The sequence below is a fragment of the Quercus lobata genome, chromosome 1, assembly GCF_001633185.2.
Source record: "Quercus lobata isolate SW786 chromosome 1, ValleyOak3.0 Primary Assembly, whole genome shotgun sequence".
Classification (NCBI taxonomy): domain Eukaryota; kingdom Viridiplantae; phylum Streptophyta; class Magnoliopsida; order Fagales; family Fagaceae; genus Quercus; species Quercus lobata.
This window is the reverse complement of record NC_044904.1, coordinates 17093765-17147831: the sequence shown is the minus strand read 5'-3', so window position 1 is coordinate 17147831 and position 54067 is coordinate 17093765. Positions and strand designations below refer to the sequence as shown.

At 33.8% G+C, this 54067-nt stretch overlaps 4 protein-coding genes across 5 annotated transcripts; 1 reads left to right on the top strand and 3 right to left on the bottom strand.

Annotated features, from left to right (window-relative positions):
- Window positions 1-7402: 7402 nt before the first annotated feature.
- Window positions 7403-12526, bottom strand: LOC115981469 (non-specific phospholipase C2). The gene is made up of 4 exons (XM_031103637.1): window positions 11907-12526; window positions 10206-10813; window positions 8510-8689; window positions 7403-7896 (listed from the first exon to the last, which is right to left on the bottom strand). Exons 1-4 carry the CDS (start codon window positions 12383-12385, stop codon window positions 7586-7588), a joined length of 1578 nt encoding a protein of 525 aa, XP_030959497.1. The 5' UTR covers window positions 12386-12526; the 3' UTR covers window positions 7403-7585.
- An 11380-nt stretch (window positions 12527-23906) lies between these two features.
- LOC115981465 (protein SMG7) lies at window positions 23907-32260 on the bottom strand. Of its 2 annotated transcripts, XM_031103616.1 has the most exons (8): window positions 32047-32260; window positions 30658-30767; window positions 29892-30497; window positions 29641-29763; window positions 28150-28382; window positions 26055-28030; window positions 25808-25948; window positions 23907-24512 (listed from the first exon to the last, which is right to left on the bottom strand). In XM_031103616.1, the coding sequence occupies exons 2-6, from the start codon at window positions 30727-30729 to the stop codon at window positions 26077-26079; spliced, it is 2988 nt and encodes a 995-aa protein (XP_030959476.1). In that variant the 5' UTR covers window positions 30730-30767; window positions 32047-32260; the 3' UTR covers window positions 23907-24512; window positions 25808-25948; window positions 26055-26076. The 2 variants fall into 2 exon arrangements, with proteins under 2 accessions (XP_030959476.1, XP_030959484.1); XM_031103624.1 differs by lacking the exon at window positions 32047-32260 and having other exon boundaries at window positions 29892-30558; window positions 30658-30750.
- A 4633-nt stretch (window positions 32261-36893) lies between these two features.
- LOC115949921 (zinc finger MYM-type protein 1-like) lies at window positions 36894-43675 on the top strand. The gene is made up of 4 exons (XM_031067185.1): window positions 36894-36928; window positions 41626-42265; window positions 42383-43276; window positions 43520-43675. The coding sequence occupies exons 1-4, from the start codon at window positions 36894-36896 to the stop codon at window positions 43673-43675; spliced, it is 1725 nt and encodes a 574-aa protein (XP_030923045.1).
- Window positions 43676-50704: 7029 nt separating this feature from the next.
- Window positions 50705-52679, bottom strand: LOC115981455. The gene is made up of 3 exons (XM_031103606.1): window positions 52594-52679; window positions 51398-52063; window positions 50705-51209 (listed from the first exon to the last, which is right to left on the bottom strand). Exons 2-3 carry the CDS (start codon window positions 51987-51989, stop codon window positions 51082-51084), a joined length of 720 nt encoding a protein of 239 aa, XP_030959466.1. The 5' UTR covers window positions 51990-52063; window positions 52594-52679; the 3' UTR covers window positions 50705-51081.
- Window positions 52680-54067: the final 1388 nt, after the last annotated feature.

Genomic DNA, 54067 nt, shown 5'->3' with positions numbered 1-54067 from the left:
AAAACTTGTTTTTGAAAATATAAAGAAAAAACAATTTTTTTTTGTATTTTTGAAACTAAAAACATGTTTGATTAATTGAAATTATAAATAAATAAATAAAAGTTTTTTGAAGAAAAAAATAGAAAATATTAAAATATGTTGTTTTTAGGATTTGAATTCTAATGCTAGTTCATTAAATAAGACAGATTCATTAAATCAAATGTGTATTTTCTTTTACTTTTGAAAACTAGAAACTAAAAATAGCATTTTGCATATTTTTAGTTTCCTTCACAAATTGAGTTTTGAGAATAGTTTTTATTTTCTGTCCATTTTGAGTTGCCAAACAAGTTTTTTAGTTTCAAAAATAGAAAATTGTTTTTGAAAACAAAAAATAAGAGGAAAAAATAATTACCAAACATATTCTTATATTTCTTTGATGTAGCACAGAGCAATTTTGGGGACGCCGAACTTGTAGGAAACTGATAAAAAAACCAAAAAAAGAAGGGGATTAAAAATTTAAAAAGAAAAGAACAAAAAAAAATGATAAACCTAGTAGTAAACAACAATTGGTGAGAAAATAAATTAGTAAAAAAATGGATAAAAACCTAGAAGTTAGCAATTAGAATTGATTGAAATAAGTCTCCCACCCATTGGAAAAAAATTCCAATGAAAAATTATTAATCAAATCAAACAAACTAGTGCTGAATCTTGGGATATATATATATATATTTATATATATCTTATAATATGTACACCAAGTCAGCTATGTAACAATTTAATAAGTGAATGTTTTGTAATTCAATTTTATACTCTTTTGTCAGAATTAGTTTATCGATTTTTCATATGATATTCACTCATTGGATTCTTGATAGCTCACTAGCCCTAAATAGTTTCTAGTAGGTCTTGGTTAAGTGTTCCTCAAAAAAAAAAAAAAAAGGGTCTTGGTTAAGTTGTTACAACTTATCTCAGTGAATCACGTGCATTTTAACACTATGTTTGGACAGTGAATATTTCAGCCACCTCTCCTCTCCCTTTATCTCCCTCCATCCAAACATACCCTAACTTTGGTTGTTTGCTAACGTACTCTGAAAATGACTAACCTAGGCAGTCAGTTCTGGGTTCTTTTTTTGTTTGGACAAGTCCTTCAAAGGAGCTAGCCCATTCAACCCTCTTGGTTAGAAAGGGTGAGGACAAGTTGAAAAGCTTCTTCACTGTTGCTGGGATGGATGAGTGTACATATTCTAATGTTGGCAATGGTGAACCATTAGGCCCATGGACAACTGTATCATTACCACAATCTCAAGTTATAAATCATACACCAAAAATATCAGTATAATAATAAGTAGGGTTTTTTTTTTTGGTTAAAAGATGATTCATTAAAACAAACTAAACACACACAGCTCCCTCAGGACAGAGCCTATTACAATACCTGCCATCCAAGTCTTTCCTAAAGATTTCTAACACGTCCACAGGCGGACTACTAAAAGCACAATAATCTAATTGCTGATCAACTCCCTTCCTTGCCATCATGTCTGCGCAACAATTAGCTTGCCGAAAGCAATGACAAATCTGAACTTGTTGGAACTGAGTCAACATCTACTTACAGTCATCAAGGATAGGGGAAATTATATTGTTTGCATAATCTGGTTTTGTCAAGACCTCCACAATCATACTAGCATCCAACTCAACTACCAAGCATTGAATATTCAGATTTTTACATAAGACTAGCCCATCCCTCAGCCCCCACATTTCTGCTACAATGCTACTTGAAGTCCCAATATACCTGGAGAAACCAGCAATCCATTCTCCATGTTCATCCCTCACAGCTCCTCCACATCCGAATCTCCTCGAGTTGCCAATACAAGAACCATCAGTTTTCAATTTTTTCCAACCACTTGGAGGTCTCTCTCAACGAACCCTCCTTATTACGCTTTGAGTGGGCTGCCTAGGCGACGGCACACAATGCATGAATTCCACAACTTGACTGTTAATGACTGATGGCAGATTCGGATTTGGGTTTATCCCATTAAAAACCAATTGGTTCCTGCTCTTACATATTAACCATATGGCAATGGGGAAAAGTAACCTCCAATGAGGCTTGCCCCGAATAGAATTGTTGTTTGCTTTCCCATTTGTGCTCAGCCAGTCTTGGAGATTGGAATTCCAAAATCCCTGGTTCCGAGCCTCTACCCCTAGCTAAATCCACACAGCTATGACCCTTGGACAATCCTTAAGAGCATGAAGAACTGATTCAGATTCTAAGTGGTAAACAGGACATTTATCATCTTCCCCTACTCCTCTTCTCACCAAACAGCCTTTGACACCTATACTATCATGGGCACATTGCCATAGGAAAGTTTTGATTCTAGGAAGCGAATCAATTTTCCATATCCAACCACATTTAACTGGGGAAGTAGATTCAACATCTAATGTGATGGAATAAGCACTCTTAAAGTCAAATGACCCTCTAGGATTGCCACTCCCAAACTAGCTTATCACCTCCCAGGTTTGTGATTGAAACTGGAGTTGCTTGAATCATGGCCTTTATCTCTGTAGGAACATCAAATTGAAATAGATAAACCACTTGTGTGATTCGGGTAGACACTCATACGGCCTTTGAAGCTAAAGGTAAGTTCACTAGGATGTGTGTTCAAGTTGATGTAACTAAACCACTTGTGACAGCCATTTTAATTGGTAAGGTTGAGCAGCCGGTCTATTATGAGGGGATTCAACATCTTTGTTTCAACTGTGGAAGGTTGGGACACCATAAAGAAAATTTTCCTTTTACCATCCGGCAAGACCCACACCTAAAGACGACGAGGGCAGAGATTCACGATGAGGGAGCATCGAGGTCATGCAGCATGCATGCTACTGACATGGCTAGGAATATGTAGGGGCCCGTAGGGAGTGCGCTTGATCTTGTGCGTGAGGAGGAAGTAGAGGGGGCATACAGACCATGGGTCGTGGTTGCGCGCAGGAAGAACGGGACAAGAAGCCACAAAAGTGGTGGGACCTATACCAAGCAAGGTAATGCCACTCAACGACAAAAGCAGGATGGCCAGCATGATACAAATGTGGGGGCAAGTTTGGGTGATTCTAATATTGGGTCACCTAGGGAGGCAAAAAGGAAACATTCTCCTGCTAGGATCATTAATGGAGCCCAGTCAGGTGTTTTAAATGTGGGTTCAAGTGAAGAAGCCAACCCACAGGCCCACAACATGCATAATGAGAGGCCAAGGCCAGGCGGGTTGGAGGCTCATGTGTTTCGGCCTGGGCAAGATGTGATTAGCCAAAAACCCAACAACAAAGCCTCTATAAGGGGCAAGAAAGACCTTGCACGTAATAGGGTTTCAACCTTTAGTGCCTCTGACGCCGTTGAAGGAGACAATAAAGTGCAACACACTCAGCTAAAAGTTAGAACACACGAGAAGCTTCCCTTTGGATCAAAATCCTTCTTAAGCGTTAATGGAGACCGTAAGCCACGAGCTACTACGGAGTTTTAGTTCACAGGCAAGCCAAGGGCAAAGGTGGGCGATCTTTATGGCCGGAGTGGCAGTGGTGATCCTAGAAGTGCAAGCAACAGTGTTCATGGGTTGGGTCAACGAAAAATGGAGGAAGGCGTGGAAGTGCATCCTCCTGTTGACGTGGATGGAGGCGAGGAACCCATGGTGGGTGTTCTTGGCAAACACGCCGACGGCAAGGGAGAAGAGACAAATGGTGTGGGGAGCAATTCTTCAAATTTCTCCAAGGCCTGTGATAGGATGGAACTTGAAGGTAGAGGCGAAGCTGCTGCCGCCTTTTGATGAGTGCCCCACCCCAAGCTATTTTTTTTATCATGAATATCATTGTGTGGAATTGTAAGGGTGCGCAGAAGCCATCCTTTCAAAGTCATTTCAGAGAGCTGGTGCGCAGCCATAACATCATGCTTTTGGACAAAAGAGATAAAAACGAAAAAGTAATGAGTGAGGTTCCCATTATTCCAATGTCTGTCATTTATACTATTCTTAAAAAGTAGTGTGAAAATGGAAGCTTCTATATATGACTTGGGCCTAGCTAAAAGCAAGACATAATGGTAACCAGAAGATCTTAAAGATAGTGTCAAGAAAATGAGTTCATCATGAAATTGATTAATCTAATGCTGCAAACTATAGTACAAATATGTGATTATATAATATGTTGAAGTAATACAAATTGGAAATGATATATGATTGTTGTCGGAGGACTATGACTAATATATAGTATGTGAATTAAAAATTTTATTTCACAAAAACTCTTAAAAACAAGAATAAAATATACATAGTACAAGACAAATAGTATATAACAACTCAAAATACCAACACAATTACACCCAAAATATTCAGATTAAAACCCCAAAAGTGATTCTTAAAACTTGTTGCAATCAGCAATTATTACTTGGACAGGGGCAATAGGAATTTTTGTTTGGGGCAAAGTTGTGGCGCTAATATATTTATTAAAACAAACCCTTACACATGTCTATATATGCACACAAACGTTTTTTTTATTATACACACTTTTTTATTTCATAAGTTTTTTATATACACACACCTAGCAATTAGAGTTGATTGAAATAAGTATACCCATCCAAAAAAAATCCAATGATAATTTATTAATCAAATCAAATAGGAATGTTGAATCTTGGGATATATATATATATATATACATATATATCTTATAATATGTATACCAAGTCAACCATATAACAATCTATTGAGTGAATGTTTTATGATTTAATTTTAGTTGAAACTATAATGTTAGTCCCTCAAATTTACCATGTGAGCAGAATTGGTCCCTCAAGTTTTAACTAAGCACAATTAGTCTCTCAAGTTTTCAAATTGACCAATATAAGTCATTTTGTTAACTCATTTGAAAACATGAGGGACCAATTGCGCTCACTTGAAACTTGAGGGACCATTTGCACTTGCAAAGTATCGGGGACATTTTTGCGACAAGGGCCGAAAATGCGAAAACGGCCCAAATCTCCCCTTGGGTTCTTTAGAAATGTTTATTTAGGGAGAATCAAGCCTAAAATTCACAATGTATATAAAACAAAGGCTAATGGTGCTTTGACAAGAGAGAATCAAAATGCTAATAACAAAAGTGCAGAAAATTCATAAAAACATAATAGATCTGAAACTTTGACCCACAGTCATTGAGAAGAGTAAATTGAGAGAGGTTGTGAGAAAGAAAGGGAAGGTTCCCCTGTACCCATATTTCCACCCTTAAGGTTTAGAATTGTAAGAATGTTTCCTGGCTCAATGGGTTTTAACTTTCAAGTTTCAATTCTATGGGAAAAACGTGGTTCAACAGGTCTGAAACTTTGACCCACAGTCACCGAGAAGAGAAAATTGAGAGAGGTTGTAAGGAAGAGAGGGAAGGTTCCCCTGTAACCATATTTCCACCCCTAAGGCTCAAAATTGTGAGAATGTTGACTGGCTAAATGGGTTTTTGCTCTAAAGTTTCTGGTATGTGAGTAGAACGTGGTTCAACAAGTCTGAAACTTCGACCCACAATCACCGAGAAAAGAAAATTGAGAGAGGTTGTGAGGAAGAGAAGGAAGGTTCCCATGTACCCATATTTCCACCCCTAAGGTTCAAAATTGTGAGAATGTTGATTGGTTGAATGGGCTTTTACTTTGAACTTTCTAGTATGTGGGTAGAATGTGGTTAGTCCCTTTTTTGAGCTGAAGAGAGAGTTTTATATAGAATTTGGGGTGTTGCTAATGACTGGTTTTTGAGTAGTGGAAGAGGCTTTTATCCCTCATGATACTAATTTGGTGTTTTAGCTTGGATTGCTTTTGTTTAGGGAAGAGTTTAGCATACTTTTAGCATGATTTTGGAAATAAAATGGCTTACTTCATTAGCTATTGTTTCCTTGTCATTGTAGGCTTTTGATAACTGCATTTGGTGGCTACAATAGACTAGCTAATTAGTTTAGAGTCAGTTGTGTATTGGTGTGGAAAATGGAGCTGGGTTGAAAATTAGGGGCACAGTCACCCAAAGCATAAAAGCTCTTTTGAGGTGGAAATTTTGAGTACAAGACCTCCTCCATGAGCCTAAGGTACTACCAGTGTCCCTTGCCCACTTGGTAGCACGCATGGGTTAGGTTCATGCAAAAAGTCCGAAAGGAACCAACTCATACCCTCCAAACCACACTTCCTCAATTTTCCCCATATATTGCATGGCCTTGAGCTATGCTTAAAAGAATAAAAAATAATATAATACATGAATTGGGCCCATAATGAGGTTGGGCTCGATTGAGTTGGGCTTATAAAGAATGTGTCACGAAAATGGGTATCAACACAAAGTAAACTTGAGGGATCAACACTGTAATTTAGCCTTAATTTTATATTCTTTTGCCAGAATTGGTTTATAAATTCCCATATGATATTCACTCATTGGATTCTTGATAGCTCACTTAGCTCTAAATAGTTTATAGTAGGTCTTGGTCAAGCCATTACAGCTCATCTTGAGTGATTCACGTGTGGTTTGGATGGTGAATATTCCAACCACCCTACCTCTCCCTTCTTCTCTTTTTTCATCTCCCCCATCCAAACATACCCTAACTATGGTCATCACCTCCAACCAACTAAAAAGCATTGAACTTCTCTATCTCTAGCGGAACAATCTATTCATCTAAAATAGCACCAATATATTCTTTACGTGCTGGCTAAAGGATTGGTAGTGCTGGATCAAATACTTGGCTGGCAATAGTCATGTGAAGATCCATCAAAAGTGGACCTTTATGAGATGCAAGATCCTCTATGTTAAAAGTAGAGATGATTTCATAGTTAGATGAAATTGTCAAAATGACATACACATTCCATAATTTCGATTTGACTAGTTTCAAGTTTCAACACTTTGTTCCTCAAAAAATATTTCAACACTATGAATGGTTTCACACACACATACAGTACTATATAGGCTGGTATTTTCCTACAAGCTCAAAAAGGAAACCAAAGGGTCTATTTTGAACCATGACATTTCAATTTTTTAAATTCTTTATGTGACTACTTTTATTGATTGTAACTTGCTGGAACTTTGTTTGCTTTGGTCAAGAATATGACGTTTAAATCGTTCTGCTCACTGACATTTGGAGACTAATGACAATAGATTTATTGGTCAAATTATTGGATGCACATTGAGCTATAAAAAGACTGGATGCCCTTTCAAACTCTTCTGGGCTTGTGTTCTCTAACATGTAAGTAATAGGATCTAGATAAAAATGCAAATTGGGCTTAAGGACCAGTACCTATAGCTATAACTCATTATTGCCCCTTGCCCAAATGTGTTGGCTCAAGTAGACAATTACTAATTCACCTCATAAAAAAATTAGAAGTGCTAATCTTTGTAAGGTCTATGCACACAATCAATCGTTTAACAACTTAGCACCACTGAACCATGCCTTGTAAAGAATAAATAGTTTTATTCAGTAATCTATCTTTTACCTTATCATTTTTTTCACCTTTCTTTCAATTTGAATAGATACAAAGAACTAGTAGTAGTTTTGTACATATGTACCTAGTGATACACTACCAGTTTTCTCAACAAATATTTCTATCACTTTTTTTCATTTAGCATCATCCTCTTTATGGATTTTTGCTTGGAGATTTTGATGGCCTTGTAGTGAGAGACGGCCTCATTTGGACAATTTGTTCTCCATCAACTCCCATTTTCTTGGCGTAAAGCCCAGCCTCAAAGAAGCGTTTTACAGCATCATCTACATACTCCTTCCCTTGCCTAACATTCATTCCCTTCCCTATTTTGTCTGGGAAACTTGTGAAGACATTTTCTCCTTTTAGGACAGCCGCTAGCTGCAATAGCTCTTGCTGGAATTCAGTCACCTTGGCCTCTTCATTAGCCTCAGTACTCCTAATCTTCACTGGAGTAGGAAGTTTAACTATTGAAATAGCAGGAGAAAATATTGTGATTAATTCAAAGAGACCACGATAGGTCAAGAAATTTACAACAATAAGTCTAAGGAAACAATAATTTTCACGACTATCGACATGACCTATCGTAATTGGTACATAATAAAAGTACTAACAGCGCTAGATTGTCAGGTAAATGTGATGTTACTCTAATTAAAATTTTACAATATGTTATGTCAGCAATTTTTAAAAAACAAAATGTGAAAAATATCGCGTCACTACTCACTAGCATTTACAATTGTGGGTTTTTTTCACTATGCAGCACAATGTTTCTCTAATTGGTTTATTTAGCATTCACATTAGCTCATACAAAAATTCATGTCTATTTTAACATAAGAACTTGATTTTTTTATATATAATTGCTTTTCAAAAATATTTACTTTATATTATCTATTTTACACTAAATTTCACTAAAATTTTTTTTATCAATTTTTTATTTTTGCCTCAAATCATTTTTATCTATATATAAGTAAAAAAGTATTAAAAATAGATTTATATGTATAATAGTAATTATATATACTATAGCAACCATTTAAATTTACAAAAGTTTACATGTGCTGAGGTGCTCTTAGAATGACTAACCTGGGCAGTCAGTTCTGGGTTCTTTTCTTGTTTGGACAAGTCCTTCAAAGGAGCCAGCCCATTCAACCCTCTTGGTTAGAAAGGGTGAGGACAAGTTGAAAAGCTTCTTCACTGTTGCTGGAATGGATGAGTGTTCATATTCTGATGTTGGAAATGGTGAACCATTGGGCCCATGGACAACTGTATCATTACCACCATCACAAGTTATAAACTATAAACCAAAAATATCAGTATTATAATAATGACTAGGGTTTCCCACCATGCTTTTGGACAAAACAGATAAGAACGAAAAAGTAATGGGTGAGGTTCCCATTATTCCAATGTCTGCCATTTATACTATTCTTAAAAAGCAGTGTGAAAATGGAAGCTTCAATATATGACTTGGGGCCTAGCTGAAAGCAAGACATAATGGTAACCAGAAGATCTTAAAGATAGTGCCAAGAAAGTGAGGTTCATCATGAAATTGATCAATCTAATGCTTCAAACTATAGTACAAATATATAATTATATAATATGTTGAAGTAATACAAATTGGAAAAGATACATGATTTTTGTCAGAGGACCATGGATTATATATATAGTATGTGAATTAAAAATTGTGTTTCACATAAACTATTACAAACAAGAATAAAAAACAAATAATACAAGACAAATAGTATATAACAACTCAAAGTATCAACTTAATTACACCCAAAATATTCAGATTGAAACCCCAAAAGTGATTCTTAAAACCTGTTGCAATCAGAAATTATTACTTGGAGATGCGTAATTAAAAGGGTTGTAAAGTAAAGGACGATATATTGTTAGAGAATTGCATACATTCTTTATTTCATATTGGTGATTGGTGAGAGTTGCATGCGTTCTTTATTTCATATTGGTGATTGGTGAGTGGTCCAATATTTCACTTACCTTAGATAAGACTTATGCTTTGGTATAGATATGATTGTGGATGGTGATGTTGACAACCATTATATATAACAACAAAATAAAGAGACTTTTATCCATGGGGGAAAAGACATTTTATGCCTAAAAATATCTTACTATATTATTTTTTTTATATATATAAATATTACTATTTTTTTTTTGATAAGATAAATATTACTATATTATTTGTTCGTGTACAATTATTAAAGCCTCAAATTTTTTTAAGTATATTCGTACTTTATTAACTCTTAACAAGTACGTAAATAAACTTCTAAAACAAAGAGTGCCAAATCATATACACAAAGAACATTAAGATATTTTTCATCTAGAAGAGGCATGACTTTCCTCCCATTTCCTAGTAAAACACAAAAACCAAATGTGTCTTTTTTTTATTAAAAAAAGAGTGTCAAGTTAATTATTTCTACTAAAATGACTTTTGCACAAAACATGGATGTGATTGTAAAGTTCATAATAGATTAGTCTTATCTTGATTAAGGTACATTTGGATTAACTGTCATTTTATTAATAAAAAGGGTGCATTTAGATTAGTTTTTATTGAAATTTTTAAAGTATAATTATATTTTTTAAAATTAAAAATTGGGTAATGATTATCACACAATGAGTGTGCCACACAAGCTAAAATTGTATTTTGAAAATTCAAGAAAACATGTAACTTAGTGTATGTACGTGTGATAAGTCGTGTGCAACAAGATTTGCCGTTAAAGATTTAGGCATAAACAAAGCAAAAATGGGTAAGACTTTAATTACTTACCAGTGCCCTTTTTAATCCAAGGAGAGATGACAATGGTAGGGACCCTAACCCCCAATCGATCAAACTTGAAATGAAAAGGTTCAGGTCCCACAATCCCATCAGGGTTTGGGACCCCACTCACTGGCGTAGGCACATGATCATAGAACCCACCATGCTCATCATACGTGATCACCAAAAGGGTTTCATTCCACTGTGGGCTAGCCCTCAGTGTCTCATACACCTCCTTCACAAACATTTGACCATTGTACACATCATGTGATGGATGATCATCATTGGCTGGGGACAATTTATTGTCAAAGTAACGCTGTTCCACCACAACATAACCTGGCAGCTTGCCTTTTTTTGCATCATTCTTAAACGACAAGTCGTATTCATGGAAGTTGCCCACGTACTTGAGCTTCCTTAGGTTTTTGTAGAAAAGGGTTGTGGGTAGAGACTGGTAGTATATGCCGAAGGATATTCCGGCATCGGCAAGGTCTTCAAAGGTTGTTCTTTGCGGGAGTCCCTTTGATAGTTCTGCGGCGATGTTGGTTGTTAATCCAGCTGAAGTTCCTGAATGCACGTAAAGCCTGTTCGGTTGCGTCGAGGTGGGTATTGAAGCAAACCACCTAAGATGCATACAAATTGATGTAATAATGAATATAATTGATATCTATGTGGATAATAATAAACAAATGTTTCATGTACTTTGCTGTGATTGGTTTATTAAGGTTACATGGTCAAATTTGTAATATTTCTATTATATTACTTTATACAATAATTAAGGAATAATTTATGAATAAATTAATAGGGCAAGACTTAGGCATAGTATTTAAGTATTGTTCCTTAAATTCTCCTATTAAGATTTTGTCATGTGGTTTTTTTCTCATGGAATAGAAGTATATTTTTTTAGTTAAATAGTCACATGGCAGAATCTTTAGAGAATAACCTAAAAAACAAGAATTTTTAGAGAATAACCTAAAAAACAACCCCTAAGATATTGTATATAAGTTTTGTCCAAATTAATATGTGAGTGTGACCGGTGAAAAGAGATTAGGTTATAATTGAACTTAAGAAGTTATCATATATGTCACATTGACAAAAAAATAAGGAATTATTCTTTTCTCTCTTTTTTTTTAACCAGAATTTTTTTGGATGGAAAGGGACATGGAAGAAATTTTTTTTTTTTTTTTTTCATAAAAATCAATAAATAAATTTCTCTCAAAAGGTTTTTTTTCTTTGGCATATGTCAAAATTAAATTAGTTTCTTGTTGTGAATAAATGCTAAATTCTAGATAAAAGTCCTAAGCAGAAACTTGAAATTTCCTCAAATAGTTATCCAAATCTAGGACTTGTTAAATGACATCTTTAAATTCTAGTTCCTCCCTAAATTCCGCTCCAAATCCTCTATCCAAAGTCCAAACACGAGGTCAGTTAATAAGGTTGAGTGGACTTGTTCCGCTAATTTGAAAGAATTCATTTCACTAGAATTCAATTAATTCAGAAAATTAAATGGATCTAGAAGTCCAAAAGTTCGAAAAATAAAATTGAGGAAGCTAAATGGTTATGCATATATGTGATTAATTATGTGGAGGTGATCATGATCAATAATGAATAAAAAAGTAAGAAGCTTAATTTGAAAATTGAAAGCAAACCATGCATGTGAACATTTAGAATTTCTTTTAATTTTGTCCCATTAAAAAAAAAAAAAAAATCAATTACCTGTCAAACACTGCAAATTCAGAGACGAGAGCTTTGTAGACAGGAACGGTGTCGGGGTCAAAGCCATTCATGACATCTTGAGACATGGTGGTAGTGTTATCCATAGAGAAAGCTTGTTGAACAAAGCCATTCATGGGAGGTGGGTTAGCTGAGGTGTCATTAGACCCAAACACTTGTTCACGTATGGCTTGGAAAGAGTGGCCTGGGTCAGGGTCCACGTATCGGGACTGGTTGTTGAAGTAGAATCGCTTGGAGTTTGGGTCAGTGACAGATAGTGCATTCCATTCGGAGCCAGTGACACCATTGATTTCTGGGTTCAGTTTCTTCATCCAACCCAGCATGTGATCAAAGGACCTGTTCTCCATCACAAGGACAACAATGGTTTTGATGGGTCTTGCATGAATTGGGCTGTGGAGGAGCATGAGTGAGAAAATGCAAAACATTTTGGTAGCCATTGGAGTAGTTCTTTTGGTACCCATTTTTTTTTAGAGAGAGAACAGTACTGTGTGTGTATGTTTGTGTGGAACTTGGCTAAATCCAAGAAAGAGAGATAGAGCCCGTGAGCTTGTCTTGCGGCACTTGTGAGCTCCTTTTAAGGACAACTAGTGGTGACTGGTGACCATCGAAATTCTTTGAAAAATGATAGAATCGTATCAAAGTTCACGACTTCTACCACAAATTGCCACGTACGAGTTATAAGTGATTGGAAAAAAATAATAGGTCCATAGATTTATTATTCATAATTTATCATTAGACAAGTTGTAGCAAATTGTCCTAGTATTATTCGATTCCTTTTAAATAAAAAAAATCATGTGTCTTATTGTTTTACAAAAATTTTATAAACAAGTCTAATTCTAATTTGACAAAGTGTTGAAATTGTGGATTGTAAATGGTGCGAAAAAAGCAAAGGATTCATATAAAATTGGGTTTATCTATAGATTCATTTAGGGATGGCAACGGGTCGGGTTCGGGCCGGGTTTTTGCATACCCGGGCCCGACCCGCGGGCCAAGACCCTAAACCCGGACCCTACCCGAATAATAATCGGGTTTTTTTTTCGGGGCCCAGACCCGCCCCGCCGGGCCCCGCGGGCCCCGTTTAACCTGCTGGGCCCAAATCTGACCCAACTAATTTTTTTTTTTAAGCCCATTTAGTTGTTTTTTGCCAGATTGAAGCCCATTCATTGGGCAGCCAATTTAAGCCCATTCAAGGCATTATTAGGCATCCAATTCAAGCCCATTCAAGGCATTATTAGGCAGCCCATTCAAGCCCATTCATTGGGCAGCCAATAAATCATAACTATAAATCAATAAATCACCAAACATCAATACATCTATAAATCAATAAATCATAACTAAAATCACCACCTAAACATAACAATAAAATAAATCCAATAAGTCCAAGAACTAAGTATCAAAAGTCCAACAAGTTCAAGAAATTCAAAAATAAAAAGTTACAAAACAAATCCTACAAGTGTAAGAAATTACAAAATGTCTTATCCTCCACAAACCAACAAATTAAAAAGGCTAAAAAATTACAAAATGCTAAAAAGGCTTAAAATAATTGCAAAGCAACAAATTAATCCAACAAGTTTAGGAAATTAAAAAGGCCACTAAATTAATACAAAATGTCTAATCATCCATAATTGTGACACAACTTCCATCCTCTTCATTAGGCTCCCCATCATCAAGAATTGTTTGAAGGGTACAATCTCCGGACATAATTGAAGAACCTACAATAACAATGAATTAAAGAATGAAATATCAAATTGTAACTAGCAGATGGAAAAAATTTGAGAAGGGAACCTAAGGCAGTATTTTGCCCTAATACTTTACCAACGTTCACCAAAAAATATTAATCCAAACCCACACAAGTGGGGATGCATATTCAGAGCATTGACATTTCTATGTTAATAACAATATTAATCAAAACAGAAAGAACAAAATAGAACAAAAATTTGATTCGGCTTCCTTACCTTATGCGAAGAAAGAATGGATTTAATTGGAATCCCAAAACCACAAGCAGCCTCAGTCCACACTAACCAACACAAATCTGTACAGAGAAAACAACGGAGACAAGAACCGGTTAGACAACATGTCTACAATTTCAAATCATCAAAACCCCATTTTTAAAAAATCCAAACCCTATTGAACTCCAAGCTGATTAATAAATTAAAAAAAAAAAAACCCAGTTCATATTATTATTTATTTTGAACTCCCATAAACCTAAAATTAAAAATACGAAAACAATGAAGCTGAACTAGATATAAATGTTAGGATAATAACAATATTAATCAAAACAGAAAGAACAAAATAAAACAAAATTTTGATTCAGCTTCCTTACCTTATGTTCAGAAAGAATGGATTTAATTGGAATCCCAAAACCACAAGTAGCCTCAGTCCACACTAACCAACACAAATCTGTACAGAGAAAACAACAGAGACAAGAAACGGTTAGCCAACATAAAACCCATTTTTAAAAAATCCAAACCCTATTCAACTCCAAGCTGATTAAAAAAAATAATAATAAAACCCAGTTCATATTATTATTTATTTTGAACTCCCATAAACTTAAAAGTAAAAATACAAAAACAACGAAGCTCAACAACATTACAACAACAAAAAAAAAAAAAAAAAAGAACCGGTGACACAAACCTGGAGATGAGCTGCGGATGAGGGAGAGCCGGTGACTGGAGATGAGCTGCCGAGTGAAGGAGAGCCGGACCTGTGGGTCGACGGTCAGCCACATTACAACAACCAAAAAAAAAAAAAAAGAACCGGTGACACAAACCTGGAGATGAGCTGCGGAGTGAGGGAGACTGGGAGAGCCGGTGACTGGAGATGGGCGACGGAGTAAAAGAGAGCTGCGTGAGGGAGTGAGGGAGAGCTGCGTGCTGCGTGCTGCGTGAGGGAGAGCTGCGTGCTGCGTGAGGGAGTGAGGGAGAGCTGCGTGAGGGAGGCTGAGTGATTTCAGATTTGGGGATTTCAGATTTAGGTTAGAATTATAGGTATATATATATATATATATATAAAGGGCATTTTAGTAATTTAGGATACCGGGTTTTAAACGGGGCGGGTTTCGGGCCGGGTTTCGGGTCGGGTTTCTGGTTTTTTCAATAAAACCCGGACCCGCTTCGGGTTTTTTTTTTAAAAATCCATACCCGACCCTATCCTTAATCGGACCGGGTAAAACCCAGCCCATTAGGGTCGGGCCGGACCGGGTACCCGCGGGTCGGGCCGAAATTGCCATCCCTAGATTCATTGCATGTTTTATTTTAAGAAAAAATTAATAAATGCCCTAAGAGCATTAGCTTATAAATATTTTTAAAAACTTTTTGCAGGGACTAGGGCCCAAAATAATGTATTAGGCATTGGGCCTTGTCCGAGGATACTAACAAGTCCGAGAAGGAGGAGATAACTATTAAATGACTTCTAACAAAAGTCTCATCAATGGGAGATGAAGAGAAGGAGGTCCGATAAGGAATTCCTCCTCGGACACGACAAATGCAGTCCAAGTACGTACTCTAGCAATTGAAATGCGCCCCATGAATATGTGAGAGGAAAGGAAACTTGAAATATCTAAGGAAAAACTGCTATCACTGGATTAAGTGCATTGCAGCTACTTTTCTAGCCGCATTAATGTGGAGAAGACTTCTGAACAGTGTTGCCTTGGCTACCACAACTAACAAAAGGTTGAAAGGAGTGTCTGATGGGATGGGTACTCAAGTGGAGATCTAGATGATCAACAAGTATAGGGTCTAGATGATCAGAATGAGCTATATAATGTGGAAGAACCCCCATGAGAGGGGGCAGTGAAAAATAGAGAGAGAACACTGTAGCATACTGAACTATCTTAATATCCAACTGTGATCAGTATACATGAACTTTGGCCTCCTCGGACCAAAAATCCATTAACACCAATGTTTCTTATTTGTGTTTTGTCTTTTAATTCAACATTAGCCGTTGCCCAACTCATTAAGACCTAGCTCTTTGACGCATACTCTACAAATTCATTGTATTGAGCTCATTAGACCAAGATTCCATACATTTAGGCTTGGGCTCCAAATCGTGCCCCTACACTTTTTATGAAAAAATTTTTAAAAAAAGTAATAACCGATTTTTTTTTTTTTTTTTACAGCTTATATATTTCTCATAAAAGTGGTATCAAAACTTTAATAAAATAATTCATTAAAAAATGCCTTAAAGACACTCGTTAACCAGACCTTTTATTTTATGGTTCACCAAATGTAATATAGCATGTATTAATTACTTTCCATTTTAAACTTACTTTAATTATAAGTGTATAAAAAAAATTAAAAAAATAAACTTACTTTACAAGGAAAGTTAAAAAAAATAAAAATAAAAATAAGAAAACATGTAAGAAACCTTACATAAATAGAAACCTCATCTATGAGAACATGAAGTGTTGTCATATGGCACATTTTTAGAGAATTTTTTTCATTTAGCCTTCAACTTTATCATCTTCTAATTACCACCATGTGTCACTCTTTAACCTTTCACCTAAGTAAAGTTTTTACTCAATGTATATCCATTTAAACTTCTATCTAAGCAAGGATTTAAATGATCTATGTAATTTTACAATAAATATTTTTATTTTCTTACCATTTAAATTTAATAAAACTTATAATAAAATATTTTTTATATATATGGGGAAGAAAGAGAAAAGACTCAAAATAATGTGTAAATGCCAAGAAAGTACTAATAGCCAATATATAAAAGCCAAGAGAGTAAAAGGTGTCGGCATATATTATTTGTCTAGTAGAGCATAAGAGTTAAAATATTAACATTTTTCTGAAAAATGAATCACTTTTCAAAATGAAATTTTTTAAAAATTATCTCGTTTTTCTATATTTAGTAGCAACCTTAAAATGAATTGAAATATTATTTTATGAATTTCTTATTTATCTTGGTGTAAGATAAAGTTGTTCTATAGAAAATTTTAATAAAAAATAACTTTATCCCACGCTAAGTTAAATAATAAAAGTCAAGAAATAGTTTTCCTTTCTCCCAATTGTTTTTTTATATTCAAAAACAGAAAAACACAAATAAACTACCTTTACTAGATTTTCCGAAATAAAAGAAGTATAAATATTTTATTGCATTACTTGCTTAAAAAATTGTTATACGAAACGTGGCATGGTACATGCGACAAGGAAGATACACAGTACTCTTGTATTTTTGTTTGTCCTGATTGTATGGGCAGTGTTGATAATGAAACGTTCATGAACTTGAAAGGGAATTATATATGAGGCCACGAACAAGTAAAAATTCCATTATAGATTTAATATAATTTTACCCTTTTTTGTGTGGACAAAGAAAGCTTGATGATTTGCTTAAAAAAAAAAAGAAGCATAATGAGTACATGACTACATTGTTTTTGTAAGTTGCCAAAATCTAGTTCCAAAATTTTATGGATATTTTTCCTTCTTTTTTTGTTTTGTTGCTAAAGGGGTATTTTTCCTTTTGATAAGGACAAGATAAGGAAGTTTCATTAGGAATTGGGATAATTATCCGATTGAGAGTGTTGATTAAATCTAGCTTCTTCTTCTTCTTCTTTTTCAAGAATTTGAGACAGAAAGATTATCAAGGCCATTTATCAATCTAATTTGAAATGGAGTAATCGTATGTATTTGTATAGACGTTCATTTCTTTTTTCTTTTTTTTCTTTTCTTTTGAGAACCAAATGTATCATTTCATTAATGTGTATGTAGAATAGATTACAAAGCTTCCTTAGTAATAATAGCAACAATACAAATTGATGAGTCCTTTATTAGTCTATCTACATGATCAACTATTTTTTATCATCATAGAACGGATATCATAAGTTTAAAATATCTTCTTTATCTTTAAAATGAATAAATAAAAAGGAGGACAAAGCATTACGACTTAAGCCACCGTGTGAGCTGCATTATTTGCTTGCCTCTTCACATGTTCAAAAGCCCATGCACTCACCCAAGGGCATAACAAAATGTTTTGGATCTTCAACAATAGGGCCGATTGATGACAGATTTTTCTGTTTCACTATCTGTGCTGTTACAATTGATAGTGAATCACTCTCTCCATATATGATGACAATTGACATTCCTTGAATCTTGTCTCAAATTCTCAATTGCTAAATTGATAGCTCACCTCACAGCCATAACTTCAATGGTATCCAAATCCTGGACATGGCCCACAATTGAAAATTTTAAATTCAAATAAGAAATTATTTTTATATTATTTAAACAATTATATTTTAAAATATTTTCATTGTACTAAATACTAGTAATAAGTCCTTTTCAGATATGCTCTCTTTTCTTTTCTTTTTCGAGAAATCAAATATATTTTCTTTTAACCTTTTAAGTTTCATACTTTGGTTACTATCTAGCAAAATCCATTCTTGACGTTTTTGTTTTTACCACAAAATTACTTATTATAAATGAAACATTTTTTGTTAATTAACAAATTATTTTAGAGCACTGTTTTAGGAGTAATAGACTCTCTTTTTTTGGTAAGGAAACAAATTCTAGGCGAAAACACTATTTTAGTCCTTACATTTTGGGGTTATAGTCAATTTAATCCCTACATTTTGATAGTAGTCAATTTGGTCCCTATTATTTTCTACTTGCAATCATTTTGGTCCCTACCGTTAAGTCACTGATGGAAAATGCTTACGTGGCAAACGATTTGTATTGTTGGCATGCTTAATATTAAAAAAATTATATAAGATGCTAACCTATTTAAATTTCATGGCCACATTAGCACTGAGATGGTAAAAAAGCCACGTCATCTTTTAAAAATAATTTTCTCTTATTTACCAATTTTTTCTTTGCATTAGTGATGATAGGATTCACAGGGTGGACTTATTAGATCAGCATAAAATTGTGACCCACTTAGGTTTTGTGCTTTGAGAGGAGTGGGATAGGATCTACCATGCACTAGGGTATTAGAACCCAAATCTATAAATTTTTTGGGCAAGTGGGGGATGTGACAATGGCAGGAGCAGAGTAACCAACAAAAGAGTGAAGTGGGGGTTGAGCAATTTATGGTAATGGGGTTGGCCTTGTTGGCAAAGGAGCTACAAAGCTTGGACTCCATGAAAGATAGCTTCTTGTGCTCATGGGTTTTTTCTCTTCTGGACTATTGGCTAACGCATTGAAATTTTTTAGCTCAAAAAGTCCAAGCTTTCTCATGGACTCTAAAGTGATAAGACACCAAACTCACATTTTATAAGATAAAGAAGAGAAATTTGGAGTTGGGTTCACTGAGTAATTTGACTTGGTATGCTGGAGAAACTTTTGTAGAGGTTTGATTGCTTTCTCAACCAAATCATCTCTATACGAAGAAGAGTACAAGTGCAAGCAATTAATGAGAGAGACGGTAGCCTTATCTGAGTTCGGAGAAGAACAGTGAAGAATGTGAGAAAATAAAATAAAATTTTAAAAAAATTGTGAGAAAAATAAAAGAAAAAAAATAAAGAAAAGAAAAAAATTGGTAAAAAAAATTATTTTTAAAAAATGATGTGGCTTTTTTTGCCATCTAAATGCTAATATGGCCATAAAATTTAAACAAGTCAGCATCTTATTTAATTTTTTAATATTATGCATGCTAACAATGTAAACTGTTTGCCATGTAGACATTTTTCGTTAGTGACTTAACGGTAGGGACTAATTGATTGCAAGTTGAAAATAACAGGGACCAAATTGACTGCTATCAAAACGTGGGGACCAAATTAACTATGACTCCAGAATGTAAAGACCAAAATTTTATTTTTGCCTAAATTCTAAATTGTGGCAGCACAACAAATGCAGAGATGTCATGTTAGAAGATAATCCCACCTAACATAATTTATCATTGTTGCATTGAACCGGAAAATGGTCTCTACTCACTAGTTGTCTAGGTTTTTTTTTTTTTTTTTTTTTAAGGAGAGTTTCAATCTGTAATGTCCGCTAGCTCCTGATGATAGCTAGGGATTGAACCTCAAATCTATTATTCAATCATCAGAGATTTTACCAGTTGAGCTAACTGGAACCCATAACTAGTTGTCTAGTTAGAACTTAGAAGCCGAGCTCCTTCCTTCCATGATTATTTCTCTTTTTATTTATTAATAATAATAATAATAAAGTATTTCTTTATGATTAATATTATGAAAAATGATATGTTTACAATATTTTCATAACAAATTTTAAATAGTAACTTGATACTAGATTTAATACGAACCATAATTCAATTTTCAGCTGTATTAATAACAAGTACCAGCATATAATAACTTCTTTTTTTCTTTTCTTCTTTTGAGAAAACCAACACATACTAACTTAGTGACAAGTTATATTTTTTATTTGACAACCTATATTGATTTAAGAGATAAATACCTAGTATAGCCTGTATAGGTGAATAAATATTAAATACAACTTAATCCAATTTCGGGTACTTGAAATTAATCTCCATTTAGGCTCTATCTATGAACATTTTGTGTACCATTTCATTTATTTGTCAACAATAGCAAAGCATATTCCACCATTTATTTTTTCAAACAACAGAATATGCAGCCACTTAAATTTAATTTATCACTTTCCATTTTTTTAACAAGATAAATTATATAAACTCTATTAATTTTGTCAAGAGCCTTACAGCCCAACTGACACCTATTTTTAATCTAAATAGAAGCATATTTGAGGTTCAAATCCCTCTCACTTCCAAGCATTAAATTATCAAAAATAAAACTCTATTAATTCTAAAGACTAAACTCTATTAAATATTAGCATTGGGGGTTGTAAACCCCCCCCCCCCCCCTCTCCCGTCACCCCAATGGTTATTTTACCAACCAAAACACTAGAAGAGGGCTTTACTCGGGTATGGATACCTAAAATATTTTGCCAACTGTGAAAAATAAGGTTGTATATATACAACCCTACTATTTATGGGTTGTAAAAATAAAAACACATGTTTTAATGGAGTGAGAGAGGAAGAGCAGAAAAGGGGGAAGAGAGAGAATTGATTTGTTTATATTATTTGTTAGTATAGTTTTTTTTTTTTTTAAGAGTAAATTACAAATTACACCCCTAAATTTTGGGAGTGTTTGGATTTTATACCTTGAAATTTCAGAATTTGGATTTTACCCCCTGAAATTTTGGTGATATTTGGATTTTACACCCTAATGTTTTAGAATTTAGATTTTACCCTCTTAATTTTGGGAGTTTTTGGATTTTACTCCTTAAAGTTTGAGGGTGTTTAGATTTTACACCCTAAAGTTTCAAAATTTGAGGATATAAAATCCAAACACTTCCAAACTTTACGGGGTTAAATCCAAATTCTAAAACGACAAAGTGTAAAATTCAAAAACCCCTAAACTTCAAAAGCTAAATTCTATATTCTGAAATTCTAGAATGTAAAATCTAAAAACTACTAAACTTTAGGAGTATAATTTATAATTTACTTTTATTTTAATGAATTGTATGTAAAAATAGAAACTAAGATATTAGATGAGTTGTAAAATAAAATGATAAAATAATTTGCATTGCGGATGTTAATCCTTAGGCTCTCTATCCCGTTTCTTTTCTTCTTCTCTTTTAACGGACAGAAGTTGACAAATTTAAAGTTCAAAGACAAGGTAGAAGATGTTGAAATAAAGGTAGATTATGTCCTTTGCTGCCACGCACTTGCTTGAAGATTAGCTGGAAACAACTAACAACTAACAACGACATAAGCAAATTGTTAAAAAGATATTACTACATCAATGTCAATGAAAATTAAAGGCACATGCTCCCCATAAGGCATGCTGATTGCTGAGTGCGACAATTTATAAATGCAGCCAATCTGATTGCGACCCAGCTTTCATCTTCCACGTTACTCTAAACTTATGTTTTCTTCATGTTCATACGAGTTGGAGTCCGAACTCAAACAAGGATTTTGATCAATTAAATTAACTTGATACTTTGGTTTGCTGGGTGTTATATCATACTACTAATTTGGAGTGGCATGTTCTATCCTCTATGCTTTATTCCTCCCTTTTTATATCTGTTTTTGTTATTATTGGCAATAACTCTTTTTATGTCGGATGAGATGATTAAAAATCCACACGTTTTGACTTGATGGTAAAATACAACTAAGTGGCCAATGACCAGTTTTGACTTGATGGTAAAATATAACCAAGTGGTCTAAGTGGTGGCGGTATTTGGTGTAACAGGAATATATGACATCTTTTCTTATACGGGAATAGGTTCCACAATTGTGATATTCACACCACGAAAGACAGATGCTATATATATCGACTACACAAAATAAAAATTCAAGTGGAGATATATTAGTGTCGGTAGATATATCTCTTCTACAAGATTAACATTGAGATTTGAGCCATGTAAATGTAATTATATTTCTTTCTTGTATATTAGTCCTATGTGCCAACTTCAAATGTGTAATATTTAACTACTTATATATTTCTTTCCTCGTATAATAGTCAACTATCTGCTCTTATAGTTTAGGGGGGAAAAAAAACTATTTGCTCTTGTATTATGTAAAAAATAATTAGAGATGGAAGTTTGCAACAATGTGAAAGACTTTGGCATTTGCAAGCGATTACTATCGTTAAACAAACGCCGCCTTCTTTGTTTTTAAGGCTTCAAATATTTGGGACAAATTATCTTTATATTAAAAAAAGATTTTACGTTCAAATCTCACGCACCTCTCTTAAATCTCACGAGTTAGGTATATATATTGATGATAGAATTAATGAGAGAGATTATTGAAATAGAATAATTCACCCTCATAAGCAATGTCCGATCCCTTACCAAGCCCATCAAAGTATATGCTCCTTGTAATTTTTTTTGCTTATTAGTAAGTCTTTGCTAATTATCAACATGCATGTTTAGAAAAAAAAAAATTTAACCAAATTACACTTGTAAACCTTAAAGTTCATGATTATTTTCATTTAATTCCTTAAGTTTTGGACTCTTCATTTTTTCCCATAAGTTTAATAATATTTTCAAAATGGTCATTCCATTTATCCCCATCGCTGATTTGGCTATTAAATGCCATCAAAACGATTCTCTCTCTCTCTCTATCTCTCTCTCTCTCTCTCTCTCTCTCTCTCAAACTAAAAAAAAAAAAAAACCATTTTGAAAATAGAAACCAAAAGGTTCAACTATAAAAATATAGGCGAAATGGACAACATTGAGAAGCAAGCTCAAAACTATGGAAAACAATTTACCTCATCATTTTTGTGTAAAGGCAAATTATTTAATACTTTGAAGCAATACTTCCTCTCACATAAATAGTGAATCTCGCCATAAATTTAATTAGTCAAAATAACTATTTTGTAAAATGAAACAACACTTGCTCTTACTACTAGAATATTGTATAATTAGACCCAAAATAAAAATATATTGAATAATTACTCTTATTTAGAAGCAAGTACATCTAAATAAGAAGCAAGTACATCTGTGTGTCACCAAAGGTGCAAAATCATTTGTGTAAAGGAAAAATCACTCAGACTCTGAAGCAATACCCCCTCTCCCTCCTCTTACATAAACAGTAGGTCTTACTATTGATTTAATTAGTTAAATTCATAATTAAGCAACGTTTGCACCCAAAATGTTGCATAATTACTCTTGTTTAAGGACTTACTCCCAAAATGTTGCATAATTACTCTTGTTTAAGGACCGCATACGTTTGTGTGTGGCACCACTGCACCAGGCCCAAGAAGTTTTAGCGTCCGTTTGACGACTTGTCTTTTTTGCTCGCTTTCAGTACTTTTTGTCTCACTTCCTTTTCCCCCCCAAACAAACAAATAAACTATTTTTTTAATTAAAAAAATAAATTATGTACCAACTTACTTCTTTTTGTCTCATTTTTTAGCAAATAAGCTACCAAAAATTGAGAATGCTGAACTCACGCTTAGAATAAAAGCCACAAGGCCAACTCCCCATCAAAAATGGCTGGGGGAAAAAGGAAAGTAAAAGTAAAACGAACACCAAACTTGCCAAACAATTAGTAAGAAATCAAAGCAACGAAAAGCCAATATACCATGAGATATAATCACTTTAACATGGGAGGTATATTCCACAGATTATTTTCATAATAAAAAAAAGTTCGAGACAATCCCGACTTCAACACCAAAGTGTTATTGAATTATGACCCTATCATATACTCAAACCCAGTAGATGATAAATATAACATAAAAGATCTTTAAACAACGACCATAGACATCACACCGGCACTCACCCAAATAACTCTTCTTGTCGTCATTACCAGATTGCACTATCCAACTTGCTGATACCAAAACAAAGATCATAACCAGCAACCACTGGAGCTCTCCAAAGCTTCACAAGTGAAGAGATCGGAGTAGCATTATTTATTATCAGCAGCTAGCTGAAAGACCGTTACAGTGATTTTTGACAGCTAGACTGTCATAATAGTTAAGTATAATGAGGAGCACATCTTTATTCCACCAGTTAGATGACTGAGACATAAGTCCCAACGCCAACAGAAGATCTTATTAACACTTTCTATCCATCCCAAGTAACCAGACAAGGCATTTACTTCATATGAACTTCGCATCATATTAGATGTTTCCATATTTCTCTTCCTCCGGGCTGGAGAGCTTGACGAAATCTGTTAAAAATTAAGGCAATCAATATACAATTAATACCACACTTCACTCCCAAACAAAGAAAATTAGAAAAAGAAAGCCACGAATTCTGATTCTGGCCCCAAACAAACAATAAACTATGCATGTACATTGCATGGAACCGTTTATCAGTCTGTTTGTGTGCATGATGTATATGGATAAGATGGAAGTGGTCAAGCTCCACATCCTCATAAATAAATTCAATTGACACTACTCAAAAATTTTCCTTACTGTTGACTTTGATTGTGGGGTAGAAACACATCACAGGTTACTGCAATATACAGTCACAGATGTGGCTGACAAGCAGAGAGAGAGCGAGAGAGCCATCCATGAAAGTTATCAGATGGATATGGTTCTAAACCAAAGAGAGAGAGAGAGACCAAAACAATCTTTCATTCTATCCCTAGCCAGTTTCTTTGCAAATTAATACATCTTTTATACATTTAGCAAGTCAATTGGAAAGAGCTAAAAGATAGCCTATGTAACTATGCCTTACAAGTCCACCAATACATCAAAATGTAACACACTGATCTCAACAAAACTGCTCGCTCATGGGCAAGCAAATTTTGACCCACCCAGTAGTACCACCTAAGAAAAGAAAGCATTCAAGTTGGGGTGAAACATTACACAACCAATTTGTGGAAACCCAAATCCAACCCAACAAGGAAGTTTTGGTTCAATTTAGGCTCGGATATACTACTGAACAAAATAAAATTTATTAGTTCAGACTTTTTTTAAGTATTCTAAATCAGTTACATATTTCCACAACCACTAGACTCAGAACAGATAATTTAGAATCAGACAAAATGACCCAACTCTAACCAAAACCATTGCAATGTCTAATTTCCAAGTAAGAAAATATAATAAAGCATTTGTTCAAATAATATGTGTGAGCGTACGTATTGGATGCAGTTTTCCTCCAAAAAGTTCCTCCAACCCACTACATGGCAACTCAAAAGATTATCTCTGTACTAATGTCATGTGACTTTGTTTAAGTGAATCAATACACATTAAAGGTCTTATAAACTGCAATGATATGGGTTGGAGGATATTCCCCAAAGTTGGAGGAAACCTTTGTCCTTATATATATATATATATATATATATTCTGAACCAGAAAGGGGTTCGTACTCATTGATATTGGGGATTCAATCCAAATAATGGAAAACCACAACTAGTAGGAAACATGCACCACAAATACCCAGACATATTGAAGGAAGGAATGAGAAAACCAAACACAATGGCATATGTGAAAAATACTTAAATATATAAATACTCACTTGTGTAATAGCAAGTGCCTGCAACAAAGCCAATGCCACCCAAGCTCCAACAAAAATTCATCATTGACAAGGCTGCAAAGTTGGAGTTCAAATTTGGTAGCAAAAGGATGCAGTACATTCACCAGAATCATTCTTGAGGACCTGAGGAATGTCAGAATGTCAGATCAGAACCAGTTTCTCCTAATAATAATAAGAATAACAAATATTTACCAACCATGACTTAAAAGAATAAATAAATTGATCTTACCACCTATACTCTCGTACCGACATCACACGAAGTAACGACCTGTCCAAACGGACTGTCCTTTATATTGTTCAGGCAGTGGAGTAAAGTGCTGATTTCCATTAACAAGTTGATGCTGCTGCTGCTGCTGCTGCTGCAACTGCAACTGCTGTTCATGGTGTAGATTTAGCTGCTCAAGCATCTGGTATTCTTGCCAGCCTTTTTGATTTTCTACTGAGAATGGCATGGCTGGAACTTGTTTTCCAGGAAATGGAAAACTGACAGTCCCATTCATGCCATTGCTGATACTGATGGGCTGGGGGTTTGAATAAGATGGGTAATTGACCGAACTATTTGACATAGAGCCTTTAGCTGATGCTGGCAACTGATATCCATCCAACCAGCTATAATCATCCATCAATGGACTCTCATTCACCAAATCTGAACCAGAAATGGGTTCATTCACGTGTTTAGAAGGAACAGGGCTGAAACCAGGTGGAGGCCCAATGTGTCTAACAGGCCGACTAACTGGACTTTTTCTCAAACCTACTGGCAATGCTGATGATGTCTTTACAGCCAAATTGTCAGACATGGCTCCAGAAGATGCAAAAGCATCAATCTTAGATGGTATCACAGCTTCTGGGACTTTTGCAAGACTGTAAGACATACCAGAAGTATTAGGACCGATAGCTTGCTGGATGGAAGCTGAAAACGCAGGAGTGGACATGCCAAAATCTTGTTGCTCGGATTTCATTATATGGCCATTCTCCACAAAGCTTAGACCTTTGAAACCATTAGCAAGAAGAGCTTCGCCTTCCAGTGGCCACTTCAAAGCATGAGACTGAGCTGATTGAAAATGCTGGGGGACCATATTACCAAAGGATGTAGGCACTTGTGAACCCACATCAAGAGCAATCTGCTGCTGAAGATTACCTAGAGGAGCTGAAACAGAATTACCAAGAAAATTCAGATCACCCACAGAAGCATTTTGACCAGGCTCCAGGCCCCCATACTGATCCCATTTTAAACCAACCACATCAGTCCGCCTCTCAGCCACTGTTGGTTTAAAAACAATAACTTCATCCTCCTCTTCCTCTTCCATAAGTAGCTCAGGATTTGGCTGCAGGACACCCAAATTCTTTGATGTCTCCATTTGTTTTTCAATCATGATACTGTTTGTATTAGGGATGCCTGAATAAGTGGTTGGAAGCATAAAATCATCCGAGACTTGAGGCACAACACCAATAACAAATTTCTTCACTTTCGAATCAAAATGTATTGTTTCTTGATCAACCTTAACCACATTTGCTAGAGCCTTCCCTGCAGCTAGAATCCTTTTAATACGAGCCATTTTTTCCTTGTTACCATCTCCTCCAAAGGAATGCTTCCTTGAAAAATCCAAAATGGTTTGAGCTGGAATTAGTGGCAAGAAACCTCTTAACTCAAGGTCCTCCCACAAAGCAAGCCTATTTTCTGTTTCATCTTCTTCATACCTGCTCATGTTATTAAAGCAACTCTCATCTTCATCATCATCTATGGACATTGGCCCATTGGACAAGAGCTTGTTTAAGAAAGAAATGCAATGGTTCCAAAATTTTGATCTAATCGTTGCCTGTTTTTCATCTGCATCACTGCCTGCTGCAATATCCGGGCAACATGCCAACCATTCTACAAACACCAGAATGCCAGGTAAGAGGCAACTTGAAGAAGGTTCACGTAGCTGCACACATCTCTCCAATATGCGTCCCATCAACTCAAAAACTGCAGTAAATGCATTTTGGAGTAGAACAGCACGCTGTACAATTTCCGCGTAAGTCTGACCTTCAGCCTCTTTTCTTACATTGTAAACTGTAAATACAAGGATGGCAATAAGTCTAACAATGAGAAGTCCATTCTCACGAGCATCCGCACCAAAATTCAGATCTTCTTCGGGCCCAGAAGACAGAAGCTCACATAAACCACTGCTAACCAAAGAAAGAACTTCCGCAAATGTCTCCAGGCTAAAAATAGGAAATTACAAAGTCAGAATTAATGTCATTATCCATAGAAGATGAGAAACAGTCAGTCCAAAAAGCGTGGTAAATTATAAAATCCAATTAGTAAAGATTCCACTTGATACCTTGTACGTGTGAAAAGAATGCCATTTAGACGAACAAATCGGATGCAAAAGGATTTATACGTCTCAGGCACAGCAGATGCTCTCTCCTTAACCTGGCTACTTTCTGAGTTGATATCTTTTGATGCAAGTTTTGCATCCCCTTTCCCTCTTCCTTTGCCAGTCACCCGCACAGGTGACCCCTTAACGACAGAAGCTTTAACATCCTCAGGTAGTTGAGAGTAACTCTGACGATTCTGGCAAGAATAATAATAATAAAAAGCATAGTCAAACATTAAAACAAACTTTCTTATGGGATCAGAGATGATGACCCTATGGTCAAGACACAGGCATCACACAGAAAGTAGCCTTTAGTTTGCAACAACATAACCAAACATACAGGTTTGCTTGAGAGTTCACTACTCTAAACTTCAACAATTTCATCAAACAATTTGTTTAACCACCAATTGGCATGACCAAACCCAATAAAGGCCAATCTCTAAGCAGTCATTACTATTCTTCTAATCTATTCATTCCATGTGTGGAGATCCAAAAGATGTCAAACTGTGAATAAACTTTGATCATGTAAGAGTCAACAACTAATTAGTACTTCAAAGAAGCACATTCTCCAGATTTATTTTGATTATTAAAAAAAAATTGACTATTTTATTGAGAAATTAGTATCATTGCAGCTGAAAGATCATTTCATGTGGTTTCCATGCCAAAATACATATGTGTTCAGTTTTCAAGTCATGATAACCCTGCATGTGTCATACATTAGCGGCAGATCCTAAGAACATGGATCTTATGTGGGGTAAAAGGATCCATGTAATCAACCCCAATTACGTGGTACTAAGGCCTAGTTTAGTTTATTTGAGTTATATCTTATGTAATAATATTATCCCAAAATAAAATGTTTTACTATGTCTATTTCTTTCAAATGAAGACAGTGAATTGGATTCCAAACCAACAATCATGTTATTAATTATCTAACTGGTTTTAAGTTGCCTACATTTCAATAACTTCTAAACAGAAAATGAAAATAGCCTTACTTTCCTTACTTCCTATCTCTATACTAATCGGTCAACTTTTAGGATTTATAACCAGGGAAGCATTTCACATAACAAATCAGTACCTCATCTAAAAAACTAAAGAATGAGTAAAAATGCATATTGACACAATAGACAATTCTACACATATAAGACTAAAAAAGGACAGAATTTTCCTCCAGAATCATTTTGGAAGAAAGTTCTTCTAAATTACTATGCGGCGACTCACATGAGCATCCCCTTGTACTTTTAGTCACATGTTTTAGATGATTTAATGAGTCATCTAAACAAAAAATACATGGATGATCTTGAACCGCAACATAATGAGTTGCAGTTAGAAAGAAAGCTTTCATTAAGAAAAATATGATAAACCCTTATATATACCATGAAACATTTTGAGAAAAAAAGGCCACATTCTCAGGGAAATAATATATATATTCTAGACCAATAAGTACAAGCATCACACCTTCTCAAATGCAACAATCAAGTTATCCCTTGCAGTTGAAAATGGACTATCCACTGCCAAACTCCGGAAATATCGATAAACAGCCGCCAGCTCATCCCCCGAATAGGAAGCCAATATAGCAAGCTGAGATAACAACCAGAGAATTTGTCACACCAAAAGATCAACATTCAAAACACAAAACAGAAAAACAAATCCGCTGTATATAAAAGAATAGATTGGATCAATGATAAAATGGTAGTAAAGGGCAAAACCTGATGATGGGGATTTCCACTTGATGGCCAAAGAGATGCAGCTTGCAAGTAATAACTTGAAGCTGCTGCAAACTCCCTACTTTTGGAGTCACCCTCCCCATATAATCCTTTGTAACGTGCAAGGTCACCCAAGTATATCAGACAACGATGACAAGATATCAGACCTTTCTTCATTTCAGCAGATTTCTTCCCATCTTTCTCCATAACAATTCGATTCTCTGACTCCTCAGAGAAATAACCCAGAGGAAGCCCATATTTGTCTCTGATTTTCAAAATGAGTTCATGGTAAAACCCAGTTGCTTCTGAAAGAAAGGTTTTAAACTGCAATCTTATTTTTGTAATTCGGTCTGGCCGTGCAGGGCCTTTCACACCCTGAGATGTGTTTGAGCCTGCAGAAGCTAGAGCAGAACTAAAGTGTCCTCTCAGTTCCTCAATTCGCTTGTAATGTAGCTGCCATAGAGCATATTCAATGTTGTGCTGCTCAGAGAAACCATGATCCTCAAGAATTATTGACTCATAATTCTCACGAATCTGTTGCCATGCATTGGGATCTGATGGGATTCGTGCCTGGGCAGACCTCCGACGCTTATTCTCCAGTTCAATATTCTGTATAAAGGACAAGTGTGATTTTAAAGAAGACATAAATCACACACACACACACACAGACCTGGAAGTGAAAATTCTATTAAAAATTTTAAGAGCATAAATTAGTTGAAGTTAAGACAGATAATAAGTCAAGTCCCAAAACAACAGGAAAAGTAGATACCTTCTCATAAAGACGTTGGGCACGCTCCCTTGATGGAGGGGCAGACATTTTATCCATTTGTACAATCATCATCCATTTAATATGCTCTTGTAATTCCAAAAGGCATTAATCTGTAAATTTTTACAGGCACACAATCATCAACTTGAAGACAAACAAGAAAACAATTAACCTTTACAATAAAGAGATGAGGAGGAAAGAGAAGAATAACAGTGCATTCCCAAGTGAAACAATCCACATCAAATCAATCGTGTAAAAAAAGTTTATAACTAGCCAACAACATCAATAACAAACAAAATCAAATTTTAACCAATTCCTCATTCAAAGATACTTGAGCACATGCACAAATTGTTCATGACACTTTTTCCCCGTTTTGTCTGGTCCAGCTCAACAAGTAGAATTGCAAAACTGCAAGCTAACATCTTTCTTACTAAAACCACGGCCTCTTAAAGCTCCTTCAGGTAACAAAAAATCCCAATTCGGATTAGTAGATTACACGTATATCATTTTCTTTTCTTTTTCTTGAAGATTTTATAGATTTTACTCCTTGAAATATCTAAAGCTGTAACAAATGGTTCCTAATTCCTAACTTTCTAAAAGTTTCATAAACATCATTGGCAAAATTTCAAATTCATAACACTTCAGACACCCAACCCGGCCAAAATTTGTCTCGTACTCTGCAATAGCAAGAAAACTAAATCTAGTTTGACCTCCACATCGTTTCTAAATAAAAATCATCCGAAAACATAAACAACAGAATTACTTTTTACATGCAAAATCAAAGCCATACCCAAAATGTAGAACACAAACAAGCTAAAAAAAAACTCTTAGCAACATGTTTACAGCTACATCATATATATTTTATACCATTTATTACACCTAACCCAACAAGTCCACAAACCTAGAGACATCAAAAAAAAAGTCAACAATAAGTTTTCAAACAAACCCCAATTCAATCTAGCACGGGATGTAACTCCAGAAACCTCTTCCACCATTTTCCCACACAAACCCACCGTTTGGCTGCCAGGAAAATGTGGGAAAATCAAAGAAATCCAAGGATTTATATGATTTCTTTTACCTGAACCCCCAAACACATAGCAAACTGTTTGAACCTGACATACAATGCTCGACTTAATTAGACAAATTAATATTCCAAATCCTTTGACCCTTTCTTTTTTGGTCTTCGATTTTCTCGGCATCCAAACTAAAGGGTAAATAAAAATAGTAAAAAAAACAAAAATATTTTCAGCAAGAAAAGAAAAAAGTAAAGAGAAATAAAACAAGATCCCCAAAATTTTCCAGAGAATAATACGATTTTCAGAATCCAAAACCAAAAAGCTATATATAAAATTTTTTTAAAAATTCAATAAATTAATTGAATGGAAAACTGACCTAGCGAATCGGATCCACGGTGTGAGATTTGAGGGGATCAGAGCATCGGATTGTGAAGAAGAAGAAGAAGAAGACCAAAAGTCTTTGTTAGGGTTTGGGTTAGAGAGAGAAAGTGAAAGAGAATGAGAGAGAGAGAGAGAGAGAGAGGCGGGTTTGGTAATAGGAAACAGGAGAGATGATGAGATTTACAATTTCAATGTGTTTTCTTTTTTCTTTCTCTCTCTTTATTACATATACGCACACGCACTACTTAGCAATAGGGTTGTCACAGGCGGCGACGAATTTAACGACGCCGTTTTACTGTTCCTTTTTTTTTTTTTTGGGGTTAAAGACCCTTAATTTGTGCTACAATCTCTATCCAATCAAAATTAGGATCCTTAATTTTTTCTAATGCTTTGCTTTAAAATAATAATAAAATAAAATAACTCTTCCTTATTTTTTTTTGAGAAACAAATAACTCTTCCTTATGTATTGTACTTTGAAAATCTCATTTATTAATAGTATATATGAAAAATGTTATGTTCACAACATTTTTACTAAATTTTTATAACAAATTCAAATTATAATCAGTAATAATTTACTATATATACTTTGTTGTGAAACTATTATGAGTGTAGTACTTTAAATCCAATTGGTACCTCCCATGTAAGGGTGTACTGTCCGATCTAGCAACAAAGACTAAATTGGAATGTAATAATTTCTAACAATTTCAAAAAATAATATAATTGATAAAATTGAGATATTAAAATTTAATATGTGTCCTTTAAATATGTTGAACTTTTTTTTTCTTTTATGAACAAATTTATTGAACCTATTGCCATCTGTAGTATCTCAAAGGAACATTTGTAATACTATGTATGTTAAATAAAGTTATTTTATAATTGTCGTCTAAAATGTATGCTCAAAAGTTTAAATTAGTGCTAGTATATAAATAAATTAATACATTAATGAGTATAAAATTTTATTTTTCATTTTTTTTTAGGTGTTGGTGATGATGTTCACGCGCCCAGTGGTATTATTTTAATATTTATGCTCTCTTTTGCTTTTCCTATCTTTAAAATTTTAAAATGACCTCAGTTCCTTCTTCTTTTTCTTATTCTTTTTTTTTTTTTTTTTTCTCTTCCAAGGGCAGGTAAAAGTGTGGAAACCCAACGAGCTTCTGTTTTTTCTTTTCTTTTTAATTTTTATGGGAGCTTTTGTTATTTTTCTTTTTCTTTTTGGTCTTTTCATTAAAGAAAGTAGTAGTTAAAGATGGGTTTCTTTTGTTGTAATCCATTAGCTTCTTTTTTCGTTTTTTTGGTTTAGTAATGTGTGAGTTGTTTATTCATTTTTATTACTTTTTAATGCAATGAGACTCAATAATTTTTTTTTTGAAAGGAAAGTGATTATAGCCATTAACAAAATCTTTTTTTTTTTTAGAGGCAATAAAAGCATTCTTAATAATCAATACCGAAACAATTCTAAACCTTTTGTGACTATATATAATTTATGTTATTTTAATCAATCCTCTCATATCCTTCTCATAACTCTTAATTTTTTTTTTTTTTAAAGTAAAAGAGATAAATAACTATTTTTAAAAAATACAAAATGCTAGCCAAAAGACCCAAAAGGCCAAAACTATTGCGCGTCAGAAGCAACGAGTAGATTTTATACACTCTTTTCTTTTTCTTTTTTTTGATTTTGATAAGTAGATTATACACTATTTTTGCATGTTGAGATGTTGAGAATCCAGCCTCCTGTATTGGTTTGTTGGTGAGTCCGATTTTGTGAGGTTGGGTATTTAATTTTGGTTGTTTTTAGATATGAACTAAGCCTTCAATCTTTATCTAAAGTAATTATCATCATCATATTATAGTAATGTATCTTATCCTTCTGTAGATAAAAGCGTAGTTGTCCTTGCTACAAAAACAAAATCACATTTATTCTAAAGAAAAAAACAAAATAACATTAATGACACCACCAAATTCATTAATGCATGGATTAGGAGGGATCTAATATGAGTAGCTAGTAATATATTTTGAACCATTTCAAATAATAATAATAATATCATTAATGACTTTTCTGTTGGGGTATGTCGGGACGCACTCATATATAAATAATGCTAGAGATTTAAACTTTTTTATAAAATTTTTTATAAATTCTGATGTGGTAAGTGGTTATTGGTAAATGAAAAAGTGATATTAATGATGGGTCTATATAAAAATCAATAAAAAGCTGGTCACGGTAACCATTTATAAAAATATTGTAAAATAATTTGTGTCTATAGCATTACTCATCTTATATTTAGAGTCATTCACTATTTATATTTATTACTTGAGTTATAATTATACATAAAGGGAAATGATAACAGTGTTTTTAAACGAACTTAGAAAACTACAAGTACTCTATTTTTGGCAGACTTCTAACTCGTTCTTATCTTCTAATTTTTCAACATTTGTAGAACTTTTTGTAATTTATTCAAGTTTTTAATAAAGGAGTAGCCACTTGTGTAATGATACTCAGGGATGGAGCCAGAGTGGGGGCACCTACCCCCCTGTCTTCTCCCTCAAAAAGTCCTTCATATTTTTCTATAAAACAAACCATACCCCTAACATGACATAAAGAAATAAATAAAATACAAATTTTTATTTGAGAAAGTTTAAAAATGCAACAAATTTTTATAATATTTTTACAACACTCTTATTTTTAGTTGAGATGTATCTCAGAATATATATATTTTATTTTTATCTTGACCAATGATATATTGATATTTTAATTTATTATAAAAATATTGTGAGATTTTGTAGTATTACTCAAACAACTCCTCCCACCTTCAACAATGAGCTTAACACAAAATAAATGCCACTACCACCAAATCTATTTAGACTTTTGACCAATTTAAATCCTTTTTCTTTTTACTTATCCAAATTTCTTTCCTTTCATTTCTTCTCAAAAAAATGTAGAACTCAAACTTTACACAAAATAATAATAATAATAATAATAATAATAATAATATCTTGTATGGCACTAAAGCTATATAAAGCATCCATTATTTATATCTCCTTCAATTCTTGTATTTTCATAGTTTCAAATTTTGATTTTTATCATAAATCCAAATTTTAAATAATTAGAAGAATAAAGAAAGAAAAGTTGAAATTTATTATATCAATTTATTTTGAGGAATTAAATTAAATGTTTAAACTTGATATATATAGATTAATCTCTTACTTTGATGATTGATCGTCAATAATGTTTTACAATTATTTATTTATTTTACAATTATTTAAATTTTAATAGATTTTGTATGACAATCATTGTTGTTTATAATTTTATTATTAATATTGATTAATAATTTTAGGCTTTTTTTATTATTTTTTAATCTTGCCCTCCCTAAACTGAAATCCTAACTCCGTCACTGATGATACTTATTTCACAGAAGATAGACACTTGCATAACATTTTAAGACAGTATTTTTATTATATTGTAAATGATAATCCCTATTTTATATATTGTCTATAGGTACATGGTGCATTTCTACCGATTTTAAGAAGGGGATTATAGCTAAACTAACTTGGTTGAGGTCTAAAAAGTACTAATCAAGTCGCATCATTCAATATGAGAACTAGGTACTTATTGAGACAATTAAGCCACATCGTTATTAATGTTGTCTTTTTCTTTTTTTCCGACAACCATAGTTGACGCCTTTGGTGACCATTGTTGATAGTCGATTTTGGTTGGTTACTTGTTATTTCTCCCTTTTTGAACAACCCTAATTAAGTCATAAATAAGAAGAAGAAAAAAATTGGTTATTATGGGAAAACAAATATTAAAAAAAATTAAAAAAAAAAAAAGTTGCTATTGCACGCTCCGTCAAGGGAAGTGTGTATGCTGTAGGAGTCCTATGAAGCTCTGACTCAGTTGTGGGAATAAATATGAGTGGGTCCATGCTTTGATTTAAGACATGCATTGCTGAAACCGTGGCGCTTACTCAATTAGCAAGTTGATCGTAATCCAAGCGGTACGATCACAGCCGTCAAAAATCTTTGCCTTTTCAGTTGGACGGTCAGGATTGTACAGTTTAGAGGTCATTGTAATCATCCCCTCTTTTGGGTAAGAGATAATTGGTAGCCAACTAATAATTTCCACCTATTTCCACCTATAGTATCACGATCATGTCCTATTTCTTAGCCCACTAGAGTGTATATATATTTATGGACAAAATTTAAATACAGTCTCTTAATGCTGTTCCTTAGATCTTCCTCTTAAGATTTAGTCATATGGCTATTTAATTTAAAAATATATTTTCATTCCATAAGAAAAATCCACATGGCAGAATCTTAAAAGAAGAACCTAAATAACAGCACCTAAATACTGTACCTAAGTCTTACTCTATATATATTATATAAATAGCAAAATAATTAAATATATTAGCTTCACTACATGCACTTTACGTGAACAGTAAGACTTTTCTTTTGTAAGAGCACGTTTGGTAGACTGTAATAGACATTGTAATATAATAGATATTTTTATGATATGACTATTCGGTTGTTTGATTATATTTTTATTACAATGAATAGTTATTTCTTATAAATAGCTATTCTTCAAAATAAGAAATAATTATTCATTATCAAAAGTACTGAATATCTATTCATTTACTTTATGTAATAACTTTTTAAAAAATTCCTAAAAAGTCATTAGTTGCCACATCTTCAAAAGGAAAGAAAATAAAATTTTGTTATTTTTAATTGTAGGGTTAAGGGTCCAAATCATATATTGGGCCTTGGGCTTTGGCTGAGAGCGTAAGTAGTCCGAGAACGAACGAATGGTAATGAATGATTTAGACTCAGGACTTAATGAGCAAAATACAAATGAGAAGGTGGTTCGATGAGGAATATCTCCTCAGGTATGATAAATACAGCTCAAATATGTATTCCAACAATCGGGATGACCTTCCAAGAAGTTCCAGTGATAGAGACGTGCATCATAAACATACGAGAAGGAGGGGAACCCAAAAATACCGAAGAAAAAGTTGCTACCACCACATTGAATGCACTGCAGTTACTTTTTTAGCCGCATTTATATGGAGAATACCCCTGAACAATGCTGTCTTGACTACCACAACTCATAGAAAGCCAAAAAGGGTGTCTGATGGGATAGGTACTCAAGTAAGGACTCAAATGATCAACAAGTGTAGGATCAAGATGGTCCAAAGGGAGCTATATAATGTAAGAGACCTTCCTTGAGAAATTGATCGAAAAAAAAAAGAGAGAACATTGTAGCCATCAAAGATATACTTGTAATCGATTTAATTGATTTATATGGAGACTTACCTCCTCGGACAATGAATTCATTCAGATCAGTGCTTATTGTTTTTGCTTGATCATCCTCTAAATCCATACTAGCCATTGTCCAATTCATTAGGACCTAGTTTTTCAACCAACTCTCTACAAATTTATTGTACTAGGCTTACTAGGCCAATATCCAATACATTTTGGGCTTGGGCTGCAAAACGTGTCCCTACACTACTCATTCAAAACAGCCTATACTACCTCAATCATGTCACACATATATATTCCCCAAGAATCTTAGTTCAATATTTGCTACATTGAGCTGGAATCTCTCTCTCCCTTCATTCCAACCTATTTTTTCATTTTTTACTTGTAATTATAATGCCTTTAATCCTTGTTTATTGTTATTATGATGAAAGCTATAATGTTTTGGATACTATGGAAGTTTTTCCTTACGTTGAATTAATAATAATGAGGAAAACATATGATTTTTACCATGTAAACACACTTTTTAACCTGTCAGACATCTACCACTGAAGGTCTGTCATATTCACTGCTGGATCGTTTTTCCTCTTGTGTACTTATTATAATGGGTCTACTTTTATATTAACCAACTATAGAGGAAATGCATAATTTTTGCTATGCAAATACATTTATTGATTTTCCAAACATCTACCGTTGAACGTTTCTCTTACTTACCGCTAGAATATTATTTAAGCACTCATTGTGGTGGGCCATCCTTTGTGCTAGCTTATCTTTGCAGGAGGTATTTTGGGGCCTAATTATAATATTTGTTGAATGCAACCTAGACCTTGAGCAAAATGGGTATTTCACACTTTACCAATAACCTTTGGGCCATGTTCCAAGCCTAAAGTCGAGTCTTGGTCTTGACTTCCCTAACATCATGTGGGCAATGAAGGAAAAACACCCCCAACAATAATAAACTCCCAACTCAACATGTATAATTTTTGTTGTAAAATATGTTGCGTTTACAACAGCATTTCTTCAACAATATGTGAATAGTAAGAGCATTATATTATTAGACTAGATATATAGCTAAGATCATTATCATTGAGTTAGCTATAATTCAATCAATTGGCCCAAATTTAAGGTCTTCATTGGTCTAGCAGTTAGATTTACAACGTCCAAAATGCCAATGAAATTCAGAATAAAAATCCTCTATTCCATTTAATATTTTATCAATTATAGAATGTCATTTGTCTTCAAATATACTCTAAAAAATAAAATCAATTATAGTATGTGTCATTTGTCCTTTTTTGTTTTTCCTTTAATGTAGTTATTTGATAGGTAAAGAAAAAAAATATAATAATGTGTTGTTGTAATTGGTAAATCATAAAATGTATCACTTAAAACGGGACATTTTCCCCCCTTCTTTTTATGTCTAGAATGGTTTTTCCCCATCCCTTGCCAGCCTTGGTGGTGTGGGTTCGTTTAGCAATAGTTGAGATGGAGAGACAGAGCATTGTTTATTATTTCATTAGTGATGACAGGCTTGTGTCAATGGTAGTGTGGGTTGTGCATTAATTGTCGAGTTGAAGAGAGGGACTCGTTTATTCCATTGGTAAGAGTATTAGCATTGGAGAATGCTAATGCCATATTTAAGGACAATTTGGCATTTTAAGTCTTAAAATACTTTGCATCAAAGAATGGTAAACCCAACTATTGCAATTTTTTTTGCAATAGTGCTATAGTACAATTCTAAAGTTAGAATTATACTGTAGCGGTATTCTAAAAAAATACATATATTTTATTCACTTCCAAAATTTCTCTCTCTTCCTTCTCTGTTTCTCCATCTGCTCTCTCCTCTCTTCAGACCCAAACACCATTCTCCATCTGCTCTCATCACAGTGGCTCATTTTTTCTGGTGGGTTACGATCCGGCGGTTCTGTGGTTGCTTTTTTTTTTTTTTTTTTTTTTTTTGGCGTGGGTGATGGCGTTGTTCACTGTCGTGGTTGTGGGTTTTTTTTTTTTTTCCCTGTGACCGGTGCTTAAAGGGGTTGTGGGTCGTGGTTGGGTCCAGTATTTAGGTCGTGGGTTGTGGTTGGGTCCGGTGTTTGAGTCGTTAGTCATGGTTGGGTCCAGTGTTTGGGTCGTGGTTGGGTGTTTAGGTCATGGTTGGGTTCGATGTTTGGGTCTGTTGGTCGTCGAAGATCACCAGGGTTTGGGTCTGGCGAGGTTGGGTTCGGTGTTTCACACGGCCTCTCTCTCATCTCTCATCGTGGATCGGCAAGCTGGGTTTGGATCGGTGGGCTGGGATTGGTTGATGGTGGGTTTGAAATGGTGGATCTGTTGATCAATGGGTGGATTGGTTGGGTTGATCATCGGTAGCTCCGATGGTGGCTTTGGTGATGATTTTTTTTGAATGGGTAGCTCCGGTGGGTTTCAAATCGACTGGGTTTCAAATCGGCGGTGTGGGTTTTTGATCGGTGCCTTGGGTGGTGGGTGTGGTGGTCGTTGTTGGCTCCAACTGGTCTAATGGTTTATGTGTATGTGGCTTTGTTAATGGTTTATGTTTGTGTGTGTGGAGGGGGGGGCGACTCTGTGTGTATGGTGATGGGTATGGATAGGTTGATCAGTGTATCATGGGTTTGTGTGTGTGGCTCTGTGCATTGAACCAGTGCTAGGGGTTGAGGGAGACTAAGGAAAAAAAATACTGATGGAAAGCCCAGGAAAATTGATTCATGCCAAAGTCTGAAAAAAAGTGACGGTTGGAAAAAAATAATTAAAAAATATTAAAAAATAATATTTTAATAAACATAGAATTTTGGGATGCTGAAGGTATTGTAAAATGGTATGGTATAAGTAATAAAGTGACTTTTTGAAGATGGTAAAACAGAATAGGATAGAATTCTTTGATGCTGATGCTCTAATAATGGTGGATTTGTGTCATTGGTTTGGTGGTTAAGTTTTGATCAACTTGGGTCAGGGACGGACCCAGGTAGAAGGCTAAGGGGGCCCGGGGCCCAAAAAAAAAAAATTTTTAGCAAGTAAAATTTTCCCAAAAAAATAAAAAAAAAAAGGGCTTGGGCCCCCCTGAAATTTTTGCTCCGGCCCCCCTCCCAAAAATCATGAACCCCCTTTCCCCTAGCTCATCATCCAGCCAGCTCAGAGCAGAGCCCATAACCCATGTCAATACAAAAAAAAAAAAAAAAAAAAAAAAAAACTCAGCTCTTAGCAATCCAAAACCAAACGGAGAAAGCAAAAAACAAAGTAAAAAAAAAGAAAAAAGAAGAAGAAAGGAAAGTGAGAGACTGAGAGGCAAGAGCTGCGGGACAGAGATAGAGAGTACAGTGATCTTAATCAGTTCAGAGGCCCGTGTCGGTGTCGTTGTGACGGAGAGAGACAGAGAGCAGTGTCGCCGTGACAGAGAGAGACAGAGAGCGAGACGAAAGCGAGAGAGTGTGAACCCAACTTCGAGCGAGACCCACGCCGGCAAGAGCGAGACCCACGCTGCCACGCGAGACAAGATCCACTTGCTGCCAGTTGCCGTTGCTCGATCTGCCCAGCCCAACTTCGAGCCTTCACAATTCACAGGTATTTACTCTTTAACTCTTATCTTTTCCTTCAAATTTCAAAACCTTGTGATCTGAGAATCAAAGAAATTGTGCTTGTGCCTTGTGAACTTGACTTGTGGTGTTTTATGTTTGTGTTTTTACTGATGAGTGAATAGTGATGAACTAAACTTCTTTGGTGATTGTGAATTGAATCTATGTTGCGGCTGCTGCTTGTGGTGTTTTTTTTTTTTTTTGCTTTTTGGCTTTGTGACTCTATGTTTGTGACTCTTGCATTATATAAATAAAAGAGATAGATAGAGAGAGTAGAGATTGTAGTGATAGTCAGATGGTTTTTTCTTTGTTAACTGGTAGTTGGAGATAATAATAGGGAAAAGTGGAGTTGCTATTGGGCAACAGACAAGTGACAGGGAAAAAAAGAAAGAAAGAAAAAAGGTAAAGTTAAGAAAAGTTTTTGTTAGTAGTGCTTAACTGTCTGTAGTGGGATTCATTGGGTATTTGGATTAGTGGGTCAGAATTAGGAAGATGAAGACAAGAGACAACACAAAATACAAAAGACATAAAAGACATAAATAAAGGAAGAGACAACACAGAGACATAAATAAAGGCAGTCCAAACACAAAGACATTAAAGGCAGACCAAAGACAAAAAGAAAAAAAAAAATCATATAATATAAAAAAATTTCACAAATTTAAAAAAATAACGGTGATTCTTATATAATTTTTATTTTATTTGTAGATCATTAAAAAATCAACTACAATGCTTGATTTTTTCAAAAGAAAAGGTTCAATTTCAAATTCTTCCAAAGTCAACGTGGAATTGCCAACAACTAATGTTACTATTCCAATTCCGGAAAATGTGGATGTTCCAATTCCAGAAAATGCGGATATTCCAATCTCTCAAACACAATTTCAAAGAATTGACCTTGATTCTTTGGATTATGATCCTGGAACACGCAAACAAATATGGGAATATCATGTTAATCAACGTGATGAAATTCGACGGGCTTACATTAAAAAAGGTCCGCACCAACCTCCTCTAGAAACATTCAAAAAAAGTGGAAAGCGCAATCGTTGCTTTCAAGTTTCTTGGTATAGAAATAATTCAAAATGGCTTGAATATTCTCCTACAACAGATGTAGCTTATTGTCTACCCTGCTTTGTCTTTCATAATCCAAATGTGGTTGTGGGACAAAATACATTCATTGTTGGTGGATTTAGAAATTGGAAAAAGGTTGGGGGCAAAGATTGTTATTTTCAAGGTCATATAGGAAAAGATTCTAACTCAGCTCATAGAGTTGCTGAGCAAATGTGTAAGGATTTGATGAACCAATCGCAGCATTTGCAAAGGGTAGTTGATCATTTCACTACTGAACAAATTGCAAATAATCGGTTGCAACTGAAGGCCACAATTTTTATTGTCTGATATCTTGCCTTTCAAGCTATAGCTTTTAGAGGTCGAGATGAAAGTTTTAGTTCATTAAATCGTGGGAACTTTCATGAATTATTGGGTATTGTGACTTTTTGGAATGAGAAGATTGCTGAAATAATAGAAAAAGCTCCAAAAAATGCAACCTACACATCACCTAGGATTCAAAAGGAAATTCTACATGTTTTCATAGCCAAAGTGAAGAAGGCCATTCGGGAAGAAATTGGTGATGCAAAGTTTTGCATAATGGTTGATGAAGCTCGTGATGAGTCCATGAAAGAGCAAATGACTATGGTGTTTAGATATGTTGATACAAAAGGCTTTGTGAAAGAACGCTTTTTTGGGCTTATTCATGTTGTTGACACTGCAGCTTTGACTCTAAAGAGGGGGATATATTCTTTGTTATCTCAACATTACTTAGATATACAAAATATTCAAGGGCAAGGATATGATGGAGCAAGCAACATGCGAGGTATGTGGAATGGATTACAAGCTTTGATTTTGAATGATTGCCCATATGCTTACTATATCCATTGTTTTGCACATCGCTTACAATTGGCATTAGTAAAAGCATCAAAACAAGTTGTTCCCATAAGTCATTTTTTTCTTACATTGCTTTTTCTTATCAAAATTGTTAATGCTTCATGCAAGCGCAATGAGCAATTGAAAGTTGCCAATGCTAATGAAATAACACGTTTGATTGATCTTGAAGAGCTTGAGACTGGAAGTGGACTTAATCAAATTGGCACTTTACAACGACCTGTAGAAACACGTTGGAGTTCACATTTTAGATCAGTTTCTAGCTTATTAATGATGTTTAGTTCAACTGTTGAAGTTTTACAAAATATAATTGATGGAGAAAATCAGGCAGAAGGAGAGTCATCTTATAAAGGTTTAACTTCATTTGAATTTGTCTTCATCTTGCATCTTGAGAAGGAAACTATGGAGATCACTGATAAACTTTGTCAAGCTTTGCAAAGCCAATCTCAAGACATTTTAAATGTCATGCATTTAGTTTCATCTACTAAAACACTTATCCAAAAATTTAAAGATGATGGATGGGATGGCTTACTCACCACTGTGATATCATTTTGTGAGAAGCATCGCATTGATGTCCTGGATATGAATGCTCGTTATGTTGCGAGGCGAGGTCGAGCTCGAGCTCGTAATCAACAAGATAACGTTACAAATGAGCATCATTATCGAGTAAATATTTTTTATGCTACAATAGATTCTTAACTACAGGAACTAAATTATCGGTTTAATGAAGATGCTATGGAGTTACTTAGGCTTAGCTTAGCTTTAGAACCTCGAGAGGCATTAAAATCTTTCAAAATTAATGATCTTTGTTTGTTGGTAAAGAATTTCTATCCACAAGATTTCACAGATTATGACAAATAAGTGTTGGAGAATGAGCTTTATCATTTTGAGCATAATGTAGTCCAAGATCTAGAGTTCAAAAAATTGAAAAGTTTATCTGAGTTGTCTCAATGGTTAGTGAGAACTGGAAATTCAGAACACTATAAACTTGTTTATAGAATGGTGAGACTTGTGCTTACTCTTCCAGTTTCTACTGCTACTACAGAGCGAGCATTTTCAGTTATGAAACTTGTCAAAACTGAACTTCGAAACAAAATGGAAGATGACTTTTTGAATGACTCTTTGATGTTATACATTGAAAAGGATATAGTTTCGACATTTTTTTTTGGATTCAATAGTAGATGATTTTGAAAATTTGAAAGAGCGTCGAGTTTCCTTTTCATAGATGATTGTATAAAGAAACAATAGTGTTTCGTATATTTTGTTTTTGTTAGTAGATTGTATCTTAATATATTAAGAAACAATGATTTTTGGGTATTTGTCTTGGTTGATAGTTTATTAATACCATATGGATGCGTATTTGAAAAAAAAAAAAATTTTGCTTATCTCCGGTCCCCCCCCAGCTTAAAATCCTACGTTCGTCCCTGACTTGGGTTGATTTTAATCTCCCTAGGTTGAGGTTGAGATTTACTCATAACACTGACTATAGGGCTTCTTAGAAAATTTGTTATGGTCATGTGTTTTGTTAGAGGTTGACAATAACCGCTTTAGGAATATTTTTACGTTATCTATTAAAAAACTTAAATTATATAAAATTTAATAAAGAAAATGACTTGAGCATATCAACATATATATATATATACACACAAAATGTATGAAATTTAAAATTTCTTTTTACGAGTTCTTATATTTTAAAATCGTTGTATGATAGTTTCTGTGGGAGCATTTTTGGATTGACAGGCCAATAGCTTGCTTGTAACCATTTTCTCCTCAACGTCCCACATCAAAAGAAACTTCCCCTACTTTCTGTCTTATAAGCTGTGAAGCAAGGGAGTGGTGTACCATCAGTTGTAGCTTCCTTTTATTGTGGGAGCATTTTTGGATTGACAGGCCAATAGCTTGCTTGTAACCATTTTCTCCTCAGCGTCCCACATCGAAAGAAACTCCCCGTACCATCACTACGCCCTTGCTTCACAGCTTATAAGGCAGAAAGTGGGGGGAGTTTCTTTCGATGTGGGACACTGAGGAGAAAATGGTTACAAGCAAGCTATTGGCCTGTCAATCCAAAAATGCTCCCACAATTTTGTTATTAATATTGTGACTGCAAAGTCAAGGAGAGAAAAATTACTAGTGCCACTAAGGAAAACTCAAGACCACGATATGTCTCTCTTGGTACCATTTTTTAGGAAAAATTAAATTAGGAATTATATTTAATAGAATTGGTTGAACAAGTTACAAATTCGGGTAATTATGGATTTTTGTTTTTGAGTGAGTTTTTTGTTAAATATTTTGTTCATTTGTTGTTGTTTAGGCTATATTTTCACTGTTAATTTTTTTTTTTTAAGAGTTTAGGATTATATTTGGGTGGCCAATATTATTTTTGGACTACTGTTATGGACACAACAATAGGCCACAACATGCTAATTTAGGATTTTATATTTTTTTTTTTGTGATTTCTTGCAATGTCCCTATTATTATTCTTACTTTTGTTGAACACAAATTTTTGAGATTCTCAAATCAAGATGTTAAATATTTATTTTTAGGATAGGCAAATTAGTTAATTTTATATAGTGGTGATTTTGGGTGATGACAGTGGCCATTTGTGTGGGTGGTTGATGAAGAAGAGGAGAGTCAAGAGAGAATCGGAAAGAGGAAAAATATTATAATAAAACAATATTTAAATAGGAGTGTAGAAAATTATGGAGAGTCTAAATGCATGCATTTATGAAAATGAGTTAGCTAACATTTTAAAAAATTAATAATACTAAAGAAAACGACTTTTTAATCTTCAATCTGACTATAACTTTAACCGAGTCTAGAGTTTTTTTTTTTTTTTTTTTTTTTTTTTTTTTTTTTTGAGAATCTTACCAAGGCTAGTGCTAAATGCTAATGCTATAATCTCATCTGGAGTTTGAAATTCGATAAGAAAATGGTGTAAAAGTAAAACTCATGTTTTACACCGTCTAATAAGAAATTGTCACTTTAACTTTTTACTTAAAACTCAATTGACATATAATAACATTTGAATAAATTCACAATGAAATTTAAAAATTATACTATAGTTTAATCTAAGTATATATGTGTGTGAAGTTTTATCATGAAGACTTGAACCCTGATCCTTACCTTCCACCCCATAATAACTTTGTATTTATGGAGTAACTATCACGCTAAAGTACACGGTGGTCGCACGAATATATTTAATAGTAGTGATGATGAGGTAGTAATCTCGGTTTTCTCACCGAGTATCATGAATGTTTCACTTGATACAAAATTACTAAAATTAAATTGAACACATTACGTAAAATTAGACAACAATTAAAAATTAATTTGAATTTAATTTAGATTTTAATTATTCTTCGACTTTAATACAATATATACAATAAGTCAAGAAAATTTAAAACAAAAAATTTCTTTTTATAATCCAATAATTAGAGGTGAAATGATTTGAACATTGGGTGTCTTTGTTAAAAATATAAATAAATGTTAATCAATTGAATTACAAGACTGTAAAAAAAAAAAAAAAAACTATCTTAATCACAATTACACAATATAATATCTCACATCATATATATTGTTTTGTCAACACTTTACCTCACATTTTACTAACAGAATGATGTAGTTATGATCTTTTACATGGTTGATGACTTGAACTTTCCAAGCCCAATGAATCAAATTGAAATTTCATGTAAATATCTAAGACTAACAATAAGACTCTCGGCAAAAATAAACTATCTTAATCACAATCACACAATATAATATCTCGCATCATATAAATTGTTTTGTCAACACTTTACCTCACATTTTACTAACAGAATGATGTAGTTATGACTTTTTACATGGTTGATGACTTGAACTTTCCAAGCCCAATGAATCAAATTGAAATTTCATGTAAATATCTAAGACTAACAATAGGTGTTTTTGACTTTTGCCCCTTTATTTGATTATTTCACGTTCTTAGTAATAGTTTTTCTTAATTTTGGTTAGACAGCACTTTGAAAGTTTCTCAAGTCTTGACCGTGACAAGGGAAAAGACCCTATTTTCAAAATATCATGACTACTGACTAGACTTGTTGACATGAAGAATTTGAAATTTTTGTACTAATAAAAGTAGGAAAAATATCTCAACTTTGATAAAAATTGAAAAAAGAAAAAAGAAAGGGAGAAGGAAATTTATATCAAAATTAAAAACAAAATAAAACTTACAAGTTCTTTGCCAATGTTGTCTTATAGTGATTACTATATGCTTTCATTATGTTTATGCGTTGGAGCTTTTTCTTCTCTTATTTTTATATATACTTCTTCTTTCTACTTTTTACCTAAGGCTTTATGGAATTATTAAGTTATTTTTAGCTTATTCATATTTGATGTGTGTTTGGAAAGAGATTATAAGCTAATTTTTAAGCTTTTATGTACTGCCTTTTAAAACTTTTTTTTTTTTTTTTTACGTATTATCGTTATTTTTAAATGCAATTATATTTTAGTATACTTTCAACAAAATTTTTTTAATAAAAAGTCAAATAAGTTATTCTCGAACAGATACAATTACATATTAAATTTTATTGTATTTTTTAGAAAATATATTTAAATTTTTTATCCAACTTATTTTTAAAACCCAATAAATAAATAAAAGCTCTCCCAAACTAGTATTTACATTCAAAGAAGTCAAACTTGTCGACTCCTAGACCTAGAGTTATCTAGCCCAATAAATTTAAATTTGTACGTGGAAAGAAACTTTACAAGAAAGATTAATATTTGTGGCAAGGTCTCATGATAGGAAGTATCAAGCATCCAAGGCTTGGTCATATCTTAATTGAGGCCAACAACCAAATTTTAAAACAAAAAACAGAACAGTATGAACGATTTAGTTGAATGTGTAGCTGTTAAGGTTAGGAGAGAAAACAAGATGGATTCAGGGTCTGTTAAGATACCGCTTATTGCTGAAAATTGAAAATACTGTAGCAAAATAATTTTTAAATATCAATAGTGTCATGTGGGACCCAATTTTAAAGTTTTTTTTATTGAATTCCGTATTTGCAGGTCCCGTGAACAATGCACGTGACCCACTATTTTTCAACGAAATACAAAAACACATGTTCAACGTGCGTTCCAAACGCACACTCAATGTGACTTGCATGATTGCAAAATTTAAGTTTAGGACAACTTTTTTGTTTGAAAAAGAAGTTTAGGACAACTTGAAAGGCGATAAAGTTTAGCCTGCAAATTAATATGCATATTAACAACTACAAATACACATATATCATGGCTTTGTTCTCCAAGTTGAAGCTCAATCTGCGATTTCCAGCTCATGAATGAACTTTAATGAGCAACTTTACAGATAAACATGGCATTAGCTATTAATTTAGTATACCAAGCATGTGGACTGACTTGAACAAATGCGTGTCGTGTGAGCGTGTATTAAGTGATACATTTGGTGTTTACTAGGTCGAACTGCATTACATAAGTGATTACAAATAAGCCTCGATTCCTAAGCCATAATCCACTAATTTGGATCAAAGTTATCACATTAAAAGCCAGTCATTAAACATTATATCTCAACCCCCACGTTACTTGATCCTAAAATTCTCTCAACCCCCACATTAATACAACCTCACCTGCGACTACGTGTGAATATCAATGCTCTTGACACTATCTATTTGACTATCCTTCTTTACTCCTATTGCTACAGTAATGGTCACAACAAAATTAAGACATAAGGAAAGATAACATTATAAAATAAGACATGGTATAAGCAAAATATAACATTAAGACATAAAGAAAGAAAAAGATGATATCAAAAGTCAGTTTTACTCAATGTATTAATACTTGCCTGAGTGTATTTGCCATCACTTACCAGGAAATTAATTGGCAGTTTGAGGCAATGTTCAGAGCCAAGATTTAAAAAGTCAAACATATTATTTTTTTTTTCCTGATAATTTTCAAAATATATATTATAAAGATTAGAGGGCAAAATACAAAGGCATGAAATATGCATTTTCTGTGTGTTACAAGCTAAACATCAGTTTATGGGTACAAGTGATGTTTTCAAACATTTTGATGGCCATTCATTATTTTTAAAACAAAAAATAAATATAAATATGCCTAAAAATATTAGTTATCTAGTTAATTATCATGTCCCCACAGTGTATTGTCATGATTTTTCAAAATTCATTGTGCTCTCCATGTCTTGGGTCGAATCCTGTTAGATGTTCTATAAAATGAAACCAAATCAAGTCAAATGAACACTTGGTACAAATATCAATCAAACCAAAGAAGAATGAAACCAAATAAAGTAAAATACCCTCCAAACCAAATCAAGTAAATAAGAATATTATATTATTAAAAAGAAAAAGAAGAAGGTGGTATTACATGTTTCGACTAAATACATCCACCCTCTCACATGGGATGAGTCCCACAAGTATAGGGTCCACTCTCATGTGAGAGAGGGTAAATATAAGTAACCGAAGCCTGATAGATTTCCAAAAAAAGAAGAATGGGAGGCCCCTCTCCATCTCCAACCTCTAGGACAAAATCCCAAGAAAGAAGGGAAGAGATGGTAAGGGTCCATCTCAATTACGAAAAGCCAACTCCACGAGTGAAATTGTGAGTCAAAATTTTATATCTCTTGGAACAAAAATAAAATCCCAGCAAAGTTGGGAAGAGAGAGTAGATTAAATTTCTTTGATAGTTGGCTCAAGAGACAAGAGTGGGAGAAATGGATATTGCACTGCTTCAGAGAGATGTTAGTCTCCTCAAAAAAGACAAACTTGAGCTTGTGTTCGAGTGCCAGATTTGCTGCTTACAGAGCAGCTGAAACTTCACCAATCAAAGGGTCAGATGGAGTAAACTGGATTGTACAAACAGTAACTCACCTGAATCGTCTCTACAAACAACCACCGCAAAAGCTTTACTTAGGCAAATAGCAACATCAAAATTATCATAATCTCGGTCTCCATCAGTCTCCACCATATTCTTTATGGAGGAAGAAAGTGTCATTTGAGCTAGAACTCAATGAAAGACTACCTAGATTTTTATTTATTTTATTTTTGCATAACTACTACCTAGATTTTATAGTACACACAAAATGAAAAAAACTCTAAAATTTCTGGGTTATGATATAGAATTGATAGACCTATATTTATCCATCTCCCCCCCTCTCCCCTAAAAAAAGACCCTGAGAGACCTATAATTAATAAAAGAGCAGAGAGTGGTGGTAATTTGTACTACCAGATCAAACTCAGTTAGCTTTTATCATAATCATAGGCTGCTTCTTCTTTTTTTGTTGATAAATAACGTATTTTATTAAAGAAAATATAATCATAGCCTACTTCTATAAATCATAGTTGTGATCTAAGATCCTCCTTCCTAAATTAGTAAATTTTTATCATTAAGGAAAAATTATATCATCAGTTTATTTACAAATTCCCTAAGCCATAATCCACTAATTTTGATATTAGAATCAGCTAGATCCACACTGAATTATTTTTCAGATCACCAATCAAAACTGTAACAGCACAAAGGGAGATAATACACCACAGTTTTAATTGTCAACTCAGATTGGTAAACAGCATATAGATGACATGCTGGCATAAAATTAAAATTAGTGAACTTTAGGCTGACAACGGCTAAATTTTAACACAAGGGAAAGAGAAAAGAAGGAAAGGCTTGAGACATTATCAAAGACCAATAATACACAAACATAAACACATGCAAATGCATATTCACGCACAAAGTGTAGAATAAAAGCTCACATATTTACAGCCAAACATAGTGCATACAGAACAATTAGATTGTGGAAAGAAATGGTCTAAAGATTATTCACATCTTCAAATTTTAAATAGCAAAAGGATATTAACTATGAGGCTCCAATTTATCACTAAATGAAAATCAGCATTTGACATAAGCGTAAAATTAGCATATATAAATAAGTACACTATTAAGAATGGACACAGACCAATTGGTAGAGTGAAAGGACGTAGACTACTAACTCTCAATGTTTAATAATCATAAGGTAGCAATGTCAGTAGCAGTAAAGGCAGTTATGTACATTATATGTATTTCGGGAGAATCCAAATTAGATTCAGATATTTGACATTTTCCAACAAGGGCAATGATCCTAAGTTGCTCTGTATCTCTCACAGAGAAAAGCTTCAGAACAACTTAAAGACTAGAAAATGAGAACAAGTATAATTTTTAAAGATGATCGGCTTCAACTCCATATCTCATTAACTCTGACGCATAGCTCACTACGTCTCAGAACTCATGACAGATCATTTAGTTTTCTGAAAATTCCAACTTCTCCATTTTATGTTGCTTAGCCATCCAAAATCAGTCACAGCTTGTCCAGACTGTAGCTTCACGAGGTGGCTTCTATAAGGTATTAGTATATTCTTGAGACCTGCCAATCATGAGGACATAACAATCAGAACAATAGCAAAAGGCAAAGTGATCAATACCAATAAAGAACACAACCTCCCCCCACCTCAACAAAGAATTAAATAACAAAATATGTCATTTTTTTTGGTGTGCTTAATCATAATGCAATGTATACCATACTAAAGAACAGGGTTTTGATGAAATGAATACCTGTAATGCACATCGTCTTATAAAGATTAGCAATACGAGCATCTCCTTTTGTAGTCATATGTGGCCTCTCCAAGCACTCAAGAAACACCAAGTCAGCCTTCAGCAGCTCGGCCTGATCATGACTGTCATAACCAATATCGTGACAATAGCAGCAGAAGTCCAACCAATCAATTGGCCTCTTGTCCCAAACTAGAGACCCATGGTCTTTCCCACTCGACCAATTAGGTCCACAATAATGTCCATACCGTGGGAACAACTGAGAAAGAAATGCTCTTGCACCTGTATGCCATGGAACCCTAGAAACATATGGTCTGAAGCGTAAAGCCACAACACCTTCATTGCCAATAGCCCCGCGGTGTTGCGCTTGCCTCTTTAACCCTCTATTGATGGTAGTTGGTGTTCGAATTTTATCTCTAGCATTGAATGCCCATGGAAAAAATGAAAGCAGGGACCATTGCCACAACTTGATATCAAAAAGAGCTTTTTGTTTAGGTTGCTCAACTATGGCACTCATGGAACTAAGGGTTGTCACTGAATCATTGTTTGGTTGGGCCTTAAACCATGGAAGACCACCAAGAAACCCGAAATCCATTGTTGAGAAATTCAAGATGTCATCAAATTGAACAATTTAGCCACAATAGAAACCTTACACATTCAGTTTTTAACCTGCCACCAATATTACACAGCTATATATCAAGAAGAGACCACCAATATGGAAATGGGTCAACAAATCAGCAAAAACCCACTTATTTTCTAGGCTTACCAAAGCTAAAAATCAAATCTTTGCATAAAAAAATTCAATTGGGTTGAAAAATTATCACAACCCATCATTACTCTTCACGGTAGTATACCTTCAAATTAATAAAATCACCATTCAAGTCACAAATCATTAATGAAAAATACGAAATTCACAAATTCTTTATCATTTTAACAGGTTGTTCACTCAAACCTTGTTAAGGACGAGAGAATTCAACAAAACTAGTAAATTTGAAGTTGATATGCTTTAAATTATATCAAAACAAAGAAGAAGAAAAACTACAACTCTAAAGTTGTTTCATTCTTTTGCTCTCCAGCGTTTTCTCAGCGAGGAACCAAACAAGATGAATATGGAAATATTACACGAAAGGATACAAATATATAAGAAAAAATGAAGAATCAGAGAGACATAAACATCAGTATATTTGGGAAGAACTTACTTCTGTTGATAATTCATCGACTATTAAAGAGGTCCTCAAATGCGTTCAGTTGAGAGAGAGAGTTTTTAAGTTTTTTGAGGGAGAATTTTGTATATATATAGTATTTTATTTTATTTTTATTTTCTTATATTTTGTGGGTGAAGTGTGGACTTGACTGGATAAGGTAGACTAAAAATGTACTTTCATTTTTAAAAATAAAATATACTAAAAAATCATTTTTTTTTCATTTTTTAAATAAATTAAAAATATACTAAGAAAATAAATTTCAAAAATTTATTTTTTATAACGGTTAAATTGGCAAAGAGTGATTTTGTTTACAATAAAAATAATGTTTGTGATTAGCTCAAATGAAATAGATGTTACATTGATCATAATTTTCTACCTCAACAAATTATAAAAAAGTTCAAAAAATTTGTTATGTGGAAAGCATTACTTAGAACGTATGACCACTTGATTTTGGGGCAAAGAACTAGGACATTTTTTTTTTTTTTGGTGGAAGAACTAGGACTCTTTTTATTTCTCTTTATTTTTGTGGAAGAATTAGGACTCTTTTTATTTCTCATTTTAATTTGTTTATAATACTATTTTATCACATTTTTAGGTTAGGAAACTGTTACTTATAAGTTATATTTTGAAAGACAAGTGTTCGTTTGGGATGGGTTGAAATTTTCAGCTTATTTTTGCTACTATTTATGGGTCTCATTTTACTTTTTGATACTATTCAGCTTATTTTTTAACTTTTTTTTTTACATTTTCAGCAAAAAGTTTTCAGTTTCAGCTAAATAAGTTATTTCCAAATGGACCCTAAATCTCATGTACATACTAGCCCAAAAAAATTAAAGACTATTATAATAGTTTATTATATAATCTAAACTTAAGACCGTAAATTAAACAAATTAATTATAAAAACTTGTGCTTAGTTTGAGAATAACTTATTTATATTAATATATTTATCAAACTAGCTTGGTGATGAAGTCAAATTCAACTTGTGTTTAAAATAAAATAAAATAAATCAACCCTAAAATTTTAATATTCAGTTTAGCTAAACTCAACCCCTAGTTTGACCTAGTGCACTTTAGATGTTCAACACATGCCATTGCATTTATTACAATAACTTCAAACTCCAAATTCATAATTTTTTTATTATATAAATTCAATAACTACAACAAGAGAGAAGACATTTGAATCCTAAATGTCTTCGTTAAAAATACTAAAAAATGTCAATTAAACTACAATGTTCTAGGCCAATCCATAATCCAAATCCGTACTAAAATCCTAACAATTTGGGATATCAAGGTGCAAGACATTATGATGGAGGGAGACTCACAACAACAATAAAAGCCTTGATTTGCAACTGAGCTAAACCTCTCAATGGTGGAGCACATCATAGATGGAGAAATAAGCGTTTGGTACCACAACTTAAACAACAGTTTTTAATTTTTAAACAACATTACACGTATTTCTACACACTTTT

What these genes read in the sequence shown, in the direction of transcription:
- LOC115981469 (XM_031103637.1), bottom strand. Translation starts at nt 12,385, where the DNA reads ATGGGTACCAAAAGAACTACTCCAATGGCTACCAAAATGTTTTGCATT. An exon ending in GAATTTGCAGTGTTTGACAG is followed by an intron (nt 10,814 to 11,906) that starts GTAATTGATTTT and finishes TATGCATCTTAG; the next exon opens with GTGGTTTGCTTCAATACCCA. An exon ending in ACCCAGAACTGACTGCCCAG is followed by an intron (nt 7,897 to 8,509) that starts GTTAGTCATTCT and finishes CTATTTCAATAG; the next exon opens with TTAAACTTCCTACTCCAGTG.
- LOC115981465 (XM_031103616.1), bottom strand. Translation starts at nt 30,729, where the DNA reads ATGATGATTGTACAAATGGATAAAATGTCTGCCCCTCCATCAAGGGAG. An exon ending in CCCAACGTCTTTATGAGAAG is followed by an intron (nt 30,498 to 30,657) that starts GTATCTACTTTT and finishes TCCTTTATACAG; the next exon opens with AATATTGAACTGGAGAATAA. An exon ending in TGATTGTTGCATTTGAGAAG is followed by an intron (nt 28,383 to 29,640) that starts GTGTGATGCTTG and finishes TATTCTTGCCAG; the next exon opens with AATCGTCAGAGTTACTCTCA.
- LOC115949921 (XM_031067185.1), top strand. Translation starts at nt 36,894, where the DNA reads ATGAGAAGGTGGTTCGATGAGGAATATCTCCTCAG. An exon ending in GATGAGGAATATCTCCTCAG is followed by an intron (nt 36,929 to 41,625) that starts GTATGATAAATA and finishes TTTTTTCAAAAG; the next exon opens with AAAAGGTTCAATTTCAAATT. An exon ending in AATCTCAAGACATTTTAAAT is followed by an intron (nt 43,277 to 43,519) that starts GTCATGCATTTA and finishes TCTTAACTACAG; the next exon opens with GAACTAAATTATCGGTTTAA.
- LOC115981455 (XM_031103606.1), bottom strand. Translation starts at nt 51,989, where the DNA reads ATGGATTTCGGGTTTCTTGGTGGTCTTCCATGGTTTAAGGCCCAACCA. An exon ending in TAAGACGATGTGCATTACAG is followed by an intron (nt 51,210 to 51,397) that starts GTATTCATTTCA and finishes CATGATTGGCAG; the next exon opens with GTCTCAAGAATATACTAATA.